Source organism: Ixodes scapularis, unplaced genomic scaffold (genome assembly GCF_016920785.2).
Source record: "Ixodes scapularis isolate PalLabHiFi unplaced genomic scaffold, ASM1692078v2 PGA_scaffold10__122_contigs__length_95168666, whole genome shotgun sequence".
Lineage (NCBI taxonomy): Eukaryota > Metazoa > Arthropoda > Arachnida > Ixodida > Ixodidae > Ixodes > Ixodes scapularis.
In genome coordinates this window covers 7,659,015-7,731,103 of record NW_024609836.1, presented here as the reverse complement: position 1 = coordinate 7,731,103, position 72,089 = coordinate 7,659,015, and positions in this window count along the sequence as shown.

Below are 72,089 nucleotides of genomic sequence, written 5' to 3'. Positions count from 1 at the left end.
TGCTGATTTGGGGCAGTTGGTAAAGTTATGTACACGTAGCAGAGCGCGTTATATGGAGTAAAGTTCACACGGAAAGAATAAAAACACAGATAATGAACGAGGGACAGACACACACAGTTCTTTCAAAGAGCAACTACATTTAAATGATGCCCATTACACTATGATGAACCACTTTGTGACAGAGAAAATTAATTGAAGACGAAAATACTAGAAGACACTAGAAAAAGATAAAAGTAAAGATAGTTGAAGTTTAACTTCCTGAAAAGGAAGAAGAAGAAGAAGAAGAAACTGGAGGAGATGTTTTCTATGACAACTCCGGCGCCAGGAAATCTATCTCTGATGTCGATTTAGGGAACACTTTCTCGAAGTCGACAAGGCGTCATCCGACTCCTACCATCCGATTGCTGTCCATGCCCGCACCTGCCAAGATTGTTGCCCATGCCCGCACCTGGCCTCCCAGGCTACCAGGTGTGCAGATGCATCGCCTCAAAACTTCACACTCATGTTCGACTGCAGATACAGTAGCTCCCTCTCAGATAACGCCACCGATGGCTCACTGACACATCTGTTTGCCAAGGGAGTACGCGGGCTCTCTCAGCCTGTCGTTCAAACACCTTCCTGTCTACCTTCATCGCCTTTCCCACAATCTAAAACAAATCCGAGGACAATACGAGATCCCTGTCGTGTTTTCAGCGCCACAAAAAATGAGTCAGGTATGCGCGAGGGTTAGTGCAGACGCGGAAAAACGCCCAAAGGCTAAGTGCACAAAGAAGCACCAAACACATCTTGTGACATGTACAACGGGTGTCGTCTACCATATACCCCTATCTCGTGGAAGATACTATGTCGGTCAGACAGGAAGGTGTTTGAACGACAGGCTGAGAGAGCCCGCGTACTGCCTTGGCAAACAGATGTGTCAGTGAGCTATCGGTGGCGTTATCTGAGAGGGAGCTACAGTATCTGCATTCTAATATGAGTGTGAAGTTTTGAGGCGATGTGTCTGCACACCTGGTCGCCTGGGGGGCGAGTGTTTTTAATCTGTATGTGTGTAATCTGTTTAACAAGTTTCTTTGGTTCACTTTTCTTTCAACAAACTCCAGTTGCGAGTCAGCCGTTGTCCTGTCGTCTTCTTTGCCCGCTCTTCGTCCCTGTTTATCTGAGGCTATTTTTCATCATGTTTAACCGAATAAAAGGTATGCCGCTGTCCGAGGGCTGAGAGAAAATTAGATATATGTGAGGAAAGATAAATAAACACATCTAAATAAACCATTATAAAATGCAAAATATAATGCCAAATTGAAAATTAAAAAAAATAAGTAGAATATAAGGCGGATGACAACATCTATTTGTTTACTTTTTAAATCGAGTATTTAGCTAAAAATTCGGACATTACACACTAATGGGGACCCAGAAAACTCACCAAGAATAAATCAAAGCTCATAGAAACATTGGCATGTTCCTAAAGGACTAAAGACTAATGAAATGATAAAACTTATGCTTCCAACACATTAAAAAAGTAAACCGGCGAATGATCACTGAATGACACGCGATCAACGGAATATGGTTTACACGCTTTAATAAGTTCGCGGGAAGCAGAACCCCCGTCTAACGGCGCGTGACTGGTAGCCTGAAAATGCGTGTACTGTAGACGTCTGCCACGTGATGCGCAGTGAGCTACATCTTCGAATTCACAACGGTCGATCATATCATTTAAAACACTGTAATTGCGCCTATATCTATTGAGTTGTTCTATCTGTCCTAGAACGCACATACGCACTTAAAATCGGCCAACAAAAGCACAAGTCAACCAATTTTGAACATATTTTGCAATGTGCTCGTATACGACTGCACGTTCCTCTACGTTTGTAAGGGCATAGACGCGCAGAACACGAAACTTGTAAGTGGAAATAAAAAAATCACAAAATACAAATCGACCCGACTCGGAGCTTACGACTTGCTCGACAGTAACTATAGACTGAATTGCTTCACAGTATTAAAAGTCGAATCCTGCTGTGCTCTTGAACCTAGGAATTAATTACAGATCATAAAATCATGAAACGGGCACCGTCCTCGCCATATATATCCTAAAATCTAGTTTACTAGTTCACAAAATACGTTTTACAATATATATGATAATGACGCAACTGAGCTAAAGGCAATAATATATTCAAAATGGCGGAAATTTTTAGGACAAACCCCACAGGTTTTTTCATTGTCTCCGATTTGCTTGAAATTTTGCTAAACTCACCAACAAACATCGTGAAAATAGTATCCCAAATATTAGGTCAAAATATTGTTTTTTTGCGAAGTTATTGAATTTACAGTTTTGGTCCTCCCCGTGTTTTTCAAGCTCGAAGTCTCTACTGGCAACAATGAAAATGTGACGTCAGTGGAAGGCAGGGGTTCACTCTTTGGGCTGTAGATTTTGTTTTAAACTGATTCGAAGCAGCTTCATGGTGTCAAATGAATGCTTGGGAAGCTCGCTGCAGTACCCGCGCTCCAGCACGGAACAAATGATTGGCATATTTTATTTTTTGGCTGCTTGCTCGACCGGCAAGCCTGCCTGCTACTGACGTCATGGCACTGAAAAGTGCGCGTATATTTGAATGTTGGTTTTTGCATCATTTTTATTTGCCGATTTCACAATACCTATTATGAATTTCGCGATTCTAAATAGCATACCGGAGAGAGTAAAAGCCGGGGAGTCAGAAAATATAGTCACTTGAGGTAGCTCAAAAAATCGGTGGAGTACCCCTTTAAAGAAGGCGTTAGTTCAACCAATAGATGGCGACACGCACCGGCGGGGTGGCCGAAATATTGGTCCACTTTCGGATGGCTCGAGCACCATCACGTTCCCATCGTGGCCTTGCTCGCGCCACTGCCAGCTGTGCTCGGCTGGCTTAATAGCGTGGCCCAGCAAACTCATGTATGCGAGAATGTCAGGCTGGGTAATACTTGTTCTCTGATACAGGGACATGCAGTTCGGCGGTTGCTACGGGCGTTCGCAATAAATCTTACCAAGAAAAAATCAATTGTTGATTGACGTGTCAATATTCTGTCGATGAAAAATTCCTCTGGGGGAATGCACGCCCAGTAGACTCAAACTTCCAAGACACCAGTGGCAGCGGACGTTCATTAAACTGCTTCGCGATTTACGGTACTTACCTCACCATTATAATGACGACTGAAAAGTGACTTGACGAAATATTATGTTTCACGGGATCCGGAAGATTTTTATTAAATATTTTTTTTTTATTTATTAAACTGCAGACCACACGTGGTCCAAGCAGGATGTGGACCAAGCATGTTGTAAAGGTTGTTACATTATAGTTCCCAGAGAACAAACACCGTTGCAATGTTTTCGGAAGTACCGAGAAACATAATGATGTAAGTATAGCTTAGGAGGAATATGATGAAAAGCATAAGCTTCTCGGAAAGACTCAAAGTCTTCCTCGAGTCCAGCGCCATCATGAACAGTAGCTGAAAACGATCCACTGTTCAGTCGGTGGGCGGCGAAACGTATCCGCATCTGCGGAGTCATGGTCGATGCGTACTCTAAGTGGTTGGAAGTTTACACAATGCATGCCACGACGTCCAAACGCGTCCTTTACGTTCTACGCTCTCTTTTCGATACTTTTGCCCTACCAAAAATACTTTTCTCTGATAACGCGCCTAATCTTGCTTCAAATAAAATAAACAAGTTTTTAGAGAAAAAAAAACGGCATCAGGCATGGTATTACTGCACGTCATTCCTGCAACTATTGGGCAAGCGGAACAGATGGTGTGCGAAACGAAGAAAGCCCTCTTGAAGCCTACGGAAGAAGGAGTTCAATGAAAAATCGCCAGGTTGTTGTTCCGGCAGCACGCGACGGTCTCATCTTCCACGGGAAAAACACCCGCCAAAGCAATGTTCGGCGGACGAAGAGCCACATCCCTCGATCTCATGGCACTGTAGCCTACGAACGAAGATCGAGATTCCCAGATCGGGGAGTAATGGCAGTTTATTCGATCGGACAACTCGTCAACGTGAGGAAATTCAGCGGAAGTCCGGCCTTCCATGTAAGACTTGAGTAGAAAAGGCTTTATGGTGGTTGACCAGAAGGTGTCATTCCTCTGAATACGTTGAATGTCAATGCCCTTGAGCCCAGGTGAAAATATGAAGTGGTATTTCAAGTGTTACCTCTTGCTTTCAAGTGGTACCACTTGCAAGTCAAGTGGCACCACTTGCAGGTCAAGTGGTACCACTTGCAAAATAAGCGGTACCACTTAGGCTTCAAGTGGTGCCACTTGGGCCTCAAGTGGTACCGCTTGGGTTGCAAATGGTGTCAGATGACCTTCAACCGCTTGGTTGAAGCTCATGTGAATTACACCATATCACTAATAAAATAAGTGAAAGCTGTTGGTCAATCTGAAAAAAAGTTTCAGGTGTATTAAATGTGTTGTTGCTACAAAAAGCCAAATTCAAATATTTTCACAAGATTTAACATATGTATGGAGTGTGATAGAGGTATATGCTTATTTATATGCTAATTTTTACACTAGTGCCAGTATAACAAAATCACAGAACTCTCTTTGTGTATTGTTTAACTGCCCTTGAATTTGGTAGTAGAAGCTATGATGGTGATTTGGACTTTTTACATCAGGCTCTTCTTTCTTAGTTTTCGCCTCATACTCTTTTGCGGTTTCAGTAGGCTTCAAGAATCTTTTGGAAAAGGGACATTTTACGTCAACGAGGCCATTTGTTCCAAGCAGTCCATCAGGGGTTGCTGCTAGAAATTTGTCTTGCATATTAATGAACAAGCCGCACTTTTGCACAGTGCAGTTTTCCTGTTCCACGTGCAGTTGTAACGCAGCATCCTCATTGATTCTATCATATTCTTTAGCGGGTGAAGAAACGTTTTTGGGTACACGATACTTGAAATAAGTCTGGCACTGTACGCTATGGTTCAACACCCACTAATGTCGTCGTTCATATAGAGCATCGTCATTCAGTCATTACCTCGTCATCTCATACTGCTCTTCGTCAACAGTAAGCACAACAGACTACCGCCATATTCCAATCCAAGAATCGAAAAATTGAGTCGTTGAGTCTATCATTATTTTTATTATTTATATAATGTTATTACGGTCACATCACTTTGGAACGATCGCCGTCCATTGTTAATCTTTAAATATACCTGTATATAAATTAGACACACAATCACAAAGAACACAACGTGCCGCCTCTTTTCTTTGGATCGTCTTTTCGAAAACAGCGCAAGCTCGCGTTTTCTCTCCACTGAGACGGTTAGAACGGCCGCACATAAAACCCGCGTTTCTCCTACCCGGCCGCTTCCTCCTCTCATTATATGTAGTTGGTTATTACTAAATAAGCTATAATAATGGTGTGTTATTCATACTTAGTTTCAGTTTCAGTCGGGGGAAAGGAGGTTCGCGGGAACGAGAGCTACTAAATGAGCTGCGCTTAGAGTATCGGCACTCCGTTCCCCGACATTGTTGGTGCCGCCATTTTGGTGCTTGTGCAGAGCGGACGTTCTCCACAAGCACCAAAAGAACGACTTCCTCAGCATTAGGTTCAGTGTTAGGAAGCTCATGTAATATTGCTTCCTCTGTCGCGAGCGGTTTTATCATTTGTGGAGGACGAAAAAGCGTTTCCTGTGATTCAGATAAAGCTTCAGATAACTGGCAATCATGATTTTAAGCCACAATATGGCCAAGCGTCGCTACTCTGAATTGTAGCTAATTTAGTGGCACCAGCGGGAACAGTGAGGAACAGGCAGGCGTCAAAATGTAGTGGCTTGTTGAACTCACGGGGCTTACATCATGGCCCCTTCAGGTATTCCAAGCTCCTTGAACAAGGGCATGAATAGTGTCAATAAATAAGCTGCGCTTCAAAGTAACGACACTTGGCCATACTGTGACTTAGAGTTATGGTTGCCAAGTATCTGAAGCTTTTTTTCTAAAATTACAGAAAACTTTTTTCGTCCTCCACAAATGTTTAAACAGTCCGCGACAGAGCAAAGCAATATTGCATCAGCTTCCTAACACCGGATCTAATGGTGAGGAAGTTGCATTTTTGAATCATGACGATCGGCAGTTGCGTTTGCTCTGCACTAGACCCAAAATGGCGGCGCCCACAACAATGTTGGGGAACGGAGTGCCGATACTCTAAGCGCAGGTCATTTAGGGGCTCTAGGCATGAAGTGAACTCGAGTGTGTTCTTTTCCTTTTCGTCTTTATTGTTTATTGATTTCAATTAGATCGCATAATGAACACATTATATCACACTACGCTTGTGTAATTATTTACCTTGGATTTATTAACCTGAACGAGTACTCAAGCCAAGTATTTGTTGATAATAAATCTTCCAATATATTTTCTAAATGTGAAGGTAGAAAGACACGGACACTGATGATGATACAGACGCCAACGCCGCCCTCGAAAATTTCCTGAACATTATAAATCAGCAGTTTTGTCTGCCATGCGTCAGGTGGCGCAACAAAACACCAAAACAGTTTTTAATTGTTTTTAAAATTAGCTATTTACACCTATCAAGAAACCAAAGCAAGATCATTGGGAAAATCTAATACATCGCAATGTATATATATTTCATACAATAAATGTTATTAGATGCCAATAAATCACTGTGATGTCCACAAAAGATATGCGTCAAAAACAGGTAAGTTTGAAGGGCTCCTGGAGCGTTATGAGTTTCAAAATTAAAAAAAAAACACCGTCCATTTCTTGGGCTACCGTTGTAGTTCTAAAAGGTATAAAAGATTTTATCACAGTTTAGTTAATTACTCAGCGGCAATTGAACACCGTGACTCGAAGCACAAAAAAGTTCTACGTTTGATATAGAATATCTAAACAAAAAAATTTTTGCACATTCAATTTTTCTTTGCATATTACCAATTATAAGCACTACAGCTCTAGCTAATTTCACTGCCCTAGCTTTGTCATTAAAAACATATTTTTGCTGAAAAATTACAATTTTAAGGCAATATTTGGGGAGATGAACAAGACAAAGTAGTGCGAATACCAAAAAAGTGTACCGTTACATTCTGCTCCGACATCATCTTAACAGAACTGCTCTATTTGAATCGCGTTATCTTTAATAGATCGTTCATGAAATATGAACCAGCGGAGCTAGGATGGGACCGTGCCATCAAATTCGCAACGCTACAAATGCGCGTGAAAAGTATAAACCAATACATGCATAATATCAAATGAAAGAAGATTGCATTGCCTTTCGAACGACATCAATCTCACAAGACGGTATTCAAAGGTAGATGAGTAATGACCTGCAAAAAAGTACCTAAACTGCCCTATTTAGTCCTTTCAATCCTTCTATTCTCGGGGATAACTTTCATGAGACAATTTAGCAACAACGAAAACATATTTGGCTGCCTCAATGGTGTGCACATGTAAAATGGTTTATGCAACAATTTTCGTACTTTCAGTGAATACCACTAAGAGCTAATCCCTGACGTTAATGGTTTTCAAAAACACGCATTAGTTTTACTCTCTGCCCAAAGGCAGACGCAGAAAACATAAAGGAAAGAAATAGCTTTACCGTCCACAACTCGGTATTAGAGCAAGAGGTGTTGCGATCTGACGCTAATTGTATTCTGCCACTGTAAGAGCTCGGCTATTCTCATCTTTGATTGAACACGACTCACCACGAATATTTGGCGCTGGTGATAGTCAAGAACCCGAGCACTCGACTTGGGTTCATGACAATCGAGTACGTCACGATGTCCTGTGACTCGGGGTGAGAAGTCGTGATGGCATGTGACGTCACGGTGTCCACAACGCTAATAGATCTATATCCCGTTGAAACTTAAGAAGGTAGGGCGAGGGAAAGGAAGGCCCGGAAGGAAGAAGCAGACGGAACGCTGGAGAAGAGAAAAGAAACCTCCTCCTCTCTCCAGCGTTCCGCCCGCTTCCCCCTCCTTGGCCTTCATTTCCCTCGCCCTACCTTCTTGAGTTGCAACGGTCTGTAATAACGTACTCAATGTAGGTCAACTTGACGCGGTGAATCACGTGACTACGTCACAAGGCCACATGACGTGACAATATTTGACAGCGTATCTTGACACCATGACGTCACCTGACCACTTGAAACATGATTAATCGAAGCGCCAATACAACATCACCAAGAAAACCCACCATTGTTTTTAGAGTGCAATTCAGAGTATGACAATTTGATCACTGCGTAGAAATACAGCTGCCAATTTTTACTTCTCGGGCACTCATTTTGTAATAAAAAAAATACCGTGAACCGTTTTGAACCGGTTACCGTTACATTTTTTTCCGGTTCAGTTCCAAGAATGCGGCGAAGATTTCGGTTCGGTTCAGTTCCGGTTCGGCTAAAAATAACGGTTCGGTTCCGGATTACTCTTCAGTTCCGGTTCGACACTCTGGTCGATACACTACCGCAACGTGCATACGCCGGTTTCCTGCTTTTTCTTGTCCTACACGCCGCCGATCGTGGCTACGTCTCCGGCGAACCATAGTCGGTCGCACACGGCGCACGTGACGCCAAACGGGTTCTCCACGAACTCCCTCCGGAACCTCGCCGTCACACCCGGGAACTCTTCAGCCGGCGTGGAGTGCTGTCATTGTCGGGCCTCGCGCTTGCGCTTGGCCTCCGCGGAACGATCGTCGTCCGTGGCGTTGGCCCGCCGGGGCCATTTACATCGCTGGTTCAGTTCTCGGCGGCCGCTTCCTAGCTGAATGACGTGCTCTTCTTTCGCAAGGGAGTCTGAAGTGGTGGACGCAGTGGAAGTCGGGGCAACAGCGGCTTCGCGTCAGTTGCGGACCCATTCGCGCTGCTGCGTACATCGCCGCTCATTCCGCACCCAGTCTTCTTTCACCGAAAGGGCACGCGGCCGACCCATCGTGAGTCCAAACCGAAACTGATAAGAGCATTGGAAACAGCGAGCAAAACAGACGAGGATGAAGAAACACACGTGACGAGCGCTGCACTCGTCACGTGTGTTTCTTCTTCGTCCTCGTCTGTTTTTCGCGCTGTTTCCTACGATGAATTCCAACTAACGCCCCCAACTATCGATTCTTCTATGACAGCTGTAAAAGTTCGAGCGACGGCGGCAACCACACTGGTTGTGCGCTTCCCGCCGTCGCTTATAGATGGCGGTAGCGGTCTAGGGGCTTGTGTAGGTTTGTGTCGGACATGTATTTGGTACCGGACACGATCCTGGGGAACCTAGCCCTTAAAAGCTCCGCTGCAAAAATTTGACAAAGAAAGTGGCGCTGGAGACGAGTAGAGGCGGAAATGCCGAAAAGAATCACTAACAGTGCTTCCTCCGGCGATCGTCCGGAAGGAAACTGATCGTGACTTCGACCCGACTCTCCTTGTGTCCCAGCGGAGGCCACGCTTGGTTCGTCGCTAGGATAGTTCCAGCCGGCGCGGACGCTGGCTCCCTCGGTCGCTTCACTGTCCGAGTGGCGTCCGTGTCGTAGTCCTGTCCGCCCGACATTACTGCGTCGCCCTCCTCACCACCAGACTGGCCGTTCGCCGCTTCGAATGATACGCCTTTGGAAAAGGGCTGGATCCTCGGGCAGGCGCTCCTTGACTCCGTCCCGGGGCACGTGTCTTGCCCTCGCGACGTCGACCCAGGATTACGCTCAGGAGTCGATAAGACAGGGTGGCCGTCGTCCTTGGGCTCGGTAACCCCTCTGTGCCCCGTCGGTGGCGGCACATTTGGAGGCGACCCTCCTACAGCTTCCTCCGCTTTAACGCCATCCATCACGTAGTCGGTGTTGTCATCCAACTTGTGCCAGCTGGACTTCGTGGTGTAGGTCTTGATGCAGTCTTGTGCCTCATGACCGTACCGGTGGCAGTCGGAGCAACGCGGGACGTGGCATTGCCGGCGAATGTGGACCGTAAGACGGCAGCGAAGGCAGAGCGGATCGTCTCAGGTCACCACGACGAGCACGTTGAACTTTTCGGGAGAGCGCCTTTAGAGCGCGCGACACTAGAGCGCCGACGTTAGAGCGCGCGACACGATTGCGCTGCGATAGTAGCGCGCTTGACATTACAGCGCACGACACGAGAGCGCAAGACCAGTTGAGCGCGCGACTCGAGAGCGCACGACCAGTTGAGCGCGCGACACGAGAGCCCACGACCAGCTGAGAGCGCGACACGAGAGGCACGGCCGCTCGATTTGCCGTGCGAGAGGGCACCCCAGTTGAACGAACACCGCAAAATGTGGGACGTACCCGCGGCTCCACAGTCAGAACAAAATTGTGCGACTCAACGGATTGAAGCATTGGTGACTTTTGATTAATTAAATATGCCTTTAATAAAAAATAAAAATAAAATGGGTACGACTTTTTCTAACCAGTCGTTTACTGACATCGGAGAGGAAAGGGGGCAAAAAAAATGGGTTGTGTTTATGTTTATACAGCCTAGAACTTGGTCAGCCTCCAAGGGCCACGAGTCACACAGCTGTAGATGAGCAATTTAGCCAGTGCGGTACAACCGGTAGCCTGGGGTCTTTAACGTGCACCCCGCAGTAGTGATACACGACCGCACACCGGTACGATGCTAATCCAGATCGAAACGGGCAGGGCCAAGGGAGTGGGGCATAAAGGTACCGGGAATGTCTGCAGTTGAGTGGAGCAGCGAGTCTAAGATTTCTTCACGCTGCTGCGCTGCGCCTCTCGGATATACTATAAATAGCTTACTTTTTGCTATATTTCGTCTATTTTTACAGGCATTTGGGCTCCGATCTATTTGGTGGCTATTTAGACGCCCCTCACATAATGTTGAGTAGTATTGTGACGTTCATGATCGTAATGAAGAAAGCTCACCGCTAAAAAACTCTCAGCAAAAAGCTCATCGAAGCAAAGCTCAACGCAATTTTATATAATGCAGAACTTTCCAGCCTTTTGACGGATACAGGAAAACCTCTCCTGCAAATCTGTGGAATAGATTTGATCATTTTTTTCCAAAATCCTGATTCGTTGACGCGTCGGGTACGGTGACGACATCACCTTCTGTTGTTGATAGAACACAGCCTAAAGGCAATGCTCCTTCTGAATGCCCCATTCTGAATGCCTCAGAAAAAAAGCCTACAAAAAAAAAAAAGACTTGTCTGTCCACATTTGTTCTTAGAAAGTATCCAATCTTCTAGGTCCGAATGAGAACGCTTTGACTTAGAAATATATGGATACCAAAGATTTCAGAAATATATGAATATCAAAGAAAAAACCGCAGCACAAACAGAAATAAAAGTTCGAACTGGAATGTCTTAGACATGAATAGAGATCGAACTTTTACACAAGGATAGTGCTACAGGTAGTAAACTTAAAGGATTGATTGTAGGATTCGTAGGTCAGCTTTTTTTCCTACAAAAACGTCTCCTCAGACAGAACCCATGCGTCAAGATTTATAGCGGCGAGATTCCGAGAAGCGCATAGGAATTGGTGCCTGCCGCACCAAATGCTGTCGGCCTCGCTCTAGCGCTATATCCCTCTACTACGCTGACATCAACGCATATTTCATTTTCGTTGTCGGCACAAGTTCCCGGATAAAGCGTTTAGTACAATTGTCATTTGTAACAATATGAATGGTTGCCGTATGATACTTAGCACGAGAGCTTCTTTCCCGAAATTGATCTTGAAAACCCCAGAATACAGTTAAGCATGTTACATATTGTTTTTTTTTCCTCTGAACGTGTTAAAATAATTTTAAATAAAAATGAGTCAGGTCGATGGTGAACTTTATCAATTAGAATCAAAGAACAAATAAAGCTAGGTCAGCTCCGATGTCTTTTTTACTGCGGAAATGAATGCTACTTTTATTCATTTTTTTAATTTTTTTGTTTTGCTGTCAGTTTTTGTGACACTTGTTGGTTTTTCACACGCAAACATTTCGTCGACTCATTCGTAATGTCCTTGCTGAATTCCGCGGCGTAAATCCCCGCCTATTCCAAATAAAGCACGCGATGTCCGAACAAGTGGTCGGTCGAGTCGGGCCACTCGCGCTGGACTGGTTGTGCGCTCTCGTTACGGGCGCTCTAATGACAAGCGCGCTAATGTCGCTACACTCTGGAGTTGTGCGCTCTAACGTCGCTGCGCTCTCGTGCCGCGCGCGCTAACGTCGTATCGCTCTACTGTCGGCGCTCTACTGTCGGCGCTCTAATGTCGTGCGCTCTAGTGTTGTACAGCCGAACTTTTTCAGGCGGATTTCGTGGGGGAGGCCGTTGACGGTGTAGACTTACTTGAGCGTCAGACGTACCATCCGGCTGCTAGACTCGACAGTTTCGAACCCCCCTTCCCGGACGAACTCCCTGGTGACCTCGGACACCTTGCTGTAGCGCTTCAGCCACTTCTACACCTGGCCGTTGGCAACGTTGTACGGGACGTAATGAATCTTGAGCCTAACTGCCGTGTTCGCCGGGTGAATGATAAGGCAGCGTCCCCCCATTGATAATCAGCTCATTTGCTTCCACCCACTTCTGCCTGGCCAGGGAGGCCGTTGACGGTGTAACCTTATTTGAGCGTCAGACGTACGATCCGGCTGTTAGACTCGACAGTTTCGAACCCCTTCTCCCAGAAGAGCTCCCTGGTGACCTCGGACGCCTTGCCGTAGCGCTTCAGCCACTTCTACACCTGGCCGTTGTGAACGTTGTACGGGACCCAATGAATCTTGAGCCTAACTGCCGTGTTCGCAGGGTCAATGATAAGGCAGCGTCCCCCTTTAATAATTAACTCCTTTGCCTCGACCAACATCTTCCTGGCCACTTGCGAATGCATCTGCAGCATCCAAACATGATTCATTTGATGAGGACAGGCGGACCCCAAGTCTTTCATAACCCCAGCCGTTGCAGTTCTTGGCGAAAGTCGAGGACGCGGTACGGTCGCCCCTTCACGTCGCAAAGAAGGAAAACAGCGCCGGTGACGACATAATTAGTAGGTAGCGATAGCAGAACAACGTTATTATCTTCAGACCAAGCAAATGCAGACTAGCACGGCCTGACGCGGCCGCCATCACTATTACCGCCATCACTAATCTTTATTGTTTGGAATAGACATACATTGCGATATATTAAATTTTCACAATGATCTTGCTTTGGTTTTATAATAGGTGTAGAGTTTAGCTAATTTTAAAAACAATTAAAAACTGTTTGGGTGTTTTGTTGCGCTACCTGGCGGATGGCAGACAAAGTGCTGATTTCTAGTGTTCGAAAAATTTCCGAGGGCGGTGTTGGCGTCTGTATCATCATCAATCGCCGTGTCTTTTTACCTCCACATTTAAAAATATATTGGAAGATTTACTATCGATAAATGAATGGTTTAAGTACTGGGTCAGGTTAATAAATCTAAGACAAATAATTACACACGCGTGGCGTGATATAATGTGTTAATTATTCGATATGATTGAAATCAATAAACAATAAAGACGAAGAGGAAAATAATACACCCGAGTTCACTTCATGCCTAGAGTCATTGAATGAGCTTTAAAGTATCGGAACTCCGTTCCCCAAAATTGTTTTGGGCGCCGCCATTTTGGGTCCTGTTCAGTGCAAACGCAACTGCCGATCGTCATGATCCAAAAGCACGACTTCCTCAGCATTAGATGAGGTGCTGGGAAGCTGATGCAATATTGCAATGCGCTGTCGCGGGTAGTTTAAACATTTGTGGGGGACGGAAAAGCGTTTCCTGTAATTTTAAATAAAGCTTCAGGTAACTGGCAACCATGATTTTAAGCCACAATATGGCCAAGTGTCTTTACTCTGAACCGTAGCTAATTTACTGGCACAAGCGGGAACAATGAAGAAGAGGCAGGTGTCAAAAGGTAGTGGCTTGTGGAATCCACGGGGATTACGTTTTGGCCCCTTCAGGTATTAGAAGCCTCTTGAACAAGAGCATGAATAGTGTCATTAAATAAGCTACGCGTCAGAGTAGCGACAATTGGCCATATTGTGGCTTAAAATCATGGTTGCCAGTTATTTGAAGCTTTATCTGAAATCACAAGAAACGCTTTTCCGTCTTCCACTTTAAACAGTGTGCGACAAAGCGAAGCAACATTACATGAGCTTCCTAACACCGAATCTAATGCTGAGGATGTCGCACTTTTGAATCATGACGATCGGCTGTTGCGCCTGCTCTGCACAAGAGGAGGAAGCGGCCAGGTAGGAGGAACGCGGGTTTTATGTGCGACCGTTCTAACCGTCTCAAAAGAGAGAACGCGCGAGCTTGCGCTGGTTTAAAAAAAAAAAAGGCATCCAAAGAAAAGAGGCGGCACGCTGTGCTCTTTGTTATTATGCGTCTAATTGCAAATTGTTGTGTGTATGTTTATGCAGCCGGAAGTTAGTCCGCCTCAGTGGGCGTCTGACTCTCAGCTGTAGATAAGCAATTTAGCCAGTGTGGTACAACCGCAAACCTGGTGTCTTTAACGTGCACCACGCAGTAGTGATACACGACCACACGCCGGTAGGATGCTCGTCCAGATCGAAACGGGCAGGGGCGGGGTGGCTTCTGCAGTGCGAGCTTTCGCTCCAAGTGCTCTGAGCTGGTGTGCGCTAGACCATGCACTCGGCCACCGAACCCCCCCCCCCCCCCCCCTTGTGCGTCTAATTTATATACAGGTATAAGTATTTGCAGATCGACGATGGACGTCGATCGTCTCGAGGTAATGTAACGTAATAACATTATATAAATAATAAACTTGTTGAAGGACTCAACGACTCAATTTTTTAATTCTTGGATTGTAATATGGCCGTAGCCTATAGTACTTGCTGTTGATGAAGAGCAATATGAGGTGACGAGGTAATTATTAAATGATGAGGCTCTATAAGGACGACGACATTAGTGAGAGTCGAACCACAACGTACAGTGCCATACTTGTTTCAAGTATCGTGTACCCAAAGACTTTCTTCTCCCGCAACAGAATATGGTAGAATCGATGAGGATGCTACTTTACAACTATACCTGGAACAGGAAAACTGCACTGTGCAGAAGTGCGGCTTATTCGTTAATAAGAGGGACGGATTTCTAGCAGCATTCCCTGATTGATTACTTGGAACTTTTGGCCTCATTGACCTAAAGTGTCCCCGTTACAAAAGATTCTTGAAACATACTTAAACCGCAAAGGAGTATGAGGCGAAAAATAATAAAAAGGAGCCTGGTGTGAAAGGTCCAAATCACCCACCATGGCTTCTACTATCAAATACAAGGGCAGTTACACAATACGCAAAGAGAGTTTTGTGATTTAGTTATATTTACACTCAAGGACGTTGATATCCAACGTATACAGAGAGATGACACCTTCTGGTCAACCAACATAGAGCCTTTTCTACTCAAGTTTTACATGGAAGGCCCGACTTCCGCTGAAATTCCTTACGTAGACGAGTTGTCTGACCGAATAAACTGCAATTACTCCCGATCTGGGAATCTCTCGATCTTCGTTTATAAGCCATAGTATCATGAGATCGAGGGGTGTGGCTCTTCGTCCACCGAATATTTCTTCGGCTGGTGTTTTTACCGTGTAAGAGGAGACCGTCGCGTGCTGCTGGAACAACAACCTGGCGATTCTTCACTGAACTGCTTCTTCCGTAAGCTTCGAAAGGGCTTTTTTTTGTTTCGCACACCATCTGTTCTGCATGCCCGTTAGTTGCAGGATGGTATGGTGCACTAATGTGATGCCTGATGCCGGTTTTTTTCTTCAAAAACTTGTTTATTTTGTTTGAAGCGAGATTTGGCGCGTTATCAGAGAAAAGTATTTTCGGTAGGGCAAAAGTAGGTGAAAGAGACCGTAGAACGTCAAAGACGTGTTTGGACGTCGTGGCAGGCATCGTGTAAACTTCCAGCCATTTAGAGTACGCATCGCCCATGACTCCGCAGATGCGGATACGTTTCGCCACCCACCGATTGAATAGTGGATCGTTTTCAGTAACTGTTCATGATGGCGTTGGACTCAAGGAAGACTTCGAGTCTTTCCAGAAAGTTAGCCTAGGTGCCAGGACTTTTGTCGAAAGCGGTAAGTGTTCGAAACGTCGACAACGTCGGTAGTGAAGCAACGTCGGTAGCCACGGGCTGTGCTTGACACTGGACACTTACCATTCGCTGAGACGAAACTTGCTTGTTCGTCTGCCACGAGTCGTCCGATATCAGGTCATCACCGCAACACCATCTCCCGACAAAAACGCGTGTCCATAGTTAGCAATCACGTGAATTTGTAAATTCCCGAACGCTCATAACTTGCCGTCGCTAAACGTCGTAGCGTCATCATTGCAAATAAACGCCTCCCTATTTCTTCTGATGGTTTTCATCATATTCCTCCTAAGCTGTACTTACAACAATATGTGTGTCGGTACTTCCGAACATATTGCAACGGCGTTTGTTTTCTGGGAACCCCCCCCCCCCCTGTAATGTAACAACCTTTACAACATCTTCTGAATCCCATGAAACACAATATATCGTGACGTTATTTTAGTCGTCATTAAAATGGTGAGGTAAGTACCGTAAATCGCGAAGCCGTTCACTAGACGTCCGCTTCCACGGTGTCTTGGAAGATTGAGTCTACTGAGCGTGCATTCCTGCAGAAGAAATTTTCATTGATAGAATATTGACACGTCAATCAACATTTTATTCCTTCTTGGTAAGATTTATTGCGAAAGTCCGTTACAACCGCCGAACCGCATCTTCCTATATCAGAGAACAATTTATACAAAGCCTGACATTCTCGGATACATCCGTTTGATGGGCCACGCTACTTGAGCTAGCTGAGCACAGCTGGCAGCGGCGCGAGCAAGGCCACGAGGGGAACGTGATGGTGCTCGAGCCATCCCACTGTTAACCAATGTTTCGGCCACCCCACGGGTACGTGTCGCCATCTATTGGTTGAACTAACGCCCTGTTCAAGATGGCTGCCGTGGGACCGCAGCCTTAACTACCCAACTCCTCATCACCATTGACCAGTGGGGTAGATGGACTCTGGAGCAGGCGCGGGGGGGCAGGGGACGGATTGGTGTCCGAGTGGGCTAGCGCACAGCAGCTCGGTGCACGTGGAGCGAAAGCTCGCGCTGGAGAACCCAAGGATCCTGGGCTAAATCCCCACCCCTGCCCGTTTTGATCTGGATAAGCATCGTATCGGCATGCAGTACGTCCACATCAGCGCTAATTCATATAGCAGCCCCCCAATGTCATAACACTAAAATTAGTTGCCATCATACATGCAATACAAGATTTTGTCCAACAGCCTCCCACATCACATTATACGATCTATACGAACTCCCAGGCTGCCATTCGCGCCTTGCAGCAGCGCAACATCCCCCCCGATCTTCGAGTAGACCTTGGGACGGCTATACACAAACTTCACTTATCGTCAGTAACCATTCGGTGTGCCAAAGGTCATGCAGTGATTGCAGGTAATGAGCTGATTCGTCAACTTGACCGCGAAATGCATATCCGGGCACCTCTGATCCCCTGACTTAGACCCCCGACAAGCGATGCGGCTTTAATCTACAAACGCTCAGTCAAATCTCACTATGAACAGCTCCATAACACTTAGCAACGCCTACCTGGGCCCCGCACTAACATCGATGTCACGCAAACCCACTTTTTAGAAAGACCCAACAAAGATCTACCACGTTCGATGTCGTTCCGATCCCTCCTGCCCTAACTGTCCCTCCCAATACGCCAATCTAAAACATTGCCTTAAACTGTGCCCGGTTTCTGTATCTACCCCATTCCTCCGTAATCCTCCTCCCGCTTCCCGGTGTTCCAGGCTAGCGTCTGAGAAAGTAGAAGCTCAAACTGCCTTGGTCTACCAAGCCAAGGACACTTCGAACACTGAATTTCTGCTGTTCAATGGAGTGCATTATCTCTCTCCCTCTCTCTCTCTTTCTTCACAGATATTTTGCAACGTGCATCCTGCACCGTCTAGATAGTCGATCTTAGCAGGCTAATAATTTGAGCTCGTTCTCAGCATGCGCTCTAAACATCGTCCTCAAATATGGCGTCCCGTGAATATCCCCTATGCCTGGCAAGCTTTCTGTCGCACGCACTGCCCACACAGGTGACACACGTGTGGCGACCGAAATATCTGGGTAGGACGTAAAGAGTGGTCAGAGGTTTCTTTAAAATGCAATTAAATGCAAAGGGGCAAACGAGCTGGACAAGGATGACGAAAATAATCCCTGGAGAAGGGGAACAAAGGGACAAAGGACAAACACAAATCTCCAAACACAGCTAGGTGACTGGTGAGCGACCCAAAAAATCCGCCTGGTCTGGGTATCGAACCCGGACCAGGCGGTTTGCATCTTCTTGGAAAACGAAAATGATATTCAGGTTCACGAGATAGAAATACTCTAAACTTCACCTCTAACTCGTTTTACTTCTTTTGTTTTCAAAAACCTTTTTAGTTTGCTCTTAAGATGGAACTGAGATATGGACACCATCCAAACAGCCAAATTCAAAAATTCCTGCAAAGACGCAATGTCTATTAGTGCCGATGTGTTTCGGAGGCTCCCTCTTACAAGTTCACTTCGTATTGTTACGCCCAAGATTTGCCTCGCCGTGATTGGAAGGATTTTCCTCGCCGTGAACCGGCGATTGGGCAGGGATTAATCAGTGTACAGGAAGAAATATGGTCTGGCCAACCATGAGCTTTGATTACAGCGACGCTTTTGATCGTATGCGTCGCTAATAGGCCAATCTATAGCGACGTCCGAATTTCTATCATCCGGGCACCTCGTTGCTATACGTTTTTCAGGTTCGGAATGGACGTGTTGTTGTTTATGGGATTTCGCTCTGCGGCGAGCCGTGTGCGGTGTTTTTGTGCAAAGGCAACTTCTGCCGAATAGCCAGGTATTGTGCTTACCGATGCACTAAGCGATAGCGTCAAGCTGTAAACCAATACTCTAGCGAGTCACTTTTTTCCGTGCGATAAATATCGCTGTCATCACCGTCGCACACGGGCCACGATGCGACGTCTTATTGACGAAGCGCAGGCGTGTCAACGAAACGTCGCATGTCATTAAGCATAAGATGTTTGTCGATGAGCCTCTCATCGACAAAATGGGACACTGCGTCTGCCGGGCCAAGAGGTCTTTATTAGCGTACCAAATTATTTAATTAGCATGAAGTTATTATCAACCAAAACGGCCATGGAGTCTTGCTTATTTTAATTGGGTCAACTAACGCCGGAATATGTGGGCTTTTTAATGATAGGCTCTCGTAACTTATAATAAATATGAACTGTTTAAAAGCGACTTACACTGTAAAGCAAAGTGCGCAAAAAGAAAAGGGTAATACAGTTCAACAGGAATTCATATACCGCACGTCTTGTTATGTGGCGAGCGAGAGTTCGAAAACGAGACTCCGGCACATTGAAATGCAAGGAAGAGGACGCAAATCATAGGGCAACATGGAGAACGCACATACGCCACGTGCGTTTGTTTACCCCTTATCTCGACCAATGACGGCCAGCGCTCGGCTGCCTCTTCATCCGGGATTTTCCCGCGCGTTCTCTATGGGTTGCCCTCTTATTTGCCGGCCCTTTCATGCGTTCCGATGCGGCGAAAACGCATAATAGAACACAATTTGCTCGTCGTACATTTTAGAGCGCAGCTCTTAGGCGCCCGTTCCCGGCTTGAGCGGCGTCGCCGTCGCCGTCACCGTCGGCGTAACCGCGAATAACCCTCATAACCCTCGTGAGGGTTACGAGGGTTAATCTCACGAGGGTTACCTTCACGAGGATCACGAGGGCTACGAGGGTTAGTTACCCTCAAAAGGGTTACCTTCACGAGGGTCACGAGGGTTACGAGAGTTACCCTCACGAGGGTCACGACAGTTACCCTCACGAGGGTCACGAGAGTTACCCTCACGAGGATCACGAGAGTTGCCCTCACAAGGGTTACTAGGGTCACCCTCACGAGGGTCACGATGGTTACCCAGTTCACGTGACCCCCGTTGACGTCATCGCCACTGATGACGTCATCAGTGACGTCACTGATGACATCACTGGCATCCGAATCGTCATCGGCATCATCACTGATGACGTCATCAATGACGTCACTGATGACGTCACCGGCATCCGCATCGTCATCATTACTGATGACATTATCACTGACGTCACTGATGACGTCATAGGTATCCGCATCGTGATCGTCAGTGATAACGACATCAGTGACGTCACTGATGACGTCATCGGCATCGTCACGTGACCCCCCGGCGTCACGTGACATCTCAGGGTCACGTGACTCCCCCTCCTCAAGGTCACGTGACCCCCCCCCTCCCGCCCCCGAGGTCACTTGACCCACCCGCCCAGTACCCTTCCCTCCTCCTCCTCAAGAGCTGCGCTCTAATTCGGCGTTACGAGGAGTTGTAAACGGCTTTCATTTTAGAGCGCACCTCTTAGGGGCCCGTTTCCGGCTTGAGCGGCGTCGGCGTCGGAGTAACCGCGAGGTCACGTGACCCCCTGAAGTCACGTGACCCCCTGAGGTCACGTGACCCCTGAAGTCACGTGACAACCTCAGGTCACGTGACCCCCCTCAGGTCACGTGACCCCCCTCAGGTCACGTGACCCCCCTCAGGTCACGTGTCCCCCCTCAGGTCACTTGACCCGCCTCAGATCACGTAACCCCCTGAGGCCACGTGACCCCCTCAGGCCACGTGACCCAACTGAGGCCACGTGACCCCCCTCAGGTCACGTGACCCCCCTCAGGTCACGTGTCCCCCCTCAGGTCACTTGACCCGCCTCAGATCACGTAACCCCCTGAGGCCACGTGACCCCCTCAGACCACGTGACCGCACTCAGGCCATGTGACCCCCCTGAGGTCACGTGACCCCCTTCGGGACACGTGACCCCCGAGTTCACGTGACCCCCCTGAAGTCACGCGACCCCCGAGGTCACGTGATCCCCCTGACGTCACGCGAGCCCCCTTAGGTCACGTGACCTCAAGGAGTCACCTATCCCTCAGTACGCTTCCATCTTCCTCCTCAAGAGCTGCGCTCTAACCGGCGTTACAGGGAATTGTAAACGGCTTCCATTGTTAGAGCGCACCTCTTAGGGGCCCGTTTCCGGCTTCGGCGTCGCCGTCGGCGTCGGCGTAACCGCGAGGTCACGTGACCCCCTGAAGTCAAGTGACCCCCTGAAGTCACGTGACCCCCTGAAGTCACGCGACCCCCCTCAGGTCACGTGTCCTCCTCACGTCACGTGACCCCTTAGGTCACGTGACCCCCTCAGGTCACGTGACCCCCTCAGGTCACGTGACCCCCCTCAGGTCACGTGTCCCCCCTCAGGTCACTTGACCCGCCTCAGATCACGTAACCCCCTGAGGTCACGTGACCTCCACAGGTAACATGACCCCCTGAGGTCACGTGACCTCCTGAGGTCACGTGACCCCCTGAAGTCACGTGACCCCTCAGGTCACGTGTCCCCCCTCAGGTCACTTGACCCGCCTACGACCACGTGACCCCCTGAGGCCACGTCATCCCACTGAGGCCACGTGACCCCCCTGAGGTCACGTGACCCCCGAGTTCAGGTGACCTCCCTGAAGTCACGCGACCCCCGAGGTCACGTGACCCCCCCCTGACGTCACGCGAGCCCCCTTAGGTCACGTGACCTCAAGGCGTCGCCTATCCCTCAGTACACTTCCATCTTCCTCCTCAAGAGCTGCGCTCTAACCGGCGTTACAGGGAATTGTAAACGGCTTCCATTTTTTTTTACCTTCAGTATACCAGCCTTTAGGAGCACTCGCACGCTCGTAGCATGTCTCGACTATCATGCCTAAATTCACGCGGCAGCGTTTGAAAACGTTTCATTACATTAAGTCGAGATACTGGTTCAAGTTACCCTATCCGTGCTCTGTATACAGCCTGGAAAACTAACAATTGGGTTGATCGGCGTGCCGCCATGCATCGTAAGAAGAAAGAATTAAGGTTTATTTACATATATTAGTAGCGTCCGACTACGTTCTGAGAACTTTTACCTTGAGCTACGACCACGAGACACAGGGACGTGCTTAGTATGGAGCGTGGTAGCCTTACGCGCGACATGTGAAACGCGCATGTTCCGTCAACTCGCGGTCGTAAGGAACCGTACCGTAGTCACTCAGAACTGCTTTAATCCTTCTTAACTGGCGGTCGTACCATGACGTTAAACTATAAAACTCTGCATGACGTGTTAAAAAGCTATGCCGTCTACGGCCAGGTAATTTACTTGTACCAACGGCCAACCTTCGGGAATATCCTTGGATTCGTTGAGTCGAGCGAGTCAATGAGAATTGAGTCGTAGACACGTGATTTTTTTTGCCAGTAACAGAGTTTTTATTATCTGGGGGAAAATTCCAATAATACACGCTTCAGATCGCGCGAGCCCTACAGGAAGCCACACACAACACGCACAAACCGGAAATGAATATGACAACAGGAAGATATGCCATCTTGTTTGCTGTCGGTTGCCCTAAAAATGAGTCTATACTCCATTCCAATGTTTACAAATCCTCAACACAACCAGTGCATCTTCGTCGCTTCGCTAAACGAGCAGATCGCGCGTTCACACGAACGCTGAAATGGCAGAAGTCCCCTCTTTTAAACGTTTGTAGGGGGTATACTCACTGGGCGTCATAATTAAGGGCGCTGTTCACTGGGCATGCTGAGGGCACGCTCACAGTTATAGGGTTCCCGAGTCCGGTAATCTTGAAGTCTGGATAGACCCTTTTCAAAAGTCAGAGTCCTCTTGTGGCAGTCCGAAAAGCTCCAATATTGCCGCTCTAATGGCGGTGATTGGAGATCATGCGCGGCTAAATCAAGCACCCTCGATTTCGTGCATCGAAGGTGACGTGAAACGACCAACATCTTTTCCTTTTTCTGCTGTATGCTTTCGAAGCCGTTCGATTTTTCTGGTGTGGAGAAACAGTGTAGTTCCGCCATTAGAGCGTCGGGTCTGGCTCTGCACAAGGTGGGTAGACTGACTTTTGGAAAGGGTCTATTGCACGTTGCAAAACCACCGTGAAAGCACGCTGTCAGCACGCGCGTAGCATCTATGCACTCAAATATGACCGCCAGTTAAAGGGACCATGAAATGACCTGTCTACTTTTTCCAGATAACTTTTACATTAAACCGTCAATGTTCACTGAATGTCGAACAGGCATCTACACAAAAAATTAGTGAAATATCGACTTTTTCTTTCTCTCCAACTGACCGCAAAACAAGCCGTGACGTACGCTGTTTCCGGAACCGGAAGTTCTCTCGGCAACGTGTTGGGAGCGTTAGCGGCGACGAGTTGGGTTGCGCCGGTAGGTTTTACTGCGCTGATGTCACCGACGTATTTTCTGAATCGGCGCCTCTCATCGCCGCATCGCAGCTGAGCGAAATTGAATGAGATACGTTGCGCTACAGCGACAGCATGGGACTAGTCCCATACGCCGGTATGCCTGTTGGGAAGTGCAGCGAGTCTTTCGGTGAAGACTCCAGAAGTCAACCCACCTGTCATTGTTGGTAAAAGGCGGCCCGTGTCAATCGTTTATGGAAACAAATTGCCGCGGCGTTTTTCGCGGCCTCGGAGATGCAGGAGCGAGCCGACGTTAAAAAAAGTTACGTTTGAACTACGAGTGTCAGCAAGAGCCACGTAAATACCTGTTCACACTCGGAGTGGACGCGCGCGTTTGATGGAAGTGCTGTTTTCGCGCTGTTGGTAAGCGCTTCGGGACCGTTCTTTTACGATTGCAACTCGATACTGACGCGACACTCGGCAAAGAAAGGTTGGACCGGCTTTGCACGTATACCTCCCACGAACTGTTATAGCTAGAAAGTGACGTGCAGTCTGTCAGAATAAAAATGGCATACCAATAACAAAGTGTACATACCGTGTTACGAAGGTAATCCATACGGCGTTTATTTCAGCTCTATATCACACAAAACAAGAAGATAGAATCGACGAGAGTCCCTTTTCGACGAGTGTTCGTCAACACTGCCTCGGAAAACAAGGGGAAGAGATTGACCTCACCTCTTAATCTAAAATTGAGGTCAGCGATCAGACTATAATACGGGAAGGGTCCACAAGGGTCGCGCGGGCATGTTCCATTCAGCACGCCAGCCGATCGTAGGCAGACGGTCTTGAGACGAAGCAACGCTGCGCCGAGTCGGAGTGCCTGCTAAGCCTATATTCTGAGCACTCGCTTCGTCGGAGTCGGTGGATTCGTATCCAGCGTTCTTGTTCGTCGTGGTCTGTTTTAAGTTCTTTTTTTCTTGCTGCTTGAAGTCGGTACGCGCGAGCAGAACACGTAGAAAAATAAACGTTCAGTCAGTCATAGTTTTGAGAGGAAGAAAATCAAAGGAAATAAACGTTCGTCGGTCGTCGCCACCCAACTTCCACGTCGTGCTTCCACGTAACTGAAGTCGGCCCTGCCCTACTGCGCACGCGCAGTAGCTGCTTCGTTTATCACACGATAGATGGCGCTTGGCTCTCAGCATTATCAAATATGGCAATTTTCGCCACACATCTCTAATTATGCTACAAAATGTGGATCTGAATATTATTTAACCAAACTTTTAGGAAACATTCGCCAGCTATTTATTGTTTACAATCGCGGTGCTGGTGAGGCAGGCTCTTACCCAATAGGCGACGTGGATTCGGCTGACGTGCTCCGTTTCTGCGGATGCGTCGTAGTGAAAAGGCGAAGGAAAGAAGGCGCAAAAGAGTCCAGTTTTCTTTTAAAAGTTCTATAGCAAATAATTTTTTTTGGCTCCATATTTTTTGTGTTTTTGTGTTTCTTTTCACACCTTTTACGACGTGCGGTGGATGAAATTCGATTTTAAAATCATTTCATGGTCCCTTTAATACACACTGTACACCTTTTCCGCAAGGGCGCAGCCATCTTGAATGGCGACACTTTGATTTTCACACATTCTTGCGTTTTTTTCACGTATATTTTCTCGCCTATTAAAGGTTGAAAGGTCTTACTATTTTTTCGTCCCGAATATCAGATATAGAACCCACGTGAGTGAGAAGAAAAGGAAACGGAAAACGTCGGGGCGTTTGAGGGCCATGTTTAGAGTGCATGCTCAGAACGAGCTCGCGTTAATGGCCGCTAGGACCGGCAGTCTTGATGGCGAGGAATGCACGCGGCAAAAGAACTGCGGACGCTCGCCGTCAGCACGCCCCCAGAAGTCGCGCTCGCAGCTATGGCCGGCAGTGAATACTCCCTATAGACCGACACGCGGGCTCGACGTCACGGCGCTGCGGCGGCGCTGCGATCGCGCCGGAGCCGAGGGGTGTGGGCAAAAGGGTGCACGTTTCGCATGGGCGTCATAGTATTTCAGCGTGCCGCGAAGCTGTGTTGCCGTTAATCTCACCAAAATGTACAAGAAAAGTAGCGGAGTGAGCTTCTACAATTTCCCGGCAGACTCTGAAAGGCATAGAAGGTGGATAATATCCGTGGATCAAAAATTATGGTCGCCTCGCGCGTTTGTGCGGTGAGCACTTTCTTGGAAGCAAGTACGGCTTCCATTTCAATCTCCGTCCCGAGGCTTGCTTATGTACAGGGAAACCGTCCTCTGATCGAGACCACCCGGATTTCGTCCACGGTGTTCGCGCACAAAGCATCGGCCAAGCGCTCGTCGGAGGCTCGCTACGCCCGTGCTACCCAGCAGAAGGGGATCGGCGACAGAACAGCAGTGTTGTAGGCGTTACCAAAAAAAAGTAACGAAATACGTTACTCGTTATTTGCAAATCAAAGGTACGCGTTATTGAGCTACGTTGCCTAAAAATAAAAGGAACACGTTACCGCTACCAATAAAAAGTAACGCACGTTACTTCTGCGTTACTTTTTAAATTGTGATTTAACACGTTTTACGGTTTTGACGATACAGGTATGCATAAGCTCATATATCAAAAAACATTATGTTCATGCAGAAACAAAACATAATTACTTTATCTCTTTTTAGGGTTTCACCTAAATACTGACGAGAAAAAACGCAAAGAAAAAAAAAAAACATGGCTTGACGCCTAAAAACGCGGAAAAACTTGAAGTGAAATTGTAGTAACGAGTAACGTAACTACGTTACTTGAAATAGTAACGTAAGTACGTTACCAGTTACTGTGTCAAAAAAGTAACGAGTAGGTTACTACGTTACTGAAGAAGTAACGCGTTCCTGGTAACGCCGTTACTTGTAACGTGTTACCGCCAAGACTGCAGACCGGACAAAGCGTTACTGCTTGTCATGCCTTGTGGTCATGAGGGTGGGAAAAATAGCCTACCTTGACTTGAAGACGCTGTGTGTATTTATTTAAGTAATAAATACACTTCCGCAGACCCACAGTCTGCCGCTCCCGCCGGCAGTGAGGAAACCGACTCGAAGTAATCGTAGGCCTCGAGAGACTTGTACGTCTGCTTCGTGTCGACTGTGAACTGGCTTGGCGAAAAAACTGAATGAACGACGACCTGAGCCGTCGACTTCGGTGGCAGCAACTTCACGTCGGAAGTATAGCAGGCCTTGTTTACGGCGTACGGATCCTCCTAGGCAACGCCGTCCACCCACAGTTTGTTTCGATACCGCCGCCGTTCAGGCTCGGGTAGCGAGCTGAAATAGTCGGGCATAGCATACGACATACGTTGCCAGGAAATACGACTCACAAATAAAGCTAGAAGCGTCCCTACAACGTCAACAACGAGCGCACACCACACAACGCAATGGCGAAAACACGGAGGGCCGGGTCGCTTTTGCCCACATAGCTACCGCGCATGCGCGGCCTTCCGGCCGTGTTGGTAAACAGAGCCGCTCCGCGTGTCGGTCTATACACGGGGACAACTTTGGGCGCCGACACTATAATGTGGCTATGCAGTCGAAAATATGGGTGCACGGGTGCTCGTGCACCTTGAGCGGTGATCAAAGCTATTTACGCTCAATCTTACCTTTTTTTTTAAATTCCACAGAAAGGTGTCCTCGAATGTAGACAGAGGAAGTAGTGCAAAGTTGTGCAAGCCGTCGACTGTAGCTTGCGCAGATGGGAGAGACATAGCGGAAGCCGCATGGCCCTCGCATCACGAATACCAGCGCTCGCGGCATCTCCACGGGTTCCGCGGTATGATTGTGATAAATGCAGCTCCGACCCATAAGCTCGCCCCTTCTACAATATTCGACGCCACGATTGTGCCTGGATGCATCTTCCCGCGTCCCGAAACAGAAAGTGCGTCACTAGCGTCGGCCGTCGTTTCACGACGCATCGGACCCCGCCAGATTGCCAGTTGGTGACCTCAGTTGAGCTCAACATCCGTTGGAAGCTCAAAGACACTTGGCGCCCATTTGTAATTCCGGCCAACGGCCACAGCTAACTATCGTTGCCTCAACGAAAGTTGAGAGGGCGTGTTAACGAGGATATTGACGAAATTTGATCAACATGCTTTCATTTCACTGTGTCGGACCACATCAAGTTCAATGCTGGCGCAGCTAAGCCAAGCACGCCCAGAAAAAAAGGCACACAATCAAGGCACATTCACTGTGCGCGGAAGGTTCAGCCGTTGATAGCCGCAATGATAGCGCCACCGGGATATATAACTTTTTTTTTTTTTGGCGATGCTTGAATGGTTTTTCTTGGATCGTAGCCTAATATTGCGGTCGCACTAAGTGTGAAGCTAAGTGGAAAGAGCATTCCAGGAATCGTGCTCTCAAAGCTGCCATCATTTTCTTCTGGGCTGTGAGCACACATTCTCGACACGCGCAGAATCTCTCTTAGGCGAAATATCAGATGTCCGCAGACGCGTCCACAGCCCAAGTGAGTCGGCATTTTTCGCTCAAGTGCACGATAAGCGCTGGGTGGTTGTATATAGAAGAGCATTCGCATAAACGTTGACAATATTTTCTTTCCTGGTCTCTCGAGTTTTTCCGTTCGTACATAAGGCAATAAATGTTTCATTACGATTAAAAAAAAACACCAAAAAACAGAAAAATATTTTTTTGTTTTTTTAAGGCGAAAGCATTAACTGTCCCACCGAGCGAAGCCAGCGTGTCTGTAACCATCTGGAGCAGCGAAACGGCAGTTAAATTCCCATTGACCCAAAGCACCGCAACGCACATTCTTCGTGACGGAAGCCATCGGGGCGCTCAAGGTCTAAGCGGACCCGGCTCAGAAGTAAAACACAAAGAAGAGCACAGCAACGCAGATTCATCGTCGCGGAAGGCGTGGAGCCGGCGGGGTTCGCCGAGCCTGCGAGGTGGTGGAGCGGGATGTCACCGCCGAAGCGACTTGTGAAAGAGGAAGATGTGGCGCGCTGCTTGTAGGAATGCGCTGCGTGTAGGAATGCTTTCGCTTGCATAGTCGTAAGAAGTCTTAAATGCCTTTAGCCTACGCCGGCAGTTCGCGCAGTGTCTCGCGTTCGAACGCCGGACGCCAGCGTTCAGCGTTCGAACGCGTTCGAAACGTGAGTAGAGACGAAGGCAGCCAGCCTTCGCACCTACCCACTAGCCGTTCGTCGCAGAGCCCGGCGCTCAGATGTTGCTTCGCGCTCTCCTCTCCTCCTCTCCCTTTGTTTCTCTCCGTATAGTCACGGCCAGGATGAGAACGGCAGGGACGAGTTCCAGTTAGATAACCCTTTGGCGTCTCATGGGCCTCGCGTATGCAGGCACTGTCAAAACAAGACGAAAAGCAACGAGCGAAAGCGAGAGAGGCACTGCCATTCTTATACTCTTTTTTTTTTTACTAAGTCTGTTTCTTCTATTCTACACAACTTGAATCACTCCTTGGAACAGTATGGTCAGGCTGCTTTTTCACCATACACGCTCGTAGTAATCTCGCATTTTATGTATGTGCGAAACTCGCGGTAATTCTCATGGCCTTATTACACCAACAGCTATGTCATGCATCTGTCTTTCCTTACGTTTCTAGCAATAGTGGAGCTACTTGGTACATTTCGGTCCTTGTAGCTCTCGCGCCGTAAAACTCCGATCAATCGATCGATTTTGCAACATTTCGTCCGCAAATCAAAAATAAAAATGCGAAAGAATCTAACCTTTAACGGCTATAATTTTGCTCGCGTGCTTTCGACGACTTTTGAATTGAGAAGGTCGTATTGATGAACATATGAGCCACCTTCCCGCCTCATTACTGTACATATACACGCGTTAGAATTGCCGAGGTGCCGCGCCATGCCGTTGGTAAGCGAGCGAACCGTCTGACCCTGCAACAAAGCTTATAATTTTCTCTTTTTTATTTCAGAATACAGAATGCAACCTTTGTCGTAATGCACGTTACACCGCTCGAGGCCGAAAATATAACTCCAAAAGTAGCCACGCTTCCCAACCCGAAAGATGATCTGGTACTGGAAATATTTCATTTCTGATCCATTAAACTGCGCCGTCAATTGAGAGTTCGCAATGCAACTGGAAGGTATTGCGTACCGCTAAACGTTTCCGTTTGAAGTGTCTATTTTTACCCAAAGGTAAAACGTATATGTTTTTGTTTTGTTTTTATTGAGGCGTTTTTGGCATGAATTAGATTCAAGCACTTATCCCCTTTCTCGCAATCGTTACTATCCTTCGTTTCATCCCAAGTCCGTGCGCGAGCAATATCAGGAACACTTGGGCCCAAACAACCTTTTTGAGAAGCGTTGGATGACGGCATCCCTTGTGTTCTTATGCATGTGTCTGCGCCAGCTGATCCAGTTCAGCGCGAAAACTATAGTTGTTGACTCCGTTCGGTGCGTGTGCGTGTAGAGGGAAGGGGGGCGACCCGCCCCCCTCCCTCCCCCCGTCTCTTTTCTGTGCTCTCTTGCTTTGACGCCACGTACTTTCTCTTTCAGGACAAATCCTTAGCAAGTCTTAGCGGGGATGTGAGCAAGTTCAAGTTTTGCGCCGTGCTCACTGCGAGTGTTTTCAACGGGTCGGACGGTGCACTGTTGGAAAAACCAGGGGACCCAGTAAAGAATCTTTCCTCTGTGGCCGTACAAAAAGTGAGCTACTGCTTTATCTGTAGCAGCTTGCCTCCCATGAACAAACTATTTTAAATACGTCTTAAGGCCCAAACGAACATTTGCGCTTGAGTTCGTTTGACTGCGCAGCGTCAAGGAACGGAAGCGAGTCACCGGCAGCTCAACTGTGCTTCGCATGAAGCGCGGAATCCAACTCAAGGAGTAGCTTGGCACGCGACATATGTAGCAGAGAGGTTCCGGTTTCTCGCAGCCGCAACGCAGCCAAACGCACTCAAACGCTCTCAAACGCAATCGTTGGTAAGAGCCTTTACAAATCACTGGCTGGTATGGTCCTGCTAGCTAAGACAAATATCTAAAGAAAAGAAAATTGTATTATGTTTAGTAGTTTGTATAGCGTCTGTCTGCACCTAACGAACTCTGTAACTGTAGAAATTATTCCGAGAAAACTTGCTTTACATATTCTAGTACACTTTCTTTAATGTTGTGCCTTCCCAAAAAAATAAGGCAAAATTCGCGGTGGCTTAGCTCGGCTATGCTAGGATATACTTAGCGTGAGCTTATGCACACAAAATTAGAGGCGCTATCAAACGGCTCCGGTGCAGCGTTAGAGATGGCTACTGCGTAAGGGAGGCGCACAGCTGGGCACGTGGTGGCGCCAGCGCGTCTGCCGCGGCTATGACGTCACTCCTCTGGAAGGCGCAGACCGGCGAGGAGCGCTTTGCGACGGCGGAAAAAGCGCGCGTCGGCGGCGGCTCCGGCGCGCCTGTTGTGCGCCGTGTGACGTCACTGCTCCTCGCGCATGCGCAGCACGGCTCTTTGGGAGCCACGCGAAACTGCTCAACCTCGGCCAGTGTAGCTAACGCTACAAAACAAAAATACACTTCATGCACGTGCAGAGTGGAATGCCGATCGCTCTGAGAAGTAGGACGATTATCAATTAGTTTGCACGGAGCTATCCATGCTCGAGCTAAGCTATCGTTCCGCGTTAGTACTAACTGCTACGCTTTTATCTTTCTAGGATATATGCAACACATCGCCAGTGCTCGACCCCACGGCAATGGCTTTATATAGCGTCGTCAGGTCGAACTTCTACGGATTCGATAACCCGACCACGATTGCCACAAAGGTATGAACCGCGAGAGTAACAACGTTGATATCAAAACGTACGGCCGGATTGTTTGGGTGAAATATAGGGTCAACATGCATTTAAAATGAGTTTTTTTTTCTCTATACTTTGTTTTAATCTAAGTGCTACACAATCAAGCAGCTCCAAAAGTGCGGCGTCATGGCGCTGTTCGCTTTTGCGCGTTTGCTGTCAGCGGCCAAACCAATCACGCGGATGAAAAATTACGCTAGATTTATCGTGCTGACAAAGACGAGGGGCGCATACTTTGCCCTGCACTAACCCCAGAAAGGCACTTTTTTTATTATCTTTTTCTTTTTTTTTTTACTGTAATTTTAAGTTTTTCTTTATCTTTCTCGGTGAATTTATCAAAAAAAAAAAAAAAGAAAACTTGGGTTGCATAAAAAAAAAAGAAAATAATTGCGTAAAGCTTCCGGCGTGTCGCTCGTTCGTGGCGGTCTCTCCTGACAGTTGCATCGTAGAGAACGACCCATAAAACACATTCGGCGTTAAAAGCGCAGAGTCATTCAGCCTACGCTGCGAGTGATTGGTTTGTAGCCGGTGACAGCGTAGACGCAATAAGGACCAACGCCGTGACAGTGCAATTTTGGGCGCTTCTTTGATTGGCTTTGTTGAGTGGTGCAGTGTGGGCTGCGTGTCATACTTGCGCCTCATTTACACAGACGGTTTAACCGCACTCGCGAAGCGGTTATTGTCTGGTCGGATACTTCTTTTACAAGTCACGACAGCCAACCCAAATGTCAAATTCAATTCCGCTGGAACAAAATGGCGTCATTCAGTTCAAACCTCTGCTGTGCGCCGCCCATTCGCTTCCGGCTTCCTAAAACCTGTACCGTCACGCAGTCGGCGCATCAAAGAATGTTGCTACTTGTAGGAAGGTCTTTTCGGGGCTTTTTGTTCAGTGCAGTTTCAAGCGCGTTCGATGATGAAAACGAGCGGATTCGCGTCGAGGTTGCGATTCGAATGCCGGCGTGATTGCAGCATTCAGCCGGGGTCACAGCACCATCGCACAAAAGACAGTCTGCAACCACGAGTCATCGCAATAGACCCCTTCCGAAACGCACGCCCCGGTCATTAGAAGGTCGAAACCCCTGCACAATGGCGGAACGACTGCATCAAGGAACTGCAGCCCCGTCGGTGCTATTTCAGGAGTAATAGGGAATGACATTTAATATTAGATAAAACAGAAAAAACATAAAACGTCGTAAAATTAGGTCAACCACTCTCAACCGCACACGGACACTCGTCTGAGGTAACGAAGAAATGTTGCCGGGTAGCAGATTCCAACGTTTGATTGATCTAGGGAGCAAAATGTATTTAAACATGTCGGTACGTGCATAAAACGGTGAATTGTTTTGGTCATGGTGGCTCCTTGTTGATGACGCTATGTGAAACCTCACATATGGGTCTAATTAGGTGAGACGTGGCGAGTTAACCGGACCGTATAGGACTTTAAGACTCCTAAGAAACGTTGAACTGCCCGCGTCGCGGGCTGCTTGACGTTCGATCTCTTCGTTCGTGTTCTGCGGAGGCCGAGCAGGCTACGAGCCCTGGTATTCCCTGGTTCTCACAGTGGAAGATAACACACAAAGGGTAAGCATCCTAAACAGCCAAATAAAGCAAAAACTTCCAAGAAAATTCGGCGAACTCCGAATGCACAATGCTGGTGGGAAGTCACGCTGACCGGGTTTCCACAGCTCAGGCGGGTGGCAGACATTTCTGGCCGATAGGGGTCGCTCGGTTCGCAAAATGGCGGCGGCCAGAGAGCTCTTTTTGTAAAGGTCTATGCTGACCAAGCCTGACAGATCGCCGCGAGAAGCGGCTGCCAAAATGAAAAAAAGTGAAGCGGCAGACAACGAATATGAGAGGGGAGCCATGTGACTGGCGATCCGCTGCTGCGAGACGCCGAAACACACTTCTCCCGAGCGAACAAGTGTATTTCGGGTCCTCGCTCCTGGAGAAACTGTGCGCTGACGTACAGGTTGCTCGAAAAATGGCTCTGATGTTTTGTGCTCCCTGATCTTCGCGCTACAAATCAACAACCGGGCACTTAATGACTCCATCGTCGAACTTCCAGGCTTTGTGAGTATAAAGGAGGCTATGGTTCATCTTTTGAAGGTACGTGTAACACGATATTCAAACAATATTGTCCAGAACGCGATGAGCAAGCGTTCCAAAATGCCTCTTTGGCGCGTTGGAACGCAAGGTGTGGATAGCCAATCAGAGGGCAACTTAGAGAACGCCCTGAAAACGCGCAATTACGAGGCAGTCAAGCGTGCACCGTCAATTGGATGAGGTCAAGGGGAAACAAGAGCACGCGGCCCTATTTAGCGGGTGCAGAAGCGCACCCGATGAGCAAGGAGCAGACGAACTTGCTTGTCGTATAGCCCCTTGAGCAACGCAAGCGGCGCCCCGCGCTTTCGAGTTGCTGACTAGGTTCTGCTAAATTTTGTTTACCGCTTCACTTTGCTCAAACGTGTTTGAGACCTGCCACTGAAACACACGCACTGGGAACGGTCCGTTCTGACGCTTCGACCGCGACGAACGCTTGCTTGAACACTGCGCCAGAAGCTCTTCGCTGCAATCCGTTCATACAACAATTACTGCCGCCGTTGAGGCACGAAGCTAGGGTCAATGACGAAACAGTATCTAAGCGACAAGCGTAGTGCAAGTGCCAAGTTTTACATAATGTGGCGCACTCCGTAAACAACTTTACAAAAACTCAAGCATGTTTCCCATGGAGAAGCGTGCAAAACCGAGACCGCGACAGGCTCACATTTGCCGCATATTGACGAGCCATCCGGTGTCGCCGCTTGCAACCAAGGAAAGGCCTTTATCTTCCAGCGGTGACGCGTGCAGTGTCCACATTTATCTACATATCTTACGTTGTGGTTGAGGCAAAGGGTGCCATGCCACGCTTAGGCGTGCATGACTGGTAGGTGTGCTATCAGTGGTTATCAGAAGCGAGCTCAAGCGGTCACGAGAGTAATGGTTTGGTAGAACGACGGAACCAAACGTTCAAGGGAATGTTGAGACAGGTAATTGCTGAACATGGGAAGAGGATGGGACAGGTATGTACCCTGCCTGCTGTGGGCATACCGAGAAGTACCAAGCGAAACGACAGGGGTGTCGCCATTCGAGTTAATGTATGGTCGTGTCCCTAGTGGTCCTCTGGCTATTCTTAGAAAATCCTGGACGTAAGAATGGACCCCCCTTCCAGGTCGCGTTAAATCAAGGCGTAGAAAAATATCTCCTGAACCTGAGGAGGCAAATGATGAGCCTTGGAAAAATAGCGGACGAACGGGCACAGGGACAGAAACGGGCATATGCCACACAGTACAACTTAAGGGCAGTACCAAAGTTATTCCAAAAAGCAGAAGTGGTGCTAATGTTAAACACAGAAGCTACAAGCAAAATGGAGGCCAGGTTGGTGGGTCCGATAACGATTGTTGAACGGAAGAGGGACAAGAGCTGCGTTGTTGAGCTAAAGGGAGGACAGAGGAAGTGGGTACATGCGAATAAGTTGCGTCCCTACTATGCAAGAACAAACGCTGTGGGTGTGAATTTTGAAGATCGGTACTTTGGGAGCGTGGAGGAGACCCCATGTGACGAAGAAGGAAATCAAAGTAGCACGGTATGTCAGATGGGTATCCAGCTAACGAACTTGAGTGAGGGACAGAGGCAACAGGTACTCAACCTGGTAAAAGAACTGAAAGCGGCATTTTCAAATACGCCAGGAAGGAGCGCGATGGGACGGCACAAAATAACGCTGATCGAAAATGCTACAATGAAAAGGATCTATCCCTACCGGGTCCCCATGAAACTTCGAGAAGAAGTGGATCGTCAGATACAATAATTGATAGGTTGGGGACTGATCTATCCGAAAGAGTCCATTTTTGCACATCCGGTTGTATGTGTCGCCAAGAAAGATGGGAAAGTTAGGTTGTGTATAGATTATAGGCAATTAAACTCGTTAACTGAAACAGACGTCTTTCCAATGCAAAACGTAAAAGAACTGTTGTGGCGCGTAGCAAAAGCCCAATTCATCTCGGACTTGGACCTAACCAGAGGGTACTGGCAAATTAAAATAGAAAAAAAGTCTGAGCACCCTACCGCGTTCGTAACTGATCAAGGCCAGTACGCGTGGACTGTAATGCCATGTGGGCTTAAAAATTCAGCAGCGACGTTCCAAAGAACAATGACCGAGATGTTAAAACCTCATGCACTGTATGCCTGCGCACACATTGATGACATCGCAGTTTTTTCTAGCAGTTGGCAAGAACACGTGGAACAGCTTGGCAAGGTGCTAGCCACATTAGAAGCTACCGGACTTACAACGAACCTGGAGAAATGTCGGTTCGGACAAGGCAGAGTAAAGTACCTAGGCCATGAAATAGGCTCTGGATTTCACGCACCAGACCCAGAAAGGCGTGCCGCGATTCAGAACTTAAGACTGCCAGAGAACAAAAAACAGTTGAGGAGTCTCTTAGGATTGATTAACTATTATCGAGATTATATTGAAGGGTATTCAGAGATAGTGCTTACACTGACAGTGTTGACGAGAAAGGAAGTACCGAATGTGCACTCCCATGGGGTGAAAAAGAACACGACGCCTTTGAAACGGCGAAGAGGAAATTGATGGAACTGCCGAAACTTGCAGCCCCATCTTTGACGCGGAGGTTTATTTTGTCGACAGACGCGTCGGAAAGAGCTTTCGCCGCGTGCTTATCGCAGAAGAGCGACGGCGGGAAAGAACTGCCGGTTTTGTTCTTGAGCCGAAAGTTGAGTGGTACACAGAGTAGGTGGTCAACAATCGAGAGAGAAGCATTTGCTATTGTGTGGGCACTAGAACATTTGGAAACTTGGTTGTTCGGATCGGAAATTTTGGTTCGCTCTGATCACAATCCATTGCGGTACGTAGGAACATTGCCTCCAAACAGCGCACGATTAACACGCTGGGCATTTTCCTTGCAAAAGTATAGTCTACAGATAGAAAATGTGAAGGGGACCAAAAATGTGCCGGCGGACGCCCTATCTCGACTGGGTCGGGCCTGAGCATTTTGGGGGTGTAGCGAGACGAAATTGTCGGGTTGTTCAAAGTGCAAAGTGACGTGGTTTTTGTAACTATCGTTTATTTTACCCGTTACTCGGGTCTCTTCTACCATATGTATTCTATTTGTTGGAAAAAAAAGACTGTAAAGTGACTCTGTTTTTGTAACTATTGTTTATTTTCCTCGTCATTCGGGTGCCTTCCACTATGTATCATAATTTGTGTACTACATGCTGTGTATGTAGGCCTCTGTTATCCTAATAATGTGTAAAAAAAAGGGTTTCAATGAAGGATAGACATGTCATGCCACGCTTAGGCGTGCATGACTGGTAGGTATGCTATCAGTGGTTATCAGGAGCGAGCTCAAGCGGTCACGAGGGTGATGTTGATAGCGGATGAAACAGGCTGATAAATAAGCCGAAAAAGGGGTTTTTGGCTAGGTTAGATCCGGGCGCGGTGACGGAAGGTTGTATCTCGACACGACGGGATGGACTAAATCATCTGAAACTATTTGAACAAGAGTCTTTACTAAGGGATGCGTGTTTGGCGCGTAGAGAAACGAGCGAGGTGCTCGAAAAGCAGGGATCTGCACATCGTATAGCCCCTCGCGCGACTCCAACGACGCAACGCCGTTGAACTCGCGAACAGATCTCAGATACATTCTCTCTTCCAACTTGCCTTCGTCCACGGTGGAAGAAACACGTTTAGGTGATGACTCAGGCCGCTAATTTTTTCGGGGAGCGAGCGACCAGATCGTGTTCGGAGCTAGCCTCGAACCAGGAGTAGTTTGTTCCGCACCGCCGTGGAGGGTGCTCAGGTATCAGGTCTCTCCTCGGCGGCCAAGGTGTTGGTGGCGTAGCCTGCTCGGCTTTTTTGCGGTGTGGTGGTGCGGTGGTGGTGTGCGGCCAGTGGCCTGGTCCGTGTTTTGCTTTGGTGCTGTGTCGATCACAGGTGCCACCATCGTGCACGAAGGTGAGCCTTAACCAGAAGAAGAGGAAGAACGGAGAGAGCACAAATTTACGGACTCTGGCGACCTTGGTGGCGGCGGTGAGGTACAACAAAAAGTGTTGAGCGAGAGAATTCGGGACCACCGCTGGGAGAAACAACTGGAGCGGTTGGTTTGAGAGGGATCCTATGCTTGGTGCCATCTATCCCCGTGCGAGTGAAGCGCTCGGTGTGCCGAACATAATGTGGTCGCCACGTCGGACACAGACTCATCACCTAAATGTTTCTGCACCGTGCCTTGGTCACAGGTGTTTTCTAGCTGCAACACAGAAAACGTGCGCACTATCACGATAACATATACATCTATAAAAACTTAAATGCTTCTCAAAATGTGTGAGCAAGCTCGTGCGCGTGATCCACGAGAACGGAAGATTACGACACTGTCGTTTCCAGGACTAGAACGAATTTTCCAAATGGTACTGCGCCATGTAGTCATATACGTTATTGACGCGAACAGATACTTCAAACCTGAAATCAAAATCAATTCGGGCGATAATGCAAATTTGAGCTTTCAGATTTCAAACGTAGTGTCTGGAAAGCATCTTCTATTTTTTGTTTGTATAAGAATATAAGTTTGTGGTGTCAAAAATACCTTAAGAAAACTGCGTTATTTATTCGCTCGTTCAGCACAAATTCTTTCTCGTTTTTTCTCAATTTTAGGTGAGGAGAATACTGAAAGCCCACACAACATTTTGTATTTTGATTTACAACGTCCATCATGACGACGTTCCCAACACCTGCGCCAAGGGAAAATTTCCGCTCACAACGGCGGCGAGAAATGCCTTCGACAACACCTAGAGTCGTCGGAGTCCTCCCATCATTAGCAGATTCCCCATTCAGTGTATGTGTTTTGATGCAACTGGAAACATCTCAAAGGAGCACATTTTAAGGTGCATTTGAGACTCGCTCAGTATACCTCTCTTCCGCTGGCAAGAGGAAGACATGTATACTGGACGATGTATACAACAAATAATGCTATACAACGAATAAACGACTTGTGTGAAGATCACCCATATAAAAAGTATATTTAGAAGTTGATTCGTGCTTCATTCCTGCTAGTATACAGGATCCGAAAAGTGGCGGATCAGCATAACGTCTTCAGCGTTTCGTGACGGCGCCACGCGACCAAAGTGGTCGCTACATTTTTACTACCATATTCAATGAATTGCGTTCACTTTTAGCACGGCGAACTTGGGCTCACGTCGCAAGAGATCCACCATTGCAGCAGGGCTCCCTCATCTTTTTATGGGTGGAAACAAACGTTGGTTTTTCATCCGTGCTGGAAGGAGATCGAATAGTCACGCCTCTAGCGTACCGCTTTAGCTCCGGGTCATAAACCGAATTTTCTTGTTTGTTTCCGACCAAAGAAATCGAAGACGACGATTCGAAGGCCGCTCCTCGTGCGACCATAGCACTGCTCAGATCAGTGCGCTCGTACCCAGACCGTGCTAGGGAAGGTTCAATTGCTTTGTTATGCTATGTTAGTAAACATCGGGCTGTGGGGAGAACCAGCTTGATAAAGGATCCCTTAGAGTTCGATCTCCTGCCCAATACCTGCTCTAATTTTAATGTTTGTGTTTGTACCATCAGCCAAACATCGAAGGACTGGCTAACGTAAGTGCTACGCATAGGCCAATGCACACGCGCGCACACATTTGCACACAAAAACGGAATGCATTTCGTGAAAAGTCCGCATTCTTAACTCCTCTCGCATGCAAGTTTCCGCGATCCATTCCGTAGGTCATAACATGTGAGCACATTATATTTGATAGAAGTAGTAGTAATTAAGTTGTATCTGTGTTCATACAGTCGGAAGTTAGTCATACTTAATGGGTGTTCGGTGTCTCAGCTTGGGGTCTTTAATGTGTACCACACAGTATTGATACACCATTGCACGTCGGTACGATGCTCATATAAATCGAAACAGACATGGCTGCGAATTGAACCTAGGATCCATGGTTTCTGCAGCACGGGTTTTTGCTGCACGTGCTCCCAGAGCTGAGTTGGGCTAACCCATCTCGGTCACCCGTCGCCCTATTTAGTTGTGTGCGAACGTTCGTTTGTACATGAACATATTGCCCCGCGCGCGGAGCGCTGCGTCCGTGTTACCTCTTTGCCTGGTCTGCGTCTTTTCGTGCTGTTTTTAATTAAGAACTGGCTTTTCGCGTGGGAGACAGGCACAATAACCGTTAAGATTGATTGGCCCGCCTTATCCGTTTCGGTCCCTCTTGATACGAGTGAAGCGACTGGTTTCGTTAACCTTTGCTTCAATTTCGATATCTCGCAGCTTGTAACTAAACCCACACGATCAACCACCCACTCTTCGAACATCCTTGACCTCATCCTTGTTTCTGATCCTGACTCTCTAAAGTCGATAAACTACCTACACGAAATAAGTGACCATAAAGTGATTTACTGCACATTTTCTTTAAATATTCAGTCAAAATCGAAGCGGAAGAAAACCGTAAAACTATACGAGAAAGGGAATTATCAAGGAATGAATACTGAGCTAGGGAAATTCTTAGATGTCCTTTTAATAGACTTTGACAATCGGTCCGTCTGTGAAAATTGGACTATGTACAAATCTAAAATGTAACAACTAGCTGAAAGCTTTATCCCAACTGTGACATTTTTCGAAAGCGCTTCTGCTCCATGGTTTAATGTTACCCTGAAACGTTTAAGCACGAAAAAAAAGAGACTCTTTCGTAAAGCCAAAACCACGGAGCGCAGCTCGGACTGGGATAAGTTCTATAGTTCCGACAGACAATTCAGAAGCGCAATCAGAACACAAAAACGAGCGTTTTTTAATGTTGATCTCCCATGCATGCTGCAGAGCAACCCAAAAAAGTTTTGGAATGTCGTTAATCCTAAACCTGAAATAGTAATCAATCTTAAAAACGACGATGACTCTTTGGTTCCTGATGACGAATGTGCAGAAAAATTCAATGATGTTTTTTGTTCAGTGTTCACACAAGAGTGCAATGATATGTTTTCTATGTTTTCTCCTGCCTTTCCTACATCCATGGATGGGATCACGTTTGAACCGGCTGGCATTGTGAAAATCATCGACACCCTTAAGATTTCTTCATCAGCCGGTATTGACGAAATAAATGTAAAAGTGTTGAAAAATACTAAAGATATATCTAGCGTAATATTGGCAAAGCTTTTTGCACAGTCACTTTCTACTGGTTCCTTGCCATACGACTGGAAAGTTGGGAAGATCGTCCCAATCTACAAAAACGGAAACAAGTGCTCCCCTTCTAACTACCGTCCCATCTCCCTAACAAGCGTGTCGTGTAAAATAATGGAACATATCATCTACTCCAAAATCATTCATCACTTGTTAGAAAACAACTATATCCATTCCGCCCAACACGGCTTCCGAAAAAACTTCTCCTGTGAAACTCAACTCGCGTCTTTCGTCCATGACCTGCATGTTAACCTCGACTCTAACATTCAAACTGACGCCATCTTTCTAGACTTTGCTAAAGCTTTTGATAAGGTCCCTCACAGACGTCTCATATACAAGCTTAATCAACTTAACTTAGACCCCGCGATTTTGAACTGGATCATTAGCTTTCTTACGCATAGACATCAATTCGTTACCGTTAACCAGTCATCATCCTCTATTGCCGAAGTCACCTCAGGCGTTCCTCAGGGATCGGTCCTTGGACCACTCCTATTTCTAATATACATTAACGACCTACCCGTATCAATCACGTCGCATATTCGCCTCTTCGCTGACGATTGCGTCATTTACCACCAAGTAACTAACCCTTCGGACCACCAACTCATTCAAGATGACCTCATACGAATTCAAGCGTGGTGCGAAGAATGGCAGATGTCTCTTAACGTCCAGAAATGCCAGCTCGTGTCATTTACACGTCGTGTAAGCCCCTCCGTGTTTTCCTACTCACTTAATAACGTACCTCTGCAGAAAAGCCTTTCCTATAAGTATCTCGGAGTCCACCTCTCATCTGATCTTTCCTGGGCTACTCATATCAGTCACGTTATCTCCACTGCTAATCGCTCACTAGGCTTCCTAAAACGTAACCTTAAGCTAGCCCCTCCTCACCTAAAGCTGCTTGCCTACTCATCCCTTGTCCGTCCTAAATTGGAGTACGCATCTGCCATCTGGGACCCGCATCAGGCCTATCTCATCAATAACCTCGAATCACTCCAGAATCGTGCAGTACGTTTTATCTACTCAGATTATTCTTCCTTTTCTAGCGTAACTAATCTTAAAACCCGTGCAAACCTCCCTGTCCTTTCTGTCCGTCGTAAACTTGCTAGGCTATCTCTTTTTCACAAATTTTACTACAGTCAGTGCCTCCGGTCATCATACATCATATCTTCAGAATACCGGCTTCGTCGTACGGGACATAACCTCGGCGTAAGACGCCCCAAAGCAAGAACCGTCACCTTCCAGAATTCATTTTTTTCACGCACTGCCATTGATTGGAACGATCTTCCCGAGAACGTCATCATCACTCATGACCCGATAGAATTTAAGAAACGCTTGCTAGACTCCCCACTTTAGGTTTGTACGAACCATCTATATGTGTACAGTTTGCCTTTCACATTTGTGTGTTTTTGCTCTTTGTACGCGAGTTGTTTTTGGCGTGTTTTCTACCCTTTTGTTTTACGCTCTGTACCCACTCCTTATGTAATACCCCCAAGGGGGTCCTTAAGGTATCTAAATAAATAAATAAATAAATAAAGGCACGCGCGCAGCTTGCCAAGTAGGCAGCGCGCGCGTGGCCTAACGTTTATTGTGCCTGTCTCGCACGCTAAAAGCCAGTTCTTTATTAAAAACAGCACGAAAAGACGCGGACCAGGCAAAGAGGTAACACGGACGCAGCGCTGACTTACAACTGAGTTTATTGATCGCAAAATCGCAATATAGACTTGCGTTGTCACGAACAAAAGAGAAGAAAGAATTCAGCCCAGGTGAAACGACGCCAACAAAAAATAAAAAGGCGCCATGACACAGCCGTACAGAGCAATTCTTAAAAAAACGAGCAAGTCAGGAAATTAGAAAATGCATCTCTTTGCCTGATAGGGCCGCAGAAGGACTGCTTACACATGCTGCGCCCAGCCTCGCTATCTCAAGAGCCTCCAGAATTTCACGAGTAAGCTGGTCCCTATGACGCTTAACAACCTCACGCCGTTGGAAGTCGGGTAGGCAACTAATCTCGCGGCAATGAATGCCCAGATGACCAGACACGGTTGTGGAGACAGTGTAAGCGTGCTCTCTTAAACTGTCATTGAGACAGCGGCCCGTCTGGCGTACGCAGCGCTTGACACACGTCAGAGGGAGAAAATAAACCACTCCCTCAGAACACGAGACGAAGCGATCTCGGTGCCTCGTACTGCAAGCTGTGGCCGCCCTCCAAGAGGGGTTAACAACTCTGCACAACCTTGACAACTTGTCCGGAGCAGATAATAAAATGTCGAAGTCACACCTGCCCGCAATGCGTTTTAGATTGTGGGCCAAGCCGTGTATATAGGGAATGACTACAAACTTTCTTCTTTCCCTTCTTTTTCTGTGGTTGGCCTCGTCTTCACTTGTCATAGGCTTGATCTAGATAGTTTTCAGCAAAGACTAGGCGACCGTCATTAACACGTGGGAGGGAAAACCAGCATCTGCGAGGAGTTCAGTTTGCCTGTCAAAGCAATGTTTAATTTTATGATAACAAGACCTACGCAGCGAATATGTGTACAGCAAGTCTTCGCAATCGCCCGCTTGTCAATTTTTGAGTGACCGGACTCGAATAGGCAACAGTGGTTTTCTAGCACGGGGTTCATAGCTCCAATAAACATGGCCTGGACAGATAGTTAAATTCAAATACAAGAATCGGATACGTCCTGCCTCAGGCACCTCATGAGTCGGAATAAGTGGCGAAAGGCAACGACTAAAAATTCCGAAAACTTTGGTGATTGATGAAAGAAGGATAAGCCATCGGCACCTAACAAAAGTAGAAAATCATCTACATACCGGAAGACCTTCGCAACTTTGGCTTCCCGAAGTCGTTCAAAGATGGTGCGGTCAAAGCTCGCTAAAAACAAGTCGCTAAGCACGGGGGCATTGCAAAAATGCAATACTTTTAGTTGAAGGCTTCATGAAGCTCCTTGGCAAGTATCTGAGGTCGACCTTTGCGAATTGGTTCTTGCCTTGCCCCCGTGGTTAGCGACTTGCTTTTAGCGAGCCTTGACCGCACCATCTTTGAACGGTTTGGGGAAACCAAAGTTGCAAAGGTCTTCCGTATGTTGATGATTTTCTTGTTTTGTTAGGTGCCGATGCCTTATCCTTTCTTTCGTTAATAGGGAGTTTTAGAATAGCGCACGCTAAAGCTTTGCGTACGGAAAGAATAGCGTTGTCGCCACTGCGCATGCTCCGAACCCAAACCAGCTTTTGCGCTTTACGTGCGCAATTTTAGCGTGAGCTATTTCTCGGAAATAGCATGGGAACGCAAAGAGTTTTTGCGCTTCTCCAAGGAGGATTCGCGATGAGAAGTTGGCTAAAGCCAAGACGAGCACAGTTAAAAAAAATGGCGGCTCCCAGGACAATGGCTGCGGCCGCTTTGGCGGCGTCATGGGTGCGACGTCGGCGGCACCCTCGCGACTGTGATTTTCAATACGGGACGACATTGTACTCGGTTTGGCAACGATCACCGGCAACTTGATGCTCGCGACGCGCGAACATTTCCCTTGCCGAGGCGAGGCAAGCGGACACGGCCCGTCAACCGCTCGCTTCGCATTAACATGATTAGACAAATCTAAAACGTTTCGCCGAACCAAAATCCTGTTTTTTTTCCTAAAGTTACAGCATTTCGTGTGTGAAATAAAAATTGTGACTGTATCTTGGTGGCGTCGCAAGCGCGAGATGCTTGGGCTTTTGCGTCGCGACGGAGAAACGCTATTCTAAAACTCTCTCGCGTCGCGTGCGCTAATGGGAGCGCTAAATTTAGCGCTAGCGTGCGCTAAAATTGCATACGTTATTCTAAAACTCCCTAATGACTCAAGTTTTAGGCATTTTTAGGGATTGCCTTTCGCCACTCGTTCAGACTCATGAGGTGCCTGAGGCAGTATGTATCCGATTCTTGGATTTTAATTCAACTATTTGCCCAGGCCATGTTTAATGCAGCTTTGAACCCCGTGCTGGAAAGCCCATTCGAGTCCGCTCACTCCAAAATTGCCAAGCGGGCGATTGCGAGGACTTGCTATACACAAGCGCTGCGTAGGTCTTGTTATCATAAAATTAAACTTAGCTTTGACAGGCAGACTGAACGCCTCGCAGATGCTGGTTTTCCCTCCCACGTGTTAACCATGGTCGCCGAGTCTTTTCTGAAAGATATCAAGGGCAGGCCTATGGCGAGTGAAGAAGAGGCCAACAACAGAAAGGAAAGGGAAGGAAGAAAGTTTGTAGTCATTCCTTACATACACGGCTTGGCCCACAACCTAAAACGCATTGCGGGCAGGTGTGACCTTGACGTTTTATTATCTGCTCCGGACAAGCTTTCAAGGTTGTGCAGAGTTGTTAACCCCTCTTGGAGAGCGGCCACGGCTTGCAGTACGAGGCAGCGAGATCGCTTCGTCTCGTGTTCTGAGGGGGTAGTTTATTCTCTCCCTCTGACGTGTGTCAATCGCTACGTACGCCAGGCGGGCCGCTGTCTCAATGACAGGTTAAGAGAGCACGCTTAAAGTGTCTCCACAACCGTGTCTGGTCATCTGGTCATTGATTGCCGCAACTGTGGTTGTCTACCCGACTTCCTACGGTGTGAGCTTGTTAAGTGTCATAGGGACCAGCTTACTTGGGAAATTTTGAAGGCGGTTGAGATAGCAAGGTTGGACGCAGCATGTGTAAGCAGTCCTTTGTGGCCCTATCAGGCAAAGAGATGAATTTTCTAGTTCCCTACTTGCTTGTTCTTAGCACGTGCTCTGTACGGCTGTGTCACGGCGCCTTTTTATATTTGTTTTTATGTTTTATTCGTGATGTATCACGAGGGCTGAATTCTTTCTTCTCTTTTGTTCGTGACAACGCAAGTATATGTTGCGATTTTGCGATCAATAAAATCAGTTGTAAGTCAGCGCTGCGTCCGTGTTACCTAATTGTCTGATCCTCGTGTTTTCGCGCTGTTTTTAATTCCGAAGAATCTACCACCTCGCCCAAGCCTCAACTTTAGGAAAGCCAGATTTCGATTCCTGGGAGCGACGCATCTTTTGTTTATTCTTGCAATTTAGTGTTCTGGTAAATTCGAGAATACTGTTGCTTGTTCGACGTCCGAATGTTCTGAGTGTCGAACCTTCTACGCCGATTATTTTAGAAGCCCACGCATGTACATAAAAGGCTCCGCGTGGCGAGCCGCAGTTAGTCTCGCGTCAGCGTTCGATCCTGCTGTTACGCCGCTATCGACGCCCGGGACGCTCTTTCATTATCTTCTGTCTCCTTTTATTTTTGGGCACAAGTTCACCCCATTAAACGTTTAGATTGTCTTTGTTTAGTCGCCTCATCATTTTTCATTCGTGACATTATGGTAGAGGTGCGGGGTACCGCATGTCCGTGCAGCGTTCCCCTCCAAGGGCCCGCAGTGCAAGTCTGATCCAAGCCCGGTGAAACGACCACTCTATGAGGAACCTACAACTCGGACCAGCCGCCGCACCCAGGCACAGGATCCTGAATGAGCTCAAACGAAGACTCCAGACGTTCCCGATTCTTGGCCATTTCGACCGGTTCGCTGAAACAGAAATCCACACGAACGCCAGTGACACCGGACTTTGCGCGGTACTAGTCCAAATACAAGACTGGGCCGAGCGAGTCATCGCATACGCGAGTCGGACGCTGTCCAAGGCGGAGACGAACTACTCAACGGCTGAGAAGGAGTGCCTTGCTGTCGTCTGGGCAATAACAAAGTTTCGCCCTTATTTGTACAGAAGTCTTTTTCGCGTCTTCACGGACTACCACTCCCTCTGCTAGCTCGCCATCGTGAAGGACCCCTCCGGACGCCTCACGCGGCGGAGCCTACGACTGCAGGAGTTTGACATGACCGTGGTGTACAAGTCCGGCCGGAAGAACAATGACGCCGACTGCCTGTCAAGGGCCCCAGTCGAGGCCGGTCCTGCTTGCATCCAAGGCGACGACGATGAGTGTTTCCTCGTTCTCTGGATGTCAGCGACATGGCAGAACTCCAACGAGACGACCCTGAACTGCGAGTGCTCATCGAGCACCTATAGAGGTACAAGCGAGTGCAGTTCCCCATGCTTTCCTGTGAATCCTGCCTACCTTCTTCATACGGCAAGGAGTGCTGTACAAAAACAATTTCGTGAACAGCACAGCATGGCTCTTGGTTATTCCTTCTAGTCTTCGAGAAGAAATGTTCCAAGGATGCCAGGACAACCCAATGGCTGGACAACTTGGCTACAGCAAGACGCTCGCCAGGATTCGAGAAAAGTACTACTGGCCAAGGCTAGCGAGGACCGTTCACCTCTACACTAGATCATGCCACGAGTGTCAGCGACGCAAGAAACCGCCGACGAAGCCGTCAGGAATTTCGCATCCGATTTCTTACCCGTCCACGCCGTTCCAGCAAATCAGAATGAATTTGCTTCGCCTTTTTCCGCCGTCAACGTCGGGAAACCACTGGATAATCGTCGCCACAAATTAGCTCACACGGTACGCCGAGACGAAAGCCCTTCCATCAGGTACGGCTGTTGAAGTGGCCAAGTTGTTCATCGACTTCATTGTCCTCCGGTACGGCGCCCCCGAAGTCCTCATTACCATCGTGGATCATCATTCATGGCCCAGTTGACGCAAGAAATCCTTCGCCTCAGCGGCACCGGCCACCGTCGAACCACTGCGTACCATTTGCAGACAAATGGACTAAAAGATCGGCTTAACAAGACAATCGCCGACATGACCTCTATGTATGTCGACGTAGAGCACAAGACTTGGGACGAGGTGTTACCCTACGTCAGGTTTGCTGACAACACGGTAGTGCAAGAGACCACAGGAGTAACCCCGTTTCAGCTAATTCATGGCAGGAAAGTAACGATCATGGTCGACGCGATGCTACCCCACGAGCCAGCTGACGATGGGAGCCCCGACGCCTAGGTGGTTGCTCAACGAGCCGAAGAAGTTCGCCAGCTCGCCCGACTCCGAGTTCAAGATCAACAACATGTCGACGCTACCCGGTACAACCTTCGTCGTCGGGACGTCCACTTCAAGCCAGGAGATAGGGTATGGTTCTGGACACCGATTCGGCCGCCGAAGTTTTAGCGAGCAACTCCTGAAACGGTATTTCGGACCCTGCAAAGTACTTCGTCGACTTGGAGATCTAAACTACGAGGTGATGCCCGACGGAACAAGAACATCACCACGCCGCCCACCACAGCCTGAAGTGGTACACGTCGTGCGCCTGAAGTCGTACTACGCTCGATAGGACTGTGGACCTTATGTGTTCCAAATGCCTTTTTAGTTTACCGTTATTTTTAGTTGCTTTGTTTTGTTTTGTGTTGCATCGGGGCGATGCTCTTTTTAAAGGGGGAAGTATTGCCGCGCGCGCAGCTGGTGAAGTAGGCAGCGCGCGCTTGGCCTAACGGTTATTGTGCCTGTCTCGTACGCAAAAAGTAGGGGCTCAATTCCTGGGAGCGACGCATCTTTTGTTTATTCCTGCAATTTAGTGTTCTGGCAAATTCGAGAATCCTGTTGCTTGTTCGAGGTCCGAATGTTCTGCGCGTCGAACCTCCTACGCCGATTATTCCAGAAGTCCACGCATGTACATAAGGAGCTCCGCATGGCGAGCCACAGTCAGTCTCGCCTCAGCGTTCGATCCTGCTGAAAAGCGCGAGACACATGGACGGCAGAATCGTCCGATCCGACGTCCGATCCGACAGTACGAACGCCGCTCCGAATCGCCGCACGCGACAGTTTGAGACACACGCTTCCGAACTTGCATGCGACACGACTATCCGTTCGGCTCCGCCCAGGAGATCCAAGCACTCCAGCGGAGGTCCGCGTTCACAGATCTCTGGTCCTAGATTGACGGTTTCGCTCACACGAGCGAAGTTAGAAGCTCGTTCTCGTTAGCGCGTGCATTCTTTGCCGAAGCCATATTTCTCGAATGGGTCAGCGGGATCCACGCTTCCGGCTTCCCCTCGCCGTTCGCTTCGTCCCGCCAGACTCAGTGCGTCATCGTGACGTTCGCGCTAGCTGTGCTGTCATTGGCTGGACGCATCCGACAATCCGTCCGCCGTGCGAAACTATCTGGCGCGTTGGACGCACGTCGGATCGCCGATCCGACGTCTGAAGCGACCAAGTTTTTCGGATCAGGGAGTCGCATTGCCGGATCGGACGTCGGATCGGATGGATTTTTCGCGCATGTGTCTCGCGCTTTACGCCGTTATCAACACCAGCGACGCTCTCTCGTTATCTTCTGTCTCCTTTTATTTTCAGGCACAAGTTCGCCCCATTAGACGTTTAGTTTGTCTTAGTTTGTTTCGTCGCCTCATCATTTGTCATTCGTGACAATATCTAATACCCTAGTTAGACGCGCACCCTTAACGATCATCGAGCCAGCGATCGTTGGCATCTCCGAACTGTCATTCACACTCAAAAGGTCACGTGTCCCCTCGAGTCACGTGTCCCCCCGAGGTCATATGACATCCCCCAGGTCACGTGACCCTCCCAAGGGCACGTGACCTCGGGGAGGGGGGGGTCACGTGACCTCGAGGGATCACGTGACCTGAAGGGTGTCACGTGACCCCCAGAGAAATTTTCCCGTTGGAATTAGCGGGGAAATTTTTCCGCTAGATTTAGCGGGGAAACTTTTTCGCCAGATTTAGCGGGGAGATTTTTCCGCTAGATTTAGCAGAGAAATATTTCCGCTAGATTTAGCGGGGAAATTTTCCGTTAGGTTTAGCGGGGAAATTTTTCCGCTCAATTCAGCGGGGAAATGTTTCCGCTAGATTTAGCGGGGAAATTTTTCTGCTAAATTTAGCGGGGAAATTTACCCATAATGCACCGCGCGGTTACGCCGACGGCGACGGCGACGCCGCTCAAGCCGGAAACGGGCGCCTAAGAGCTGCGCTCTAAAAAAGTTATTGGGGTTTTCTTCTCCCTATTGCAAAACCTCAGTGATTTCTTTCTGTAGCCTTTGATGTACACTTTGGCTATTTTATATCTTATATCGCACCGTGATCAAGCCTCTCGTAAAAGTTGGGGCCGTCAGCCTGATGTCAGTGCGCTTTACAGCGAACTGAAGTTTTGGGGTGTCGTATTTGTGAGAAGGGGTGTAAAGGCTGCACCCTTTTTTTGTTACAGTGTTGAGCTAAACTAACTTGTCCGGTGTTGCACGGTACACTGGCCTAGCAACCCAAACTGTCCATTGCACTTGAAACCAACGTTCTAGATTTATCAGTTGATGAGTTCTAAGGAAGAGCCGCATTTGAAAACGATTCTTGTTTGTGTCGGCACGCGAGCAGGTAAAGGCGGATATAAAGCCCCTTAAGGTTTTAAAAGTAGCCCAAAGTGCGTCGATGCACGACGTGCAGCCGTCGAAGATCATGGCGGCACAGCGCAGTACTGAGCTAGATTTCAGACGCCACGTTTTTCCCAGAAGTGGCACGTGCCTCGAGCATTTCCACAACAATGGACGGCGCCCTTTTCCCAGGATGGAGGGGCTTTAGGCGTATAGCGTTCCCAGTGCCAACAGCGTCAAGGCCTCCACGGGCAACTGAGACAAACAATTTTCTGAACGATGTTCTTTTTTTTTTTTTGCACCAAGTAGTGCGCAAACATCATGTTTACCACAAAAAAACAAAAAAAAAACACGATAATATCACTCCTCATTTTAAACAATGTGCATCCGACGAGGTAGAGGGACTTACAGCGATAAACCGGGGTTCCGGTCTGTACTCGACAGTGACCCCATAAGACCGCAACCATTGTACGCAAATCTGACCACTCGTCACGTGACCAAACCGAATGGGTGGTTCCCGTTTCGACCCATTCCCAAAACAACCTTCCCGTTTCGACCCGTCTCTAAACGACCTTCCCGTTTCATCCTTTCCCGTTTCGACCCGTCTCAAAACGACCTTCCTGTTTCATCCTTTCCCATTTCGCCCTTTCGCGAAACAACCTTCCCGCTTCGGCCATCGTTCGGTTAGTTTGTATTGTTCGTTAACAGTTAATTAGGTTCAAGTGTCCAGTGTCTGTTCTCCTTGCTCCCCCCCCCCCCCCCCCATCACTTCTCCCTCTCCCGAAACAACCTCGGAGACATGGCACCGTAAGATAAACGCTGTGTCAGGGAGGGCTCACTCGAACATTTACAACTTCATTGACCTGCAAATGATATGATCCTTGAGAAGGATATCGCTGCAGCAGCTTGCAAATGGTGGTGCCGTGCGGGCCTGGTGAACGCCGCGAACTATCACAATTGGAGTGCCGCCTTTCTGATGGCGCGATTTTCCTTCTCAACTTCCTCAACCAAGGCGACTGCATTTTGTGGTTTATGATTTTCGGCTGTATACGCGACGGTTCTGTGCTTGAACTTGTAAAAAAATGAAGTCGCAATCATATGCCCGTCAGCCTGTCTGATTTATCACTTTTAAAAAAGTATCCTGTTCACTATAAGGAAGTTTTAGAATAACATACGTAAGCGCTTGGGGTAACCTAAAAGTAGCGTCGCGATATAAAAACTTAGGCAACGCTAATCTTTGCTTACTCAAAGTGTTTGCCTGAGTTACTCTAAGACTTCATTAGGTGCTTTCGTAGACCGCGTTTCCCCTTTCGCTAAGCCCTCCGCAACGAAGAAGCCGCTACTGCACCTGCGCGCCGGTGGCCTCTACTGTAGAGTTCTGGGTATCGTAGCGGGTTGCGAAGGAGCGTCGCGTGACTTCGAAAACGGTCTACGAAAGCTCCCTGTTATTGTACAGAGCGCGAAACCGTTAGCGCGAACAAGTGATTGTTGGTTTTAGCTGTTTGTCTACAAAAAAATCAGAAGACTGCTATCAATATTACTAGGGTGTTTGAAAGCGCTCATCTGGGCCACTAACCTAAGCGGTAAAATGTGACACCTTCTAATAGCATTTTGAAGTAAAATTTGAAAAATTGCCAAGATCGTGTTCGTGGTAACGTTGTCGCGCAGTGTACATAGTCCATTTCGTAATTACACATTTTGGGGACCATCTTAAAAGAAATATTTTAAGTGGTTCAAGTAGAAATATATTTCCTTGAAGCTTGTCTGAAAGTATTGCATATTTTAATAATACGTTTACAAGCACAAATATTTCTCAACATAACTGAATTGCTCGCCTGCACCTTTGTATTAATTGCATTAACATGATTTCGGGACATATTCTTAAGCAGAAAAACTGCGCAAACCAGGATTAGAAGGATGGACACTTTATGCGAAGAGGTTGAGATGCGCGGGGTTTTATACCAATTAACTGGGCCAAAAGGGACGAATTCAAACGTAAAATATGCCTTGGCTACGGCGGGTTCAAATATGAAGGGCGTTTCGGGAACGGGTTGAAACGGGGTAGGTTCAAACGGGAATGGGTCGAAACGGGACGGCTTCAAACGGGAAGGTCGTTTCGGGAATTGGTCGAAACGGGACGGGTTCAAACGGGAATGGGTTGTTTCGGGCTACACCCAACCAAATGCGAGACGTCACAGGAAAGATGGCAGCGCCCAGACAGCGGCTGGCCCCAGCTGGGCCGGAGATTATCGGATGCTTTGTTCGCTGCAGCTCGAGTCGGCGAGTTGATTTCAGACGCGCAAGCCGTCATATGAGCCCGGTCGAAAGTGACTTCAGAGTTCAGCGTGGTGTCTGACGTAGGTATAACATGAAAATAAGGAGGAACGGTGTGCATTTCGCTGGTGACCGACGGGGATATTGCCACGAGAGAAAAAATCGGTCCTACGTTGCTCGGACCTTGGATTGATTCGGATACCGCTAGGATAAATTTTAAGTCGACGTTTCTGTGCTCTCGTTGACCATCGAAATCTTTGAGGCCTGCAGTGATGCCTGTGCAATATATTTGGATACAGAGTTTAGCGACACAAAATGGCGGGAGTCGTGCTTGGCGGTGTGCAATCCCGGTGCCGCTTGGTTCAAATGGTCGAAGGCTTACTTTGGTTGTGCGACGCCCCAGAGAGCTGCCTTCAAACTGGTAGTTCCTGTCCCGTGCTTTAGGTGATGTTGTCCTGTTATCTAAATTGTTCTGGCGTAGACGTGCACTTTCAAGGAGCAAAGCTGTTGCAGTTGGTATTGATTCCGCTTGTCTGTCGCACGTTCCGTCGGCACAAATTTCATTAACACTCGCTACGCGAATGTCAAGCTGTATGGACATTTCATCGCGCGTGCTACCTACCCAGTCCACCCGTTCACGCCACTTCGCAACGACAGTCTGCAGCGGCTCATTACCAGAAAAGCGGTCCCACATCCATTTCAGTTCAATTCGTCCACGGCAGTCGCCAGACCCCGAATGAAAGGATTTATTCGGGCAGAATGCCACTAAAGCAGTGCAGCTTCTTTAGTGGTCAGGATAGACTCCCTTCTTTCAATTTTGTTATATTGTAACAGATGCTTGCTCCAATCCTATTCTCTATCAATATTTACTATTCTGGAAAGTTCCAGGCCGTGCTCAGCTGTCATCCTATGTTCTGGTGGAAGTGCTGGGTACTTTACCCATAGCCCTTCACTCTGTGTGCACCCTGGCGGCTCCTCAGCCGAGTTTCCCGAAAACGGGACACGGGCGGCGGACTCTCTCGTGTCTTAAACGCCCGGTGATCCGTGAACCAAGTCCTAACCCGAGCCCGGCAGAAAAACTGCAAGACGAGCGAGTACCAAAAGGACGAACCTCGGAAATACTCCATGAAGAACCTGAAATATGAGCCAGTCGTTGCTACCAGCAAGAACCAACGGAATTCGTTTTTTTTTTTTGCCAGAAAAACCGAAGCTGAATAAGCCAACAGTGACAAACCTGTAGCAACAAAAAGCGTGTCCGCTCCCACCACTGTTTGCATGCCCGTCGCACCTCACACTCCGACGCCCTTTCAATAAAGGTGTATGAAGACGTCGAGGGCTGGATTGAACGATATTACCGCATCGCCCGCCCCAGTGGGTGGACAGACAACCAGCTTGTGCAGAACCTATCCTCCTTAACGTCGGGGGAAGTTTGCAAGATTGAGCTGAAGTGCATGTTCATCAGCCACCATTCACGAGAGAGAGCCGAATTCCTGATTCTGTCTAGGACACGGCGCCAACGAGAGCTTCACCACCTTCGTGGAGGATGTTTTGCGCCTGATCGAGCACCCACACCAATCCTGATGCTACAGAAGACAAGAAGCTAAGAAACCCATGTCCTTCATGTGAGGAACAATACCTTCGGCAGCCTTGTCCGCAACCCCACGACAGCAGTCGAAGGGTTCATATAACTGAGGCTTACTGAAATGAGTGATAGGGCGCAGGCGAGCTGGTTTACGCTCATGATTTAAGACAACCCTGAAACTGGGGAAAACAAGAAGGACAAACACAACGAAATAAATTTCGTCGTGTTCGCCCTTCTTGTTTTCCCCAGCCTCAGGGTTGTCTCAGAGCACCGAGGCTTCCAAGATTAAATATACACTGCAGGCCCGAGCCTGTCACGATAAACAGCTCGCTAGCATCTCGACACTAGAGTCGTCCAGCTGCAACTTCGACACCAGCCTCCCAGGCATCCACAGCATCATCCGCGACGTTTTCCGGGGGGAGATCATGAAGATGCTTCCTGCCATCAGTTGCCCAGCTTTTATTTTGATTGCCGAGATTGTCTCGGAACAAGTTCGACAGGCATTTCAGCTGGAGACGTGTTCGAGCGAAGCGGCATCTGACGAACCGAGGGCGACTTATGCCACAAAGTCACGACGTCCGCCACCGGCTACCCGTTAGTATTCAATGCCAATTCATCGAGACACCCCAAGGCCGAAGCATTCTCGACATCGGGTGCAGGTCTGCCCTGAACAAAGTACACCGAGGAAAATGGAGGTGTTGCGAATGGCCGACAAAAAACCACTCTGCTACCACTGCATGAGGCCGACCATGCCTACCGGAGCTGCCCGTACCAATGAATTGGCCTGCGAGGATTCGTGCCTAACGGCCCTCGACCACGTCTCGAGTAAAGTAACTGAATCCTGGGAAAGTAGCGCCATTGTCTTCCCTACCTGCTAGCCGAACACAAACAGATACTAACATACAGACAACGAAAACCTCGAAAGGCGATTCGATGATCTGTTTACCCAGGTAACAATTTATGTTGTGCAGACAGTCGGCGCAACAAAGTTTCGCAACAAAAAACAGTTTTTTTGCAATCGCGCAACAATGTTGTAGCAACAGTCATAACACTGCAGAAGTGTCCGCTGCTAAAGCACTGCGGCAACTATGTCGGTCAACCGTTGATTGTTTCATGCTCGCAACAGTAACCGAAGCATTGCTTTTACCTAGCAAAATATGTGCTGTCCTGATGTTGCTAAACTGTTCCCGTGGCGGGTTCAAAAACAGTTTGCGTTTACAGTGCCAGAATGCAGTCGCCAAACATTGCTTTCCAAAAGTGTTCCAACCGTACGACAGAACAGTTTCGCGCTAGGTTGGAATAGATTGTCGAGGAATTGTTGCGAAAACACTGGACACCACTGTTGGTTGACTGTTGCTCAAACCTATTCGGCAGACGTTGCGTGCCACAACTGGACTGTAGCTGAACATCATTTTTTGCCAACTGTTGCCGCATGCATCTTCTCAACATTTGCACTGCATGACCAGGCAGCGCTCCTCGCGACAGTGCTTCCCCATTATCGGGGCAACAATGTCTTGCTTTTGTTGCTAGTCTGTCATGCCACAGCTGCGTGGCATAGTTTTGCGGGTGTTCCTCACATGTCTCGCAACATTAGGAAACAGTCGGGCAGCCTTTTGGTAACTATTGCCGGCACCTTACAGCGGAACAGCAGTACAGCCAACGATAATAGCACTCAGTATACTGCCATGGAACATTCCATCTGTACGTTGAAACCTAAATATCGGCGATCCCAACTGTGCCATTTCTCCCACCGCAACCACTTAGAAAACAGTTAGAAAACAGCACAACTGTTTGAACTGGCTCAGAGGATCGCATTCGATAGCGTCTACTGCTACTCTTCCATTTTGGCTTTCATCGGCAATATCGTAGCCGACACAGACTAGGTAACAGGGTTTCAAGAAAAGTTTATTGACACTGTAAACTGCAAGACGTAAATCACACCGGTATACAATAGGAACATGTACGCTACAAATGTCCAGGGACGGAGGTAACGAAAAAACATAACTTAGCGAACCAATCTGAAGGTTGCCAACCCTCGTCTCCCCTCCGGACGTACCGTGAATGCACACAGAAGTCAGCACGCACCCTACTCTGGACGCCCTACCTCATATCTCCGGTGAGTCGAGGTTGTATAAAAACAATAGTAATTATGCCGCAAAAGCTTGTAAACAAATTCTTTAAAAGCCATCCCGTGCCTGCCGTTTTGTACCAATCTCCAATAAAGGTTCATACACAAAGAGTTTATTTCCGTTTGTTTTTATGCAAAGAACTAGCTTTCTTAAAACATGCCCGCCAAAGATGTTATTCTCTCTGTGGATGCTAGTAGAGGGCGCCACCGCCGCGTTTTTTTGGAGTTCTCCGGCCCCGAGCACCGCGGGGGGAAGGGCGTAACCACCCATGTTCGCCCTGCTGCGAGCGTTGGCGGGGCCTAAGCCGAGGCCGCCGTACGTTGGCTCCCCCGAGGAGCCAACACGGAGAATGGATTAGGAGACGCCTCCGTTAATCCGGCTTAACCCGCCGAAAAGGGAGCCTGCTGCTTGACTAAAAATTATTTCCCTGCTCGAAAAATGAGAAGAAAAAAAAAATTAAAAAAACGCCGCGGGCAGCGACCGAATGCGCTTTGCCGGATGCGCAACGCTCCGTCCGCCTTGAACAAGCTTTCATGCATTGGACTAGCATTTTTCGAAGCGCGGCAGGTTTAGTGTAGGTCCTATCATATGGTCCTGCAAGACCTCCCTGTCCGCCACAAGCTAGCCAGTAATTGAAGGACATAACGACGGCAGCGTATTCAAACAGTGTAAAATAAAATGTTTATAATATTTATAAGAACACCATTGTCTTCACTGCTTGACTTTCAAATTTTTAGGACTGCAAATAATCGTAATCAAAATATTTTTATGATTGAAGACCCCTCGTCGGGTATCGAACCCAAGATTACGCTTACGTGAAACGTGATTCGGCGCGGGTGTGAATCGAGTCACCGTAAACTTTTTTTTTTCAACGTGGATTCTGTTATTTAATCTAGCTGAGGTACCACTGGCAGAATACGAATCACACACTTGGAAGGTATATACCGTTCTGGCGCCACTCATTTTCTAAGATGGCGGTTATAGTGAGGGTCGGAGATGCGTGCCGCTGTTAAGCCTGTCCAGTGTGTTGGCTTCACTGACCGACACAAATTATTTCTGGCGATACGAGGAAGCTAGGCTGTTATGAGCGCAGGTCACCTTTTTACCCTGAAAAACAAGAACGGTGTTTAGTGCAATATTTACGCAAGGATGCGCATTTTAATTCTGGAGCTAAACGGAAACTAACCTCTATTTTGGATTTAATTTCTCGATATAGTTCTTAATTTCGGATTCTTTCATAACTCCAGATGTGTCTCACATCGTAATTACTTGGTTAGAGACGTTCGCGAAAACTTCGCGAACAACGTCTTGGTTAGAAACGTCTGTTCGCGAAAAGCATCAGTGCATATATTTGCGCGTCCTCGCTGCCTTTTCTCGCTCAGATAATTGTCATGGGAAATTATGAACTGCGGGCAATTTAACTGTTTTTTTGGGTATCTAGATGATTAATTAGTTTAACATTATTCTCAGCACAAGAATAAGAGAATAATTCCAATTTTTACAATACGTCCACAAAACGTATAAAGTAACAAACGCTGTCCTCACTGCAACCACCCAAAGATCGAATCAATGTCAGATAGCTGAAATGTGTGTGTGCGTTTTTATAGCAACGCGTTACGCATATGACTTTATATTCCATCCAGTGTTTGACTGTTTGTCTATCTTGATAACGATGTCAGAGTTTTTTTCATATGCTAAAAGAAATATACCTTTCTGCAAAGACTATTGTGGTTAAATGGCGTTTTTTTGTGATCTTGGCATAAATTGCCGTGATTTGTATTAATAATATTATTAAACTTCAGATATCTTAAAACGTAATTTTTCAAGCTTTAATATAATTGTTGCTTATGAACTAATTTCAAACGCGCGAACACATGTAACAATCAAAAGTGTGCTAATAATCGTCACTGGTGCGAATTGTAGCATTTTTAATTATTAAGTAATAAAATAAAGGTAGTCTGAAATCAATGAAAACATTCTAGCTAATGTAGAAAATCCGTGTAAAATTACATTAATTGTGGGTGAAGTATATTTTGCTATCAAAGTCGCGACTTTTGACAATGGGCAAAAGTTCAAAATCGGCGCCAATATTCATCTAGACAAAATGTCCCCCAAAAAATAAATGAAGTTTTTTTAATTACAAGTTTTTTCATAACGTTTAGGTACTTTCATTTTTACGCTCCGTCGTCTTGACAATCTCAGCCTTTACAGTTCGAACGAACGACCTGCTTGCACCTCTGTTCACTGCATCACCACGTCTTTCGTTGGCGTTGGAAGCCGGTCAAACAGTAGTAAGTTTTAGTATTGCGTATACGAGCGAACGCAAGCGCTGTGTGTTTACGCTAGCTTTGCGTGTTCCTCACTGCGCGTGCGCGGAATCCAAAACTGCGGTCTTGGATGGCGCATGGTGATGAGGCGCACACACAACGTGGGGCACGCAACTCTAACGCAACCACACACCGCTTGCGTTTGCTTCTACGCGCAATACTAAAACTCTCCAGTAAGGTACAATCCCACACCGGCTTCAGCACTACGTTGGGACAGTGAAGAGTATTGTTTGCATTCAGAAATGACAATTCGAAAGCCATGATCGCGAGCAGTTCCACCATGCCCGCTGAGCAGAAGAATCGGGGGACCCTCACTAGAGCGCTTACCGTTTCCGCCGCGGAAGGGCGAGCGTCGAGCTGGGGACGCGAATACTCCATCTGAAAACTCATATACCTGGTTGGATGAGTGCAATGCTATCGCATTAGTTGAAGCTCGATTTGTTGATTCGAACTTCAACAAATCACACGCACCCATTCTCCCTATTCCTGTTTACCCAGTCATAGTCGTTCCCTCACGATACAATACGAGTACAAGTAATGGCAGCTTATACAATCTTAAAGTTGCACAGCCGTGATCGCACGGTTTTTAGAAGCGCTATAGAACGAGCACAAGCGTTGAATTTCGGTACACTGATTTCTGTCTCCTCACCGTGACACCACACGAGAAAAGCGATTTCGTTCTCTCTGTGAAATTAGGAACACAGAAATCAAGATATAATCCCGGTAATAAAACAAAGCGAAATAGATCTCTGCAGCCAATACCCAACCGTTCGGGAGGTGAATAGGCAAAAGCGTATATAACTTCCGTGCCTTTACCCTCTGCACACCCGCCAGAGAGAGTCATACAAACTCCTTTGCGCTATTATCAACACGTTTACGTTTGCAAGCCGGTAGTTTGACTCGGCTGGAATTCGTCCCTTCTGGCTTTCATAGCTCTCTATGAAACAGGAAAGGTAGATTCTTTACTACATAGGGTGGCTTGCCCGGGGCCTCCAGTTATTTACGTCCAAAATCACACTGGAGGCGCTTCAGCAATGTTCACTCTCGTCGACACACGTGCTTTCTAAAAATGCCCGTCGTCTACCTTCCCAAAAGTTACTTGAAGAGCCAATCATAGAGACCGACGGATAACGAGGCCGAAATTATGCTTATACCTCAAAAAAAAAAAAAAATTATAACTCAAATTTGGCCTCGTCATTCCCAAACTGGTTGCCGCACGAAATTCTCTATGCGAATTGCAAGCCAGGGTTGGTTATAGTAACGTAAGATACGTACGGCAGAATTCCCTGCCATAAATAAAATAATTTGGCTAACGCCAAAGTAGCGCGAAATAGGTGCAAAGAGTTTTGCGAAAGGGAGCGTAAACCGAAAAAAAGGGGGAAAAAAAAAGGCAGAAGAAAAGAAGTAATAAAAAATCTCTGGGTGAAGTGCCAAAACAATGTCTGTTTATGTGATTTTTCTTGTCACGTGACCGAACAAAACAAAAATAAACGAAATAAAAAAAAGAACAGGATAAAAAAACCATCCCCTGCCCGGTTTTGAAGCTAGGCCCTCTTGATCGTGAAACTAGCGCGCTATCCGTTGCGCCAACATAACTGTTTTTTTTTTCTTTATTGTAAGTTGCGCCAACATAACTCTGGCTGTAATGCTCACGGATTCTCACATCATAGGCGAAAGCTTAGGTGCCTTCGAAGTTTTTCATGCATGTGTTATATTTATTTGTGGCAAGAGTTCACGTTCCAGAATGCTTTTAGAGTTTTGGAGCAAAACGAGTTTTCTTCATCCGAGTCACCTTCTAAAGCCAGTAGTCCGCACTGGGTCGTCCAGCTAATCAAGCAGCTATTTTCAAATTCTCTGACGTGCCCGTCCTCGCATCCGACGTCGCCGTTTGACAAGCTTATCTTTCTTCCACCTGGTAGCCGGAACCCCCACGGCCAGCTTTGTTCCGTCCCCACTCTTTCTCGAAAAGATGGCTCGCCCCGAGACTAATCCCATTCTCTAGACGCTCTTTCCATCCAACGCTGGCCCTTTCCCTCCCCGTGCCCCAGCTTCGGGATAAAGGTTTTTCCCTGCAAAACGTCCCGTTTGTACAGCGGCCTTTAAGGCCGCGGGCGTGCAAATTTTGTAAACTCCGCGCGTGCGCGCGCGTATGTGCGTGTGAGTGTGTATGCGCGCGCCCGCGCGCGCTTCGCTCTGCTTTGTTTTGGAATGGCGCAGGTTTGTTACCCGTTTTTACACGTGTATCTTTCTGTTTTGAGTTTGTATTTATTTTCCTCCCCGTATCCCTTTCCCTACTTGGCGGTAGGCTAGCAGCGTCTTATCAAGGGTCTCATCAACCTTTCTGCCTAGCCCCATGTAGCACAACACGCCGGGTTGGGGATGGGGCGGTATTGGCCTGCCGGGATAGCGATACCGGCCAGTACCGGAAACGCCCCAAGGGGCGACATCGGCCGGGCCCAATGCCGGAATCCGGCCGGTACCGGGACCTTATTGGGAAACCGGGATGCCGGGAATACGGGATGTTCCCAGCGAGCTCCCGACACAGATCCCCGGCATGGAACCGGTGGTACGGTAGGAAACCATCAGTGTGCCAGCGTGTTTCCGGGTCAGAGCCAGTCCAACTGCGGATTAGTCCCAGCGTAAAAACAGATCAGTGCCAGCATACTTGCGGGTCAGTGCCTGCGAAATTGCGGATCAGCACCAGCGTATGCGTCATTCAGTGTACCCAGCATAGAACCAGCAGAATGCTAGCTGTGTCGGGCTTTAAAGCCCAGGAATGACATCCTACTGAATTTTTGAACAGCTAACTTCTCAGTAGATCAAATTGACTTAAACGTGGAAATGCTAAATTTCTCAGTCCAAACTATTTTATTGGTTTTCATATTTTTATAGGTGCTGACCGTTTTTAACATGTTTTTTGGCCTTGAACTGAAAAAAGCCGGTTTAGTATTTGTGCAATTTTAAGAAACAATTCTGTGTGAACAATTGACTTCCTCCATGTATACAGTATACTCATGGCAAATATTGTATAGTCGTTGAGACGACATGTCCCATTCATCTGTCGCCCAGATGCATATTGTGGGTAGTACAAGAAGGGAACATACAAAATTTTTTTTACCGTGACATTCTTTATTGTGACTCGTGCATCCATAGCAGCTAGCTCCTCAGCCAGAGTGTCCCTCATCGTCAAAGGCGGTTGGAACCACCAGTGGAGTGTCCGTCTTTTTAACTCTATTGCCCTTGCCCGCCTCCCTGCCCGTCAGCCACTTCTGCACCGCATCCACGCTGCACGAGTGCAACTTTGTATGGCACCTGTAAAGAGAATTGTCAGATCACACAGAATAGTTGAGGGATAGGGGAAGCCAATATCTTGCATACTAGCTACACACAGGGTGCTGCTCACACACTGCAGTTTGTGAGCGTTTCCTTCGTGTAAATATAGGTCCCTCACCTAGCCTGCAATTCAAAGGTAACAGAAAGAGAGCACCACAGAGGTGGAGATTGTGGGTTTGGCTACCACGCTAAGGTGCAGATTCTATGGAGGCATATGGTTATTTCACGCAACATCCTATTAATCTGAAATGGGGGGCGAGACGGGGCGGGGGGCAGGAAGGGGTGGAGTGCAGAGATAAGTGGTTAAAAAAAAAGAGCAAAACTTCCCCAACTGACACTCTACAGACCAAGGCCTCTAAATGGTCGTCATTAGATTTTCAACCTGGAAACTAACAGGATAACAAGACAAGACCAACAAAAACCTTTTTTTACAGTTCCTTCAAAACGCTGCTTTTCAGTATGAAGGTTCCGAGAATGCTAACACAGGAGATATTCATAATAGATAATGCAAATCAAATTAAAAAAAAAAAAAAAAACGACAGGAATTGACGACTTAAATTTTGCATATTGCAAAACTTAACGGGAAACTGAAGCTGTTCTGTATTTGAGGAAGAACACCAAAATCGTCTTGATATGGCCTCCAGGATCAGGAATATCCAGTTTATTTTTTCAATCTGGTGCACGGAGGCTGCAGAAATTAATTTCTAAAGTACAGCTGAAGCCCCTCCTTCCCGGGGCGTGACGTCATGCTGGGAGTTTTCGGAATTTCTGCTTTCGCTCATCTTCAGCTCCTGTCAAACCTATGCACGTGAACTCTTGTATTTGTAAAAAGGTCAGAAATAGGCGCCACAACTGGCGTCAGTGTGGAAAAATACAACTGGCAAGCTTGCAATTGCACGCGCCGCCCACACGAGCGACACGTGCTTGGCGCCCCAAAGATCCTAGTACGACGTTACGACTGCTCTGAGGTTTTTCGTGTTTTCTCGCGTCTAGTTACACCTTCGGGGAAAACGAAAGCGAAAGCGATATTCAGATTCACAGGACAAAAATATGCCAGAAGTCACCTATAACTCGTTTTTTTTGTCAAGAAGTGTTTCAGTTTCCCTTTAATTGTCACCATATTTCAAAGATTGTGCTTGTCTATTGAGCTCCAATAGAGATACCATCAATTTAATAGCTAGTAAAGAATATGCATTACCGATGACCACCTTACACATCATGGCGTCCTTGAACCTTGACTTTCCTTGGTAGCCCAGAAGGGCCGAAGAACTGCTCCTGGACTTGCTTTGAGAACAGGCGTCCCACTATCTCACGCACCACCTTCTGCAGGTTCTTGCTGTCTCCTAGAGACACGAGCTGCTCCTCCTAGAAAGACAAAATGTGTTCTCAATATGTCAATAAAGTTATTTATATGCAGATACAATGGTATGAACATGTCTTAAGTAAGAGAATGTGAATGCCCAGGTAAATGCAGCAAGCCACACTATACATGCATCAAAATGTTACAATATTTACTAGAGAGAGAATAAAAAATATAAGAATATATGGCAACTCTACCTGTCTTAGACGAAACCACAAAGATTAAAATATTTCCTTCCATACTCCGCTAAATCTCATTAGTCAGTCCAATTTGTTGCAACGTTCAAATTTTGCAAACGTTTTGATGGATCCTCTTTGCCCATCAGCATCCACTCAGTAATTTTAATAATGTATGTGGTTCTCAAAACAGTGCATTCAAGACCCTGCGCATCTTGACTGTTAAAGCTTAGTCCAGCTGCCGGCTAGTCACCCTACAAATTTATCACCTATTTTGCGACTTTACGAAGACTGGAATTGAAAAAGACATAAAAAGGCAGGAATTGACCAAAACCGTTATCATAGTTGCAAAACATGGCAACAGCAGCACAGTATGAGTAGTTACCTTTCCATATTTTTGTTTAGTGCTGACTCAGTTGTGGCCCTGTAGGCCAATGAACCAACTTACTCAGCTCAAGCTCGTCTCGTGTAATAATCGCTTGTGCGACTACCGTATGCTATGCCTGGAGACACAGCTACGCATGCACTCACAACCCCTGAATAAAGTGGCGATGCAATGACAGTTACTCTTTCACCTTGGAAAATTTGATTTCCTCTCATAGGGTGACCTTCGGTTAGGACTGGTTAACATGTCATTTTGGAAAAGCACTACTAATGTAAAGTAAAGATGGAATTGATTAAGATTTACCTGGCAACCCCTTACAAATTTGTTTGGGCATATGCATATAATGGGCACGCTCAAAAGCGATTTTAGACCAGGCTAAAAGTTATTTTCAAGCATGTACCTTTACTTCTGTAGCAGATGCCGAAAGCACAAATGAATTTATCGCCCTAAATATTTAGATCTCTTGACTATAGCCTCAAGTGAGAACAGGAACAAAACCAAAAGAAGCCCAATATATACTACAGCATCTCGATCCTTCTGTCAAGCAAGCATTAAACACAAAAAGCACGCAGGCAGGTTTGTGCGTGCTCCGCACACATACTCACGGCGAGAGTTGTTGCAGGTGCGGAATTTAACTTCTAAGGATAAAACGGGCAGAAGTGTCGTAGCAAATCAGCATGATTTATGATTATTTGCAGGCCGACATATTGTAAGCACCCAAAGGCAAATCTGTTGGGCGATTTTACTTCCCCCGTTGTGAAATGTTTTACTTAAAAATATTTCAAGAAGCGGCAGTTGAAAAAGACTTAAAATGCCGTTCAATGAGGATGCACATGAAGGCCTCTTGTCTACACGACCTTCGGGTGGAAAGAACTGTTCAAAAATGTAATGATGCACAAATATTTCATTTTTGGTGGCCACCGTCCATCATTTCTCCCTTCAGTAGCCTCTATGAAACTAAGTCTAACAATTGCAAAAACTTTACGCAGGCTACTAAAGCTGACTTGCAAAACGTGCAACTGGCGTTGAGTCACCTTGACACAATTCTATCGCAGGGTTCAGTTTAAGGGTACCCCTTACAATAAATAGCCTTCCATTGTGCATTGGCTGTGCATGCACTCTGCTGTTAAAAATAACAGAAGGCCCATATTGAAAGTAGGGCAACTTACTCATTTTTAATTTGCCACCGACTGTGCTTAAAACATAGTTTGGGTGGGCATCCATTTGAAATATTACGGTAAAAGGCTTCAGTCCACATTCCAACCCCATTTGCATAAATCTTCAGATAACCCAAGTTAAACCACAAAGTAAGAATCTCAGCCTTATGCCCGTCAATATTGTGAAAAAGAGGTCACATAAATACCGGCAGTATACTGTTGGTGAAGTTCTTCAGCTGCGCTTCTGCAGCACTAAGCTGTTCCATGTTGCGGAGAGGCATCAGGAACAGCTCGGGTGGTTCAGGCCTGGCCAGTTCCTGGGGCGTCGCCTGTTCCCCGGGCCTCGCCTGCTCTCCCTGGTGCTTGAAAGACGCCACGTGCCCGAGCACCTGCCCAACAGACTTGCAGTTCCCTGTTCTGCTGCTGTAGGTGCCCATTCTGGATGTGCAGGTCTATCACGGCCTAAGCAGCTGAACGTCGAAGGCTGCAAGATAACCAAGGCATAAGAAAGCATTATCCATTTTGCTGATCAACATTATGCACTGATGATGCCAAGAAACTTTTTCAGAAACTTGGGTTTCGGGAAGTTTCAGAAGAACGCTTGAACCTTCAGGTGTTTCGGATGGTTTGGGTAGCTTTGAAACGGTTGCCAGACACAGTGAGTGTTTCAAGTGTTTGTAAAAATTTAAGAGACGTTATAATTTGTATGCAATATTCATAAATTTAATAAAAAAAAGTGTTAATCAAATAAACTTTCTGAAAAGGAGACACGGCCCCAATTTTCAGAACTTCACAGTTTTGGCTTGTACGGTCAAAATGAATGCTCCCACAAAGTTTTATGATGTGTTTTGACAATCAAAGGAAATAAAAATAATGATTCGTCGGCGACGAACGCGAGACGCGCTGCGATAAGCACCAGTTTAAAAATCTGATATATAGGTCTGTGCCTATTAGGCCTAGCTTGGTGCCTGTACCCTTGTTGGAACTGCCATTTTCTGGGCTTTCAGGACGGCCTTTTTTTTTAAACTATCAACCGTCTAAGAATGGGAGAGAATCCCGTTAAGAACACTTTCCCTGGTATAGAAAACAAAATTGGCTGCAAGTGGCTGCTCTGTGGTCACATGATACCTCGCGCCTAGGCATATGACGCTTTAGAGTGAATAGACACTTCCAAGTAAAGCACAGGTCATCAATTGCTCCCCTTGTTAAATAGCAGAAGTTCCAAATTCAACTTTGTTTTCTATCGTTTCACTTGCAGCATACAGCGTGTAACAGATGATCCACCTTTCTTCGGTTCTGGTAGCAGACGACGCAACGGCGTCTTGTTTCCCGCAGCAAATGACACTCTAGGGCAGACAAATCCTCCCTCTTTAATCACGTTAGCAGGCGTGTCTGTTAAAGAAAGGTCAGCTCCCTCAGTACAAGCCTGCCGAGATCTCAATCTCATAAAACACCAAAATCGGGCCATTGGTACAACATTTCAAGGTACAAACAGAAGCTGCACAGCACGGCGCCGAAGCGAACTTGCTGCACCTAAAAACAAGCCTCTAAGCTGTCCGTCGAACCTCTCCAGAGTAGGACAGCACCACGGCCGTTCTTGTCAGCATGCAATGCTTTCCCACAGCATTACGACAAAGTTTTGTGACCAGTAGTGTATTGAAGGACTCGGTCACTACTGTAATTGTGCATGTGTCACTACGAAGATTATGGTGCTAACTAAATTGAGCAACTGCACGCAAGCTAACCTGGTCAAGCACGCTAACAGAGGGCAGATCAAAAATGTGTGCTAGAACGTTATCAGGACTTTAGGTGAAAAGGAACAGTACAAAATAATACTTACTGCATTTCTGCAAACTTGATGCTCTGAACGAAGGCCAGTCAGGGTCTGGTGCTCGGCCCGCTCGCACACGAGACAAGATGTCCGCCCCAAACATTTTGCTTGGCCTCACGCCGTTGTTTCATACTCACATCGAACCACAACAGAGGGACGGGCGCCGCTGTTATTTCGTCATTCTCTTCGATGAACAGTACTCCTCCTCACTAGAATAAATGGCGTGGTCAAACATGATGTTCGTTCAAGTTACTTCACACTGTCAGGTCTTCGCAACCTTTAGCATATATTATAATAACTCCATGGCTATATCCCCATGCACGGCCACAATGAAACACGACGGCGTCGCATTCCGATATACGCCACGTAATAAAAGTAGCAGTAAAAGAGAAAAACGGTGCTCATTTCGTGTAAAGGTCTGTTTACATCATGCTTTGTAGCTTTTTACTTGCAACGGTTTCGTGATAACAGCTTATTTACATCCAGTTTTTCAAGCAATGGCAATGGCGTTTCGACTATACTCCGTTCATTTTTACGCTGAGACTAGAAGCTCCGCCTTTAACACAAACTTTCTGCCTTTCCTAACTCAAGTGCAATCACGCAGGCACGCGCAACCAAAGCACTGCAGAAGCCAGCGAGCTCGCACTGAAGGCGGAGATTCTAGTCTCAGCTTAGGGGCGAACGAAGTATACATTCCTTGCATAAGGCGACACGCTAGGTAAGGACGGGGCCCTGTGCCATGCCGGTGGTGGACTTCACAACGCGCGGTTGTGCTTACCAAGGCGTAGGATGCCGCTAACTGCCTGGACATACCGTAGAATACCGTGCATCCACCCATTCCACATTAAGCACCCATTACCAAATTTGTGAGATCTGAGGAAATACGCACAGTACATTTATATGTAAAATTGACGACCGGACAAGCACCCATCCCCCATTTTTTTGCGATTATTTCCAAAGTTTGAGTGCGCGCTTGCCCGGTATTTAACAATACACCGTATTTTCATAGAAGGAACCTAGTTTTGTTTGTTGTGAACTCGGAAAAACGAGCCGAGCTTACGATGATGACGGTTAGCCAGTACGTGCGGAATTTTTCAGCATTGGTGCGATTGCGCTACGAGCAGAAAGTTTCGATATACCGCTAAGTTATAATGCAAAAAAAAAATGTTGTGTCGAAAAAAAAAAAAAAAAGTTGCATTGCGTGCTGCAAAATTTGACGAGCGGCTCTAGGAGTCGCCTGCAGAAAAAGTGTTGCGAATTTGCGAAGTATGGCAAACAATGCAAGGTTACCGTCATAATCTAAAACCTGATGCAAGGATAAATAAAATAACGGACAAGCGTCTCGCGGACGGCACAAACTGATGCCCCGCCAGCAGCGTCTGGGCGAGCTAGCATGCCTCCACCAACACGGCGCGGTCGCCGTGTTGGTTGTCGCCCCCGGAGACCGCCTTGATCACCGGACACAGCGCGGTGCCAGCCACCAGTGCTAAACCCCTCCCCCCCCCCCCCCCCACAGACACACACATACACACATACACTCACTCACGGATTAAGCGCGACGATGGGATGACGAGCTAGCGGGACGGTGAGACGACGCTGCTGACGCCCGACTCCTACTTCTATCTTCTCCCACACTTTTCTCCCCTCTCACCCTACCCCAAGTCAGTGACAAATGCGCTTAGCGCGCGTACACGACTGACTCTATCCCCCCCCCCCCCCTTAATTTTACTTCAACGCTTACAACAACACACGTAGGCCGCGGCCGACCGATCGCCGTCTCGCCGGGCTAGCGGCGCGACACTCGTCCATACTCGGCCGGGAGCCCCGAAGGTGCGCTCGAAGCGTGGAAACAGCGCGATGCAACGAAAGGCAAAGGGCATCTACACCACGAACGGGCAGAAGCCGATGCAAAAACGTGCGCGAACGTAAACAGAAAAGTGCCGCCGCTCGCCACTACGAAATAATACGCGGCCGCATCCCTTTCCTGCTGCTCGTACTTTCTCTTACTTGACGGCTACTCCGTCTTGCGGGACATGCCGACGAAACGATCGTCGGGATACGGCGAAGGGCCGTCAACACCGTCGAGTCAACCACCAGCAAGCGTTGTTGAGCGGAAGTTGGTTCACTAGGCCTACATACGACGAAACCGACAGAACACGAACATCAAAATCAAAGCACAGGCGGTAACTTCGAGCGACTTCTGCCCCGCATAGATTTACATGCAGCGCTTTCACTCGCCACCACTGTCACATACAATTTTTCAACCCTGGAGCCACCGTACCTGAACCATGCCGCGAACCACGCCAACGTCTCGCTCGCCATTTGTGTTTGCTCACCTTCACCTTGTCCGGCTTTGGATTGGATGCTGGATCGGCTTTCTAGCAAAGTCTATCAACAGCTGGCTCGATGCTGGATGAGGTCTGTTCTAGTCGAAGTATTATTTATTGCGACAATTATATATTGCGACACAAAGTCGCAAATATATAATTGTGCTACTGTGCTACTCTATAAAAAAAAAAGAAAGAAAAAAAACGGGGGCACGAAGAAATACACGACGCTTCCACGAAGTGCCCTCTGGGAACTAGTTGGCCACTCAGTTTCGGTTTCGATTGAGCAGCTTCCTTTCATGCTATCACGCCGTGACCGAATGCGCCGCTTGAGTTTTCGATTATCTGATTCATTCTCGAACGATACAAAACGAAAACTGGGGCAATTTCCTTGCACACAAATTACGGCACACAAATTACTATGATGTCTTCCTCGTGTCATCATATATCGCCCACTCAAATTTTACGCTGATAGGAAATTAGGTTTTCGCAAACGCTGAGATCGGCTAGCTACGACGGAGGCTCTAAAAAGCGTCTCCTACTCTTCGCTAAGCCTTTTTGGACGAGCTTTTACTGACGCCCAAGATCTGTGTCTGAACGGTGTGTTTGAAATTATCTCGGCATACTCAGTCAGGAAGAAAGCAAACACATAAATATTACGGCCATTAGCAACCGTCAAATGCGCTTTGAATAGTTTCGTTCCTTTGGTACACCGCATAGAGGTTCACGCCCGTCCGACGCGCTTCCGGCGAACGGTGCGACATTTTTCACACAATTGCTCGACTTTTGCTTTCTTAAAACGGTTTGTGTGTGGGAATGTGCCTATATGATTGCAGAAAAATTTTATGTGCATACGCGATGTTGAATATTAGTGGAATGCAAGCGGGTGGGGACTTAGCTTCGTGCAGTGCTGCGGGTCAGTACAGATAAGAGATAAGATGTGTATTCAAATTGAGCTTTTCAATGGCGCCTCCAAGTTTTACCTCACGTACTTAGGCGTATTAAGAAAAAGAGTAGTTGCAAAAAATAATATTTCGTCTATGGACGCACAAAGCAAACAAACTTCCTGACCAGCTGTAAAGGTGCGAGTTTGATGTATGCAAACGTATTGGTCGTTACAGCTTGTTGACTCGTACACAAGCAACCCGGAGCTACGCAGCGTCGAGATTTCCAGCACTGGCTCGTTCACATATATCTCGAAATGCAAACAGAAAGGCTCGATAGTGTACAAAAATGCAACAAGCATGTGTGAAGACAAGCTATACGTCTCGGGCTTGTGCTATAGATTCGAGGTCTGGCCATTTAGGTTAGTTTAGAGAGCAAAAATGATGCTCTCGTGACCAAAAAACGTGAGATCACGGCCGTTAATAGTTCACGCTGCCGATCGAAACCGAAACCATGCCACTCTCCTCCCTGGCCAACTATAAGTTTCCAAAGAGCAACGTGCGCCGTGTTGCACGCAGGGGTTTATGGAAGTAGTCCATAGAATCTCCTAGCAGTGGTAGCGAGAAGCAGATCTGGTTTTAATAAGCGCGTAAGAGTTAAATGTAGTGACCCTTTCTGGTTGAATATAGGGTGCACGTGATGTTTCGATTGTGATCATGCAGAAAGATGTAAGAAACGAATGTGCCGCCTAAACTGTGTCTTCCTCGGACAGACCGCCCGGACCCGGAGTAGTTCTCCGCGCAGCCTTTCTCGGGGGAGTACGATCTGTAGTCACTCGCAACATTTCAGTTTCGTTATCAACGTTGCCGCGGGGGAATGAAGGAGTTTCGCTGTTTTTTTTTGTTTCGATTGCGGGGTGGGCTCTCTTGCTGTGCTTGCTTTCGTTCCTCTTGTCATGACCGACTGGCTCGAGCATACTGCGGCGCTGACATCGCTGCAGTTAATTTCAGGAGGTCTAATAAAACGCAGTAGCAGCGAAATCAGCGACAGCGACGGAGATACAAGCTTAGCTCCAGCTCGAGTGACGACGAGGCAGCCGTTCTCGGCGAAGTCTTTGCCGACTCATTCGCCTTGCCGGCGAAGAGGCCCAAGATATGGCGTTACGTCGAAGACGTTGTGCGCACCTACTCGGATGGAGAGCTAGGTATGTCGTTTGCTAGAAGACAATACGACAAATTCCCCTCAGATGGAACTCGCCTTCGGAGATGACGGTCGCTTTACGGCATACTTGTTTGGTATTGCTTAATATACCCTTTGCGAAACGTACAGCGCCACGACGGCAGGAATTTTGGGAACCCTCGGTACAGATCACGCGCACGCGCTTTCTCGTTGCGCCTCCGCGACTGCGCGCGCGTCCCGGCAGCTACCGCCAGCAGCCGTTGCAGCCATCCCGCCGAGTCGTACGTCGTTGCCGGCGTACCGTATCTGTGGCAACGTAAAGGCATCGCGAAAGGTGAACTCATTCCAACACGTTATTCGTCGGAACTTACCTTCACGTATTGAAATGCCACCAAATCCATTTACTTTGCACCGCAACCATGGCAGGTTTCGACCAGGTTCGACAAAGCGTTGGTGCAGCAGACGACAGAACCGGTACAAAGGAGAGAGATACGAAAGGGGCAGCCGTCGGATCGTCACTCGCCCAACCAGCGGCCTAACTCGGCTGCTTTGTTGCCGTGGTAACCTGTGCCTGCTCGCGTATGCCACGTGGTAGCCGGAGGAGGGGCGTACCGAGGACTCCAATTATTTGAAGCGCGGCGCGCGCGGGCTTTTGGGATTTTTGCAAAGGGTCTATTGCATCCTGCGGCTCATACAAAAATACTTGTAGTTGTCTTCATCGGGTTTATATAACTGTAAGGTAAAATAAATACTGCCTCAACGTCGGGGTCACCGTTAATAAAGTAGTAACAATCAACATTTTTTGTCAAAGCATGAAGTTCCGATCAGAACTTCATACTTTCAGCAAGATAGCAATGGGAACCGAAACTGTTAAAAAGCGAGGGCAGACGCTATGAAAGCGGTGGCAGCGCGTGCAACTGGGAGGATTGCTTACTGAGGCCGACCGCTCAACGACCGCTTGCGTGGAGCGCTCGGCATCTGCCTGGGCGAAGGGCTGGATCGTGCATCCCCGCTTGGTCGCTGCAGCTGCAGCGAGGGAGTGAAGCCACCGATCGGCGATTTTGCATGTTGAAAAATCGCGTTTTCGGAGCGTTGCGGAGGCTGGCGGCAACATGCTGAAGACACGTTTTCTACTCGTTCGTAGTCATTCGTCGAAGAAGCTCTTTAAAACCCTGTGTAAGCAATGAGACTTGTCGTTGAGAACATGTGGAAATTTTTACGGAAGCGCAGTGCCGCAGTAAAAATGCCCAACTCGTCGAAAGCAAGTTTCGCCGCCACGATGCAACGCGCAGGTCACGAGTGACCCGCGCGTTGCATCATTGGACTCTTTTCATAATGCAACGTGCGGGACCCTTGTGACGTCACACGTGACGTCAATTTCGACGTCATTATAGGAAACGTCCCATAATGCAATGCGCGGGTCACGAATGCGACTGCACATTGCATTATAGGACGTTTCCCATGACTCAACGCGTAGTTACGCCGACGGTGACGTTGGCGTCGCCGGCCCGCGCGTTGCATTACGAGACGCTTCCCATAATGCAATGCGCGGGTCACAAATG